The sequence below is a fragment of the Opisthocomus hoazin genome, chromosome 15 (assembly GCF_030867145.1).
Source record: "Opisthocomus hoazin isolate bOpiHoa1 chromosome 15, bOpiHoa1.hap1, whole genome shotgun sequence".
NCBI classification, from domain to species: Eukaryota; Metazoa; Chordata; class Aves; order Opisthocomiformes; family Opisthocomidae; genus Opisthocomus; species Opisthocomus hoazin.
The window spans coordinates 848,131-919,649 of NC_134428.1; the positions used below are offsets into that span (position 1 = coordinate 848,131).

At 46.9% G+C, this 71,519-nt stretch overlaps 2 protein-coding genes across 2 annotated transcripts in view; one reads left to right on the plus strand and one right to left on the minus strand.

Annotated features, from left to right (window-relative positions):
- Window positions 1-19,847: 19,847 nt before the first annotated feature.
- Window positions 19,848-55,892, minus strand: LOC142363301 (myosin-10-like). Its single transcript, XM_075436813.1, has 20 exons — window positions 55,852-55,892; window positions 39,046-39,091; window positions 38,238-38,358; window positions 35,811-35,982; window positions 34,832-35,044; window positions 34,586-34,730; window positions 32,943-33,149; window positions 31,794-31,898; window positions 30,545-30,697; window positions 29,961-30,209; window positions 29,242-29,454; window positions 28,541-28,753; window positions 27,073-27,234; window positions 25,278-25,406; window positions 23,953-24,041; window positions 23,580-23,703; window positions 23,264-23,472; window positions 22,311-22,419; window positions 21,760-21,932; window positions 19,848-19,992 (listed from the first exon to the last, which is right to left on the minus strand). Exons 1-20 carry the CDS (start codon window positions 55,890-55,892, stop codon window positions 19,848-19,850), a joined length of 3,018 nt encoding a protein of 1,005 aa, XP_075292928.1.
- An 11,423-nt stretch (window positions 55,893-67,315) lies between these two features.
- Window positions 67,316-71,519, plus strand: part of LOC142363302 (coiled-coil domain-containing protein 30-like) — a 14,765-nt gene continuing 10,561 nt past the window's right edge. The window contains exons 1-5 of the mRNA XM_075436814.1: window positions 67,316-67,420; window positions 67,465-67,563; window positions 68,229-68,369; window positions 70,157-70,294; window positions 71,114-71,271. Coding sequence (XP_075292929.1) covers window positions 67,316-67,420; window positions 67,465-67,563; window positions 68,229-68,369; window positions 70,157-70,294; window positions 71,114-71,271 — 641 coding nt within the window. The remainder of the gene's footprint in view (window positions 67,421-67,464; window positions 67,564-68,228; window positions 68,370-70,156; window positions 70,295-71,113; window positions 71,272-71,519) is intronic.

The following is a 71,519-nucleotide window of genomic DNA, read 5'->3' on the forward strand; positions in this document are numbered from 1 at the left end:
AACACTACACAGCACTACAAAATGCTACATGTGAAGTAATCAGAACACAACAGAACACAACACAACACTATACATGAGTACACATCAGAACACAACAGAACACCACAGAACACTACACATGAGAACACAATAGAACACAACAGAACACAACAGAACACAAAAGAACACTGCACCTGAGAACACATCAGAACACAACAGAACACAACAGAACACAACAGAACACAAAAGAACACTACACGAGAACACATCAGTACAAAACAGAACACAACACAACACATGAAGACACAACAGAACACAAAAGAACACAATAGAACACAACACAATACTACACATGAGAACACATCAGAACACAACAGAACACACAAGAACACAACAGAACATGAGAACACTACACATGTGAACAGAATTGAACACAATAGAACACAACAGAACAAAACAGAAGAGAACAGAACAGAACACTACACATGAGAACACAACAGAACACAACAGAACACAAAAGAACACAACAGAACAGTACACATGAGAATACATCAGAACATCAGAGAACACAACAGAACACAACATAACACAGCAGAACACATCAGAACACAGGAGAATACTATAAATGAGAACACAAGAAAACATATCAGAACACAATAGAACACTACACATCAGAACACAATAGAACACATCAGAACAAAACAGAAAAAAACAGAACAGAACCAAAAAGAATACAATACATCAGAACACAAAAGAACACATCAGAACACATCAGAACACAACAGAACACAACAGAACACAACAAAAAACAACAGAACACTAAAAATGAGTACACATCAGAACACAGGAGAACACAACACAATATTACAGAACGCAAGAGAATACTAAATGTGAACACAACAGAACAGAAGAAAGAAAGAAAACAGAATTAATTGCTTGGACAGGTTGCAAAAAAAATATATACATATTCCCTGAGGGATAGGTTCTTAGCTATGTAAACTTTTCCTATGTCCAAACAAATAATTAATTCAAATAGTGTTACATGTCATTACAGAAATTGTATATCTGATGTTTCCTTCTTCAGTAGTTATCCCTAAACAAACTGTATACTGTGCTAACCACATATGCTTCTAGTATTAGAGCATGTAGCTCGCAGCCAGAAGAGGCTAGCCTGGAAAGCTGTTGCTCAGCCTCATCTGCTCATGGCACAGCTCGCACAGAGGCACAGAGACGGGGGCTGCTTGCTTGTCTTCCAACCTCAAACTTCAAACGTAGATTTGGGGGTTCGTGCAGGGGACCTCCGGCAGCCCTGCTCGCAAAATGCGAACGTCTGAAGATAGCTCGCAGCCACAAAGAGCTAGCCTGGAAAGCTGTTGCTCAGCCTCATCTGCCCATGGCACTGCTCGCACAGAGGCACAGAGACTGGGGCTGCTTGCTTGTCTTGCCACCTCAAACTTCAAACGTAACTTTGGGGGTCCGTGCAGGTGGCCTGCTGGAGCCCTGCTCCAAAAATGCGAACGTCTGCAGATAGCTCGCAGCCACAAAGAGCTAGCCTGGAAAGCTGTTGCTCAGCCTCATCTGCCCATGGCACTGCTCGCACAGAGGCACAGAGACTGGGACTGCTTGCTTGTCTTGCCCCCTCAGACTTCAAACGTAACTTTGAGAGTTCGTGCAGGGGGCCTCCGGCAGCGCTGCTATGAAAATGCGAACGTCTGCACATAGCTCGCAGCCAGAAAGAGCTAGCCTGGAAAGCTGTTGCTCAGCCTCGTCTGCTCATGGCACTGCTCGCACAGAGCAGTCACTAGCAGATCAGGGGCTCCGCAGAACGTGCAGTGTAGTGCTGCGAGTCACGTAGACAGAAGGACACAAAATGACACATGCAAAGAAAGCTTTAAAATTCAAAGACAGGCTTCTCTTCCTCTTGCTACCTTTGCACAAAGTCTACTGCAAGCTAACAATATTTGCAAAGATAAACATCTGGAGTATATTAGGATGGTCAGATGCAGTTAGTGTCATCTGTCCCATTACAGATCATATCTGTGACTTAAATTGCTGAAAAACTGTTTCGGTTTCGGCTGCCGCCGGCAAAAAAAGCGCCACGCGGCCGCCCCTCCCCCCGCCGGCGTGCGGAGGAGAATGAAAAGAAAGAGGCAGAAACAGGTGGGTCGGGATAAGGGCAGTTTAACAGAACAGCAAACAGAGGGAAAACAGGAACAACAACGATACAAATAAGGAGAAAGCACAACAACGAACCGTACAACCCAGACAGCCGCTCTCCCGAAACAGGACCGGCGCTGCGTCCCCCCAAGCCGCGAGTGCCTTCCCGCCGCCCCGCCCCCCCCACCGGAACCCAGCGTGATGTCACAGGGTATGGAACACCGGGCTCTGTTCGGCCAGGTGGGGTCAGCCCCCCCCCCCCGGCTGCGCCCCTTCCTGGAGTCCGGTGAAAATTAACCCTGTCCTGGCCGAACCCAGGACATACAGCATTCAGCACTGGCAGGACAAGGCAACACCACCACCTCTTCCTGAACTGGTAAACGAGTTTCTGGATTTTAGGGAAGTCTAACTAGTTTGAAATCCCTTACTGAAATCGCACTGCGAGAACTGGCACCCTTCCACCACCACCCAGCTAGCCGTTAATGTCACTAGCAGATCAGGGGCTCCGCAGAACGTGCAGTGTAGTGCTGCGAGTCACGTAGACAGAAGGACACAAAATGACACATGCAAAGAAAGCTTTAAAATTCAAAGGCAGACTTCTCTTCCTCTTGCTACCTTTGCACAAAGTCTACTGCAAGCTAACAATATTTGCAAAGATAAACATCTGGAGTATATTAGGATGGTCAGATGCAGTTAGTGTCATCTGTCCCATTACAGATCATATCTGTGACTTAAATTGCTGAAAAACTGTTTCGGTTTCGGCTGCCGCCGGCAACAAAAGCGCCACGCAGCCGCCCCTCCCCCTGCCGGCGTGCGGAGGAGAATGAAAAGAAAGAGGCAGAAACAGGTGGGTCGGGATAAGGGCAGTTTAACAGAACAGCAAACAGAGGGAAAACAGGAACAACAACGATACAAATAAGGAGAAAACACAACAACGAACCGTACAACCCAGACAGCTGCTCTGCCGAAACAGGACCGGCGCTGCGTCCCCCCAAGCCGCGAGTGCCTTCCCGCCGCCCCGCCCTCCCCACCGGAACCCAGCGTGACGTCACAGGGTATGGAACACTGGGCTCTGTTTGGCCAGGTGGGGTCAGCCCCTCCCCCCGGCTGCGCCCCTTCCTGGAGTCCGGTGAAAATGAGAACACATCAGAACACATCAGAACCAAACAGAACACAGCAGAACACTACACATGTGAAGACAAGAGAACACAACAGAACAAAACAGAACACTACACACTTGAAGAGAACAGAACACAACAGAACACTTCACATGTGAACACATCAGAACACAATAGAACGAAACAGAACACTACACATCAGAACATCACAGAACCCAAGAGAATACAACAGAACACAACAGAAGACTACGGAACACAGTAGAACACTACACATGAGAACACATCAGAACACAACAGAACACACAGAACACAACAGAACACCACTGAACACAACAGAACACAACAGAACACAACAGAACACAAAAGAACACTGCACACGAGAACACATCAGAACACAAGAGAACACAAGAGAACACAACACTTCAGAACACAACAGAACACATCAGAACACATCATAACACAGCAAAACACAACAGAACACTACACAGCACTACAAAATGCTACATGTGAAGTAATCAGAACACAACAGAACACAACAGAACACTATACATGAGTACACATCAGAACACAACAGAACACCACAGAACACTACACGAGAACACAATAGAACACAACAGAACACAACAGAACACAAAAGAACACTGCACCTGAGAACACATCAGAACACAACAGAACACAACAGAACACAACAGAACACAAAAGAACACTACACGAGAACACATCAGTACAAAACAGAACACAACACAACACATGAAGACACAACAGAACACAAAAGAACACAATAGAACACAACACAATACTACACATGAGAACACATCAGAACACAACAGAACACACAAGAACACAACAGAACATGAGAACACTACACATGTGAACAGAATTGAACACAATAGAACACAACAGAACAAAACAGAAGAGAACAGAACAGAACACTACACATGAGAACACAACAGAACACAACAGAACACAAAAGAACACAACAGAACAGTACACATGAGAATACATCAGAACATCAGAGAACACAACAGAACACAACATAACACAGCAGAACACATCAGAACACAGGAGAATACTATAAATGAGAACACAAGAAAACATATCAGAACACAATAGAACACTACACATCAGAACACAATACAACACATCAGAACAAAACAGAAAAAAACAGAACAGAACCAAAAAGAATACAATACATCAGAACACAAAAGAACACATCAGAACACAGCAGAACACAACAGAACACAACAGAACACAACAAAAAACAACAGAACACTAAAAATGAGTACACATCAGAACACAGGAGAACACAACACAATATTACAGAACGCAAGAGAATACTAAATGTGAACACAACAGAACAGAAGAAAGAAAGAAAACAGAATTAATTGCTTGGACAGGTTGCAAAAAAAATATATACATATTCCCTGAGGGATAGGTTCTTAGCTATGTAAACTTTTCCTATGTTCAAACAAATAATTAATTCAAATAGTGTTACATGTCATTACAGAAATTGTATATCTGATGTTTCCTTCTTCAGTAGTTATCCCTAAACAAACTGTATACTGTGCTAACCACATATGCTTCTAGTATTAGAGCATGTAGCTCGCAGCCAGAAGAGGCTAGCCTGGAAAGCTGTTGCTCAGCCTCATCTGCTCATGGCACAGCTCGCACAGAGGCACAGAGACGGGGGCTGCTTGCTTGTCTTCCAACCTCAAACTTCAAACGTAGATTTGGGGGTTCGTGCAGGGGACCTCCGGCAGCCCTGCTCGCAAAATGCGAACGTCTGAAGATAGCTCGCAGCCACAAAGAGCTAGCCTGGAAAGCTGTTGCTCAGCCTCATCTGCCCATGGCACTGCTCGCACAGAGGCACAGAGACTGGGGCTGCTTGCTTGTCTTGCCACCTCAAACTTCAAACGTAACTTTGGGGGTCCGTGCAGGTGGCCTGCTGGAGCCCTGCTCCAAAAATGCGAACGTCTGCAGATAGCTCGCAGCCACAAAGAGCTAGCCTGGAAAGCTGTTGCTCAGCCTAATCTGCCCATGGCACTGCTCGCACAGAGGCACAGAGACAGGGTCTGCTTTCTTGTCTTGCCACCTCAAACTTCAAACGTAGATTAGGTGGTCAATGCATGGGGCCTGCTGGAGCCCTGCTCCGAAAATGCGAACGTCTGCAGATAGCTCGCAGGCAGAAAGATCTAGCCTGGAAAGCTGTTGCTCAGCCTCATCTGCCCATGGCACTGCTCGCACAGAGGCACAGAGACTGGGACTGCTTGCTTGTCTTGCCCCCTCAGACTTCAAACGTAACTTTGAGAGTTCGTGCAGGGGGCCTCCGGCAGCGCTGCTATGAAAATGCGAACGTCTGCACATAGCTCGCAGCCAGAAAGAGCTAGCCTGGAAAGCTGTTGCTCAGCCTCGTCTGCTCATGGCACTGCTCGCACAGAGCAGTCACTAGCAGATCAGGGGCTCCGCAGAACGTGCAGTGTAGTGCTGCGAGTCACGTAGACAGAAGGACACAAAATGACACATGCAAAGAAAGCTTTAAAATTCAAAGACAGGCTTCTCTTCCTCTTGCTACCTTTGCACAAAGTCTACTGCAAGCTAACAATATTTGCAAAGATAAACATCTGGAGTATATTAGGATGGTCAGATGCAGTTAGTGTCATCTGTCCCATTACAGATCATATCTGTGACTTAAATTGCTGAAAAACTGTTTCGGTTTCGGCTGTCGCCGGCAACAAAAGCGCCACGCGGCCGCCCCTCCCCCCGCCGGCGTGCGGAGGAGAATGAAAAGAAAGAGGCAGAAACAGGTGGGTCGGGATAAGGGCAGTTTAACAGAACAGCAAACAGAGGGAAAACAGGAACAACAACGATACAAATAAGGAGAAAGCACAACAACGAACCGTACAACCCAGACAGCTGCTCTCCCGAAACAGGACCGGCGCTGCGTCCCCCCAAGCCGCGAGTGCCTTCCCGCCGCCCCGCCCCCCCCCACCGGAACCCAGCGTGATGTCACAGGGTATGGAACACCGGGCTCTGTTCGGCCAGGTGGGGTCAGCCCCCCCCCCCCCGGCTGCCCCCCTTCCTGGAGTCCGGTGAAAATTAACCCTGTCCTGGCCGAACCCAGGACATACAGCATTCAGCACTGGCAGGACAAGGCAACACCACCACCTCTTCCTGAACTGGTAAACGAGTTTCTGGATTTTAGGGAAGTCTAACTAGTTTGAAATTCCTTACTGAAATCGCACTGCGAGAACTGGCACCCTTCCACCACCACCCAGCTAGCCGTTAATGTCACTAGCAGATCAGGGGCTCCGCAGAACGTGCAGTGTAGTGCTGCGAGTCACGTAGAGAGAAGGACACAAAATGACACATGCAAAGAAAGCTTTAAAATTCAAAGGCAGACTTCTCTTCCTCTTGCTACCTTTGCACAAAGTCTACTGCAAGCTAACAATATTTGCAAAGATAAACATCTGGAGTATATTAGGATGGTCAGATGCAGTTAGTGTCATCTGTCCCATTACAGATCATATCTGTGACTTAAATTGCTGAAAAACTGTTTCGGTTTCGGCTGCCGCCGGCAACAAAAGCGCCACGCAGCCGCCCCTCCCCCTGCCGGCGTGCGGAGGAGGAGAATGAAAAGAAAGAGGCAGAAACAGGTGGGTCGGGATAAGGGCAGTTTAACAGAACAGCAAACAGAGGGAAAACAGGAACAACAACGATACAAATAAGGAGAAAACACAACAACGAACCGTACAACCCAGACAGCTGCTCTGCCGAAACAGGACCGGTGCTGCGTCCCCCCAAGCCGCGAGTGCCTTCCCGCCGCCCCGCCCTCCCCACCGGAACCCAGCGTGACGTCACAGGGTATGGAACACTGGGCTCTGTTTGGCCAGGTGGGGTCAGCCCCTCCCCCCGGCTGCGCCCCTTCCTGGAGTCCGGTGAAAATGAGAACACATCAGAACCAAACAGAACACAGCAGAACACTACACATGTGAAGACAAGAGAACACAACAGAACAAAACAGAACACTACACACTTGAAGAGAACAGAACACAACAGAACACTTCACATGTGAACACATCAGAACACAATAGAACGAAACAGAACACTACACATCAGAACGTCACAGAACCCAAGAGAATACAACAGAACACAACAGAAGACTACGGAACACAGTAGAACACTACACATGAGAACACATCAGAACACAACAGAACACACAGAACACAACAGAACACCACTGAACACAACAGAACACAACAGAACACAACAGAACACAAAAGAACACTGCACACGAGAACACATCAGAACACAAGAGAACACAAGAGAACACAACACTTCAGAACACAACAGAACACATCAGAACACATCATAACACAGCAGAACACAACAGAACACTACACAGCACTACAAAATGCTACATGTGAAGTAATCAGAACACAACAGAACACAACAGAACACTATACATGAGTACACATCAGAACACAACAGAACACCACAGAACACTACACGAGAACACAATAGAACACAACAGAACACAACAGAACACAAAAGAACACTGCACCTGAGAACACATCAGAACACAACAGAACACAACAGAACACAACAGAACACAAAAGAACACTACACGAGAACACATCAGTACAAAACAGAACACAACACAACACATGAAGACACAACAGAACACAAAAGAACACAATAGAACACAACACAATACTACACATGAGAACACATCAGAACACAACAGAACACACAAGAACACAACAGAACATGAGAACACTACACATGTGAACAGAATTGAACACAATAGAACACAACAGAACAAAACAGAAGAGAACAGAACAGAACACTACACATGAGAACACAACAGAACACAACAGAACACAAAAGAACACAACAGAACAGTACACATGAGAATACATCAGAACATCAGAGAACACAACAGAACACAACATAACACAGCAGAACACATCAGAACACAGGAGAATACTATAAATGAGAACACAAGAAAACATATCAGAACACAATAGAACACTACACATCAGAACACAATAGAACACATCAGAACAAAACAGAAAAAAACAGAACAGAACCAAAAAGAATACAATACATCAGAACACAAAAGAACACATCAGAACACAGCAGAACACAACAGAACACAACAGAACACAACAAAAAACAACAGAACACTAAAAATGAGTACACATCAGAACACAGGAGAACACAACACAATATTACAGAACGCAAGAGAATACTAAATGTGAACACAACAGAACAGAAGAAAGAAAGAAAACAGAATTAATTGCTTGGACAGGTTGCAAAAAAAATATATACATATTCCCTGAGGGATAGGTTCTTAGCTATGTAAACTTTTCCTATGTCCAAACAAATAATTAATTCAAATAGTGTTACATGTCATTACAGAAATTGTATATCTGATGTTTCCTTCTTCAGTAGTTATCCCTAAACAAACTGTATACTGTGCTAACCACATATGCTTCTAGTATTAGAGCATGTAGCTCGCAGCCAGAAGAGGCTAGCCTGGAAAGCTGTTGCTCAGCCTCATCTGCTCATGGCACAGCTCGCACAGAGGCACAGAGACGGGGGCAGCTTGCTTGTCTTCCCACCTCAAACTTCAAACGTAGATTTGGGGGTTCGTGCAGGGGACCTCCGGCAGCCCTGCTCGCAAAATGCGAACGTCTGAAGATAGCTCGCAGCCACAAAGAGCTAGCCTGGAAAGCTGTTGCTCAGCCTCATCTGCCCATGGCACTACTCGCACATAGGCACAGAGACTGGGGCTGCTTGCTTGTCTTGCCACCTCAAACTTCAAACATAGCTTAGGTGGTCCGTGCAAGTAGCCTCTAGCAGCCCTGCTCCGAAAATGCGAACGTCTGCAGATAGCTCGCAGCCACAAAGAGCTAGCCTGGAAAGCTGTTACTCAGCCTCATCTGTCCATGGCACTGCTCGCACAGAGGCACAGAGACTGGGGGTGCTTGCTTGTTTTGCCACATCAAATGTCAGACGTATCTTTGGGGGTCCGTGCTGGGGGCCTCCAGCAGCCCTGCTTTGAAAATGCGAACGTCTGCAGATAACTGGCAGGCAGAAGAGTCTAGCCTGGAAAGCTGTTGCTCAGCCTCATCTGCCCATGGCACTGCTCGCACAGAGGCACAGAGACTGGGGCTGCTTGCTTGTACTGCCACCTAAAACTTCAAACATATCTGTAGGGGTACATGAAGGGGGCCTCCGCAGCCCTGCTCTGAAAATGCAAACGTCTGCAGATAAGTGGCCGCCAGAATGAGCTAGGCTGGAAAGCTGTTCCTCAGCCTCATCTGCCCATGGCACTGCTCGCACAGAGGCACAGAGACTGGGGCTGCTTGCTTGTCTTGCCTCCTTAAACTTCAAAAGTAGCTTTGGGTGTTCGTGATTTGGGCCTCCGGCAGCCCTGCTCCCTAAATGCGAACGTCTGCAGATAGCTCGCAGTCAGAAAGATCTAGCCTGGAAAGCTGTTGCTCAGCCTCATCTGCCCATGGCACTGCTCACGCAGAGGCACAGAGACTGGGGCTGCTTCCTTGTACTGCCACCTAAAACTTCAAGCATATCTTTAGTGGTACATGCAGGGGGCCTCCGCAGCCCTGCTCTGAAATTGCGAACGTCTGCAGATAACTGGCAGCCAGAAAGAGCTAGCCTGGAAAGCTGTTGCTCAGCCTCGTCTGCCCATGGCACTGCTCGCACAGAGGCACAGAGACTGGGGCTGCTTGCTTGTCTTGCCCCCTCAAAATTCAAACGTTGCTTACGTGGTCCGTGCAGGTGGCCTCTGGCAGCCCTGCTCTGAAAATGCGAACGTCTGCATGTAGCTCACAGCTTAACAGGAAGAATGATGTGGGGAGTTTGAATCGTAAGAATGGGTCATTCCTCCCTTTTCGCCACCGCTGTTTGAGCAAGAGCGAAGTGTAGTTCCGCAGGCATTTGTGACCAGCTGCAGTTCGCGTAACGCACTTTCCATGGGTCTCGCACCACAGATGGGGAAGATACTGCGGAAAAGTCACCTGCTGTGCTTACACGTGACAGGTAGTGATGGTCTGGGGCTGTGACTGCCCTGAGGTAGGGGTTCTCGCTGCTGCAGAAAGCCAGCAGCAGGCAGTTAATACAGAGTTGTTGCAAAGTGTTTCCTCCTCATCCCTCCCAAATGAATAGAGACAGTGTTTATTAGGGAACTCGGTCACCAAGATGTGTGGGTTTTTTATTCTTTCAACCCTCAGACTTACGGCAAGAGCTAGCAGTACGGGAGAGGCAACAAGAAGTCACCCGAAAGTCAGCGCCCAGTTCTCCGACTCTAGACTGTGAAAAGATGGATTCGGCTGTCCAGGCATCTCTCTCCTTGCCAGCTACACCTGTTGGAAAAGGATTGGAAAATAGTTTTCCTTCCCCAAAATGTATAATTTGTAGAAACTGTGTCTAGTTGTTAGGCAGTACCTGCAGCTTGTTAACAAACAATTTCAGGCCAGGTGCTTGTTGGTGAACTTGAAGTAAGTGTAGGTAGGTGTGGATCCCACCTGCATTGGATCAGGTGTGTTTAAATCCTGGGGCAGTATCAGGTGCATTTAAGGAGTATAATCAGTAAACAGCATGGAGAAGCAGGACGGTGAAGCTTAGATACTGCTTTTACCAGGGCAAGGGTTTGTGCTCTGCAGTGGATGCCTGCAGCAGAGCTCTGAAGACCTTTGAGATCGCAGGGAAGTGCAGTGGCTGATATTTCTGCTTAAATGTGGAGCAGCAGTGGTGAGTAAATGGTGGGCAGTAATTCAAACAGTCTAGACTGCCCCTGTTACAACACATACTTTTTGGGGGTCTTGTTTTCTCTATGAGGCAGCAGGGTGTTAGTCCAGTCTGCTTCCCTGTCTGGAAGGCTCTGGACAACTGCAAGGATTAATACGTTATTTTTCAAATTAGAAAGAATAGATTCCAGGGGAAGCTCTGGCTGGATTAGATGGATTGCGGGCAATAGCCTTGCAGATGGAGAGTGCGAGAACTCTGTGTGTAGTTCTAATGGGAAAGAGGGCAGTGGACAGGAATTAAGCTTTTTCGTTTTTCCATGGCTAGTCATCATGTAGTCTGCGTGTTATTGTGGGGTAATTGTGTGAATATCCTGCAGTAGGATTTTAGATTTACTTTTTTACGTTGGAGTTGATTTATTGAAATTGAAACAAACAAAAAAAAAACAAATAAAAAAACCTGTGGAGAAGTGGAGCAGGTAATAAAATGTGTCTGTGTTTGCAGCTATACCAAATGGATTTGGTACCAGCCCCCTTACTCCTTTGGCTAGAATATCTGCGCTCAACATTGTGGGAGATCTGTTGCGGAAAGTGGGGGTGAGTGCTCTGAACTGAAGTATTCCTGTCTCGGTGGGGTTGTCACTGAGCTTTCATCCTTGTGCACAATCACAAGGTCTTGGCCTGTGCTGCAGTTTCCAAAGCATCCATATTCAGTGTTTAGTATGTGATAATGTATTTTTTTTAATGATCTTGATTTGTAAAGCATATTACTAAGGTTCCGATTCCAACTTTGGGTGATGAAATTCATATTTGGAGTAAGAAGTTTCTCAAGCACTTTGGTGTATGGGGTTAGACACTGTCAGCCACTTGTTCTTACCTCAGTTGTGGCCTGTGGCTTCCTCTCTAGTGAGACCCAGATGCAGAACTGGCACTCAGACTCTGGGTGCCTGCTGCACAGTAACTGTGTGTCATGGGAGGGGAGCTGAGATCATGCCTGGGGAGATATGCAACAGGTGCTGAAAACAGAAAAAAAAGTAGAAGCCTGTGCTAAGAAAGTGAGAAAATAAATCAGGAGAAAGCCAAATGTTCCCATCTGTAGTTGATGGGGAAGTGAAATGCGTGAGCCTTTAAAGGGATTACCACAATAAGCAAGGAAGAAGTGGTTTAAACATCTGTTACAGTGTTGTTTAGGATGCCAGGCTTTCCAGTTGAATGAAGGCGACTCTTGAGTTATGAGAAGCTTGTTGACGTGCCTCAGTGGCTGGTGTTCTGAGTGGAAGCATGGGTAGCCTCCGTGTCTCGCCGCCGGTGCTGGCTTTCCTCTGTCTCTTGTGGTTAGCACTGAGAACAGCAATAGCTGCAGTACAGAGAGTTGTTTTAGCAAAGTTTGAAATTAAAAATTACCTCATTGTTCATGTTTGGAGTTTGTGAGCTCGTAGCTGGTTTGAAAGGGCAGCAGGATAACTCGGGGTTATGGAGTGTCATGTTTAAAATGGGATCATTGTGAGTAAGAGTCTGCAGGGGATTTAGAGAGCTTAAGCACAATCCCGTGTGATTACTCTGCAAGGACAGGAAATGCCAAATAAGCATGGTTGTTCCCAGCCTGCTCCGAGACACACGCTCTGCCACTGGTACAAAATTCCAGCTCATGCATTTGTTCAGTAATGATTAGAGGATGTTTAGGATTTCTGTGGCTTTGGCTACTCATAAGATGCCTCATCCTGAGCCTCAGACTCCATTTCTCTGCAAGAAGTTTCCCCTCAGCTTTCTTGCATGCAGCTGAGATAGTCACTTGGCACAGATCACACAGGCTATTTCCAGCTGATAGGTGCTTTGAGACCAAGAGGTAGGTAGTTATCTATATCTCACAGGGTCACAGAATGGTGGGGGTTGGAAGGGACCTCTGTGGGTCACCCGGTCCAGCCCCCTGCCGAAGCAGGGTCACCCAGAGCAGGCTGCACAGGACCTTGTCCAGGAGGGTTTGAGTATCTCTAGAGAAGGAGACTCCACAGCCTCTCTGGGTAGCCTGTTCTAGTGCTCTGTCACCCTCAGAGTGAAGAAGTTGTTCTTCATGTTCAGCTGGAACTTCCTATTCTTCAATTTGTGCCTGTTGCCCCTTGTCGTTGGGCACCACTGGAAAGAATCTGGCCCTATCCTCTTGACACCGACCCTGAAGATGTTTCTAGGCAGTTATAAGGTCCCCTCTCTGCCTTCTCTTCTCCAGGCTGAACAATCCCAGCTCCCTTAGCCTCTCCTCGTAGGAGAGATGCTCCCGTCCCCTCACCATCTTTGCAGCCCTCCGCTGGACTCTCTCCAGTAGCTCCTCATCTTTCTTGAACTGGGGAGCCCAGAACTGGACAGAGTACTGCAGATGGGGCCTCACTAGGACCAAGTAGAGGGGATGGAGAACCTCCCTCGACCTGCTGACCACAATATATCTGCCTATATAGCCACTGAGTAAGCTTGCATGGATTTCTAGAACACTGTGTAGTGTTCACTTACTTGTGATAGCATGTCAGTGTCTCATCAGTGGAATATTTTTCTACATGGAATGGGACCAAGCCCCGTGTTTGGGGAGATGAGGTTTTGTCTCCGCTGTATGCATTTGCAAGTGTATGAATGCTCCCATGCGCAGGGTGGATGTAATAAATTGTTGCAAGGACTTTCTGCTAGACCGGACTGCTATTGAAGCAAAGCCTCAGTTTGTGACAGACAGCAGAAAGGGCAGGGGGTGTGCTGCAGTGAAGGAGAGAATCAGGATTTTTGGCCTCCCTTCTGGCAGGAGTCAGCAGATGAGGCAGAGACTGTCACCTTGTACAGGGGAACAAGATCTCACCAGGCTTGCTGCGAAGTAATACAGGTGAGGTACAGACCACAGAGACAGGCTTAGTTGCTGCCTTGGGTTCCTCACCTGATGCTGTAGCACTTCTTGTTCTGAAGCATACCAATGGCACTTAAGAAACTGGCTTTGTTTTGCAGGCCAAGATTAAGAAAGAAATGCTAGAAGGCATTGCCCTGGAGAAAAAAAATTCGAATTTCCAAATACAAAGTCCCAAATACAAAGTCCCTCGCAAAACTTGAGGATTCTGCTTTAGGCTCTGTCTTAGACTTCTGATTAGCTTATGCCAGCCTTACTGCAGCTGCTGAAGCAGGAAGTTTTGGTAACTTCTGCTAGGAATTGGCTTCCTTATTTTAGGTAATTAATTGAGTGTTGATATGTTGTAAAATCTGAGCCCGGATGGAACTGAGTCACGCGTGGCAGTCTGCGTCAGCGTCTCGTTGTGTGGGTTTCCTTTGTGGTTGGATGACAGAGGAAATGACAGCTTTGTTCCCATTTAGCTCAGCTTTCGCCAAAGGTGATCACACTGGGTTCCTGATCGTGGTGATCTTGGGGTCATGACAAAGCCTGAACTTGAGCAGCAAAATACTTCCTCTTAATGGTATTACTTTTTTGACGTCATTTTTTTTTTCCCCTTTCACAGGCCTTAGAATCCAAATTAGCTGCTTGCAGAAATTTTGCAAAGGACCAGGCATCACGGAAATCCTACTTTTCAGGGAATGTTAACAGCGTCATGATGAACAGCAAAGGCACAAAGTACCCTCATCCAGGACATACTTCTTTCTTTGACAAAGGGTAAGTAAGGATATGCTTTTATCCTGAAAGGGAGTGTGTTTCAGGACGCTACTTGGAGCAGAAGTTATTCTTGGTTTGTCTTTAGCCCACCACAGCTTTCATCCTATAGGACAAATAAATTGTGGAGCCAGTCTCAAGGGGATGGGGAGGGTGACAGTGCTGATTTCTGTAAAGCACAGAGCAAAGCAAGCGTGATTGTCTCGTAGCTGGCAGGGTGTCAGTGCCTGTCCTGTCCCTCTGCTGCAGAATCTCTTGGCAGCTGCATCTCAGGTAATAAAAAATCAACCCAGGCAGCAAACCTGCTGGTGAAGTGAACGTGCCCTTCGAAAGGATCTCAAGTAAGTAGCGGTGCAGTTGCCATAGCTACTGGTGTGCTCACACGGGGGAAGTACGTGATGGCAAATCTGGAGGTTCCCTTGGTGAGAACAGCTGAGTGCAGGCAGCAAATGCTCGCTTGGAGGGTGGTGCCCTGTTTGCTCTACTTCCCCCTCTATGAGGGGAAAAAGAAAACGTCATTAAGGGCATAGTTCTGGCTGATCGAGGGAGCAACTGCTTCCATGCTGTCTGTGCTGTGCGTCAGCCGTGAAGCCAGAAACTGCTTTCACAGGAGAAACGACCCCGTGTGTCTCCCGTGACTCGCCCGTGGTCAGGTCTTTCCGCACATCCTCAATACAGAATTCATTTTGGAGAAGTAAATGAGCAGTTGCCGACCTGAAGAGTGCCGTATACAGAGCAGACAAGCTGAGCTTCCTACAATCATTCTTCTTTGAGCTGAATTGTGTTGCTACGTGGGTAGCGGGGCAAGTTGCATCTTAGAAACTGGTATTCAGAGTTTTTTTAGAGTCACTGTTGTTTGCTGGTTTTGGAATAGAAGAGTTTGGAGACATAACAAAGTCAGTGTCCTGTGCAAATCGGACAGACTTTTGGGTCGTCTGTGCACTGCAAGGCTGGCTGGGGTCTGTGCATCACCACGGCAGCTCACACTTGCAGGGCACGGGCGAAATTTCAGGTACAAGCTGTCAGGGTAGTTGCTAGGGAGAGATTATAGCTGTTCTTAGGAGGCAGCATGGCTATATCGAGTTGTGGTGTGACAAATAAGCTGATTGCTGTGTGGGGTGGGGTCACTTTTAATTATCTGGATTGTCATCACACTTGCTATCTGGGCTGGCTGCCTGGAGTTACCAGCAGGTGGTAGCTGAAAAAGATTTAGAAACCCACCCTCCTGAAAACTAACTTCTACAGCAGAGCTGGAGGATGTTAGTGGGCTAGAAAAGGGGGTGGAAATGACTGACGTCCTTATCGGCAGGTTGTTAGAGATCCCTGCCGTCCTGTCCTCCTCCTCTGCGTGCCCACATGCTGTTGACAGCGGATGGCCTGTGCCTCTTCCCCGCATCGGCTCCTGCTCAATCTTGCTGCCCCTGTGGAGGTCTCTGAGTGCTGAGGCTGATCGCAGTGTCTGTGCTGGGCACGCGTCTCCGTGGCTGCCGTGTAAAACCTGTACAACTTTGCACGTGTAAGCTGAACCGAGCTCTGAACCGCAATGTGGTCAGCCCCATCACGCCCGCACGCTGCAGCAGCCACCCAGCTCCAGCTGCGCTGGCAGGAGTCGGACCTGGAGCATGCGGCGGTGGCTGGGCACGAGGGGCTGAGGCAAGGCATGCCTTGCTTATCCCCTCTCTTCCTCTCTCCCCAGCCCCTGTACTCTCCTCCCTGCCCCTCATTGTTGCTGGAGCCTGAAACAGCCACATGTGATTGTAGATGCCATCCCATCTGCAGCCGCTGCCTAAAGAGCAGCCCGTGGTTGGGTGGTGGGAATGGGACAGAGGTAACTCAGCTGCAGCATTACATTTCCACTTACTTTCCTTCCTCTGCCATTTTGTTGGTTAAAGTGTTTGGCCAGTCTCCATCTCCTGTCAAACATCTGCTCTTTGCTTGCTGAGCGGAGCTGAGCAGGCAGCCGAAGACAGCGATGGGCAGGAGCTGACATAGGGGAGTATCACTTTAGCAGAGGCCTGGAGGACAGCTGGGCCTGCAGCGAGGCTTTGCTGGGGAATTGGAAGAGTCAGGACTTGCCTACTTTTTCAAAACTCAATGTCTGCTGTGAGATTAGATTCCTGCAGACTTGTTCCTTCAGGAATGTGCTGTTACTGTTCGGATGCCCGGGCATGGCAGAACAGCACCTGAGGATGTTCTCGAATAGATACTTGTTTTTTTTGGTGTTGTAATATTTCTTAATTGGTTATTAACTTCGATCCAGTTGGGGAACAAAATGGCTCTGACTTTGATGGGCTCTGCAGAGCCTTGGCACTTGAACAGCAGAGCTGAGGCAGCATGTGAGCCAGCATGTAGTGTTTGTTGCTTGAGGCATGAACTCTGTGTTCACTGCTCCCCCACTCCCCTGCCTGCACTCTTATCAAAGTCCTTGTAGATGGTGTTTATGCTTAGGTTATTTTGGTCAATCTGCTGGGCTTTGTTTTATTCAAACAAGCTCAGGTTTGAATGTGAGAAGCACCTCTGCTTGCACACTTGTAGCAGTCCCGTGAAGCACGTAGGGATATTTACACAGTGCACACAGTTACCCCAACCCTGATCGTAATACATCAGGCAGTGAAAGCAGGGCGGTCTTCCCGTTCCCTAGTCCGCCTTATGAAAAAGTTTTCCTGGAAAAGAGGGACGTGTGGGTACCTCGGATGCAGGTGAGTAATCCCATGTTCTGTAACGTGCTTTGCAATGCTCCAGGGTTTTATCTGGGTCACGCGCTTGTGGCCGTGGAGTGGTGGGAGTGCTGGTTGTCGCTGAAATAGGACCCTTCGTCTGCCCGGGCAGAGGTGGAAGGGGAGAGGTCTGGTGAGGTTCAGCTGAACACCTTTGCTTTGCCCCATTCCTTGCGTCCAGGGTTATGGCCAAGAACGTCTTTATCGTGTGCATAAACTGTTTCAATTTTTCTCCACTAGGCGTGAAAAGGTCGTATTCCCCACCTTGGTCATGGGTAAATGAATTCATTTGCAATGATAAGCTGCATGCGTTTTAACTCGGTGCTTGGAGGTGCAGAGTCGGTGGTTCCAGGAGTTGGTGCCTGGGATCAGCTCTGGTCCCCAGCAGCCATTCGGTGCTGGAGGCTCCCTCAGCCCAGGCTTGCTGGGACCAGAGGGACCACTGACAGCAGCCCTGGACTGTAGAGCCCAGGCAGGGGCTTCCTGCTCTCCCCCACCCCTCTCCTCTCACTCCAGTTTTAAGCCCACCATCTCCCTGCTCCTATCAGCTCCCCACGCTGGTCCACCTTCTCTGTGCAGGGACCAGCCCCAGGGCACCAGTGACAGCCTTGGCCTTACCCAACGCCATCACTGCCTTGTGCCAGGGGAGCAGGTACTGCACACTGGGACCTCTGAAACAGGAGATTCCACCGCCCAGCAGAAAGCCCAGACCCCCCTGAAGGCAGCCATGGGGCCTCTGCCTGGGTCCCAGCCCTGCAGGTCAGCAGGAGGCGACTTTGGACTCTAATGGCAACACAAAGGCTCAGCCCTGACCAGGCCATTTACACTGTGTTTAGGTCAAAAGAGAAAAAAACCCCTGAGCAAACAAAAGAGGAAGAAGGGTAAATGCAGCTTCCAGTCATATTCTTGTTTATTAAGGTCTACGCCAGCCTCAGGAGATAGCTCTTCCTGTAAGTAAACAGAGCAGGCGGCCACATCTATAATGAATAAATTTATTGTCTTACAAAAATCATTGTCTAGAAATATGGGTATACAAGAAAACAAGATATTTGCACTCAGATGCCTGGTGGTCAACAGCCAGTTTGATTAAAAGTATCCAAACACACACAACAAAACCTTTGTGACAGATGTTAAAGCTTTTAACCAAAAAAGGAAATCCACGGTTTTTGAGTATGTGGCAGAGGAAGGTTCCTAGTTAACACTGATTCATTGTCACTAATATCAATAATACCACTTGGACTAGAGAGGTACGTGATATGAAGCACAGTCAAAATACATTAAATCATTGTTATATAGGCAAATTATATATGCAACATTGTCTTAGTACTGTAGTGTCTAAGGCACTTTCTGTAATGTCAGTTTTTCAGCTATTTAAACAAAAAGAATGCTAACTACTCGCTGTAATACTGTTCAAAATTAAAAAAAAAACAAAACACAACAACAAAATGGATTCACATCCACTGGCATGTCAGCTCCTAGGCAGGCAACATCTGTCGCTGAACCCCTGTCACCGCCAGCTCCGCACCCGCCCCGCGCGGCCCCGGAGCCGCTCCCGCCGGAGCCGCCGCACCACCTCGGCCTCCACGCACCGTGCAGCCGCTCGGCTCTGCGGCTTGAAGGCTAACTCACTCGGCCCTAAATTAATAAATTAATTCCGCCTGCGTTTTCTGTTTATTTTCCACTGGTGTTCACATTATAGTAGCCTTAATATATACACAGATCTGTGGGGGGTGGTGATAGCGGGTCTCTACAAACGCAGAAGTACTGTACAGATGAGGAACGGCGACACTGTTTCAGTTTGCCTGTACTGCAGGAACGCTAACTGATGAAGCAGGTGCTGAGAACACTTCAAAAGGGTATTGCAGGTTAAAAATGGACGCTACTCGTTCATCCCTACATCTCCCTCTAACACTTCCCAAGGCCTTTTCACAGTTCACTCGCTGATTGTGTGCTGATCACAACAATTAGAAGAAAAAAAAAAATACAGGTGCAGTTTGGTCTTCAATGATCCACCAGACTCGATACAGCCACGGGCCGCCTGAGCACAGGAGAAACGGAAGGATGCTGTCTGTACAACAAAGCATGCATAGTCATGACGACGGGTCTGCCCCAACCACCTACCCTCTGGGAATGAAGTTTCCGTGTTGATAAAAAAAAAAAAGTTCCATCCTTCACATGATGCTTTATAAAATGGCTATACAATGAGTATCTGGAAAATAGATGCACTGAACAGAGACAACTCCATTTTATTTACTACAGAAAAAAAGCAGTTGTAACTATATCCGAAGCAGGGTACAGTATGGTGAGGCTGGAGAGCCTTAAGACATAGTTGACCTAGGATAAGTAACCTTGTAGCATGCCGACGTCTCGTAAGGCAGATTGATGGCCACAAGGCAGTTGGGTGGTCAGGAAAGTCCTCCTCCTCCTGCCAACTGTTGTGTCAAAGGTCTCTGCATGCGAACGGTGTGACGGGGCTCTACTCGGCAGGCGCAGGCTGCGCTTCGTTCACGTCACTGCCTTTGCTCTCTGCGTCATTGTCCGAGAGCTCCAGCGAGGCCCCTTCGATGTGCAGCTGGCGTCTCCCGGATCGGCTCGAAGAGAAGGTGATGGGGCCCCCCCTCCTGCGAACAGCAACCAGACAATCCATGAAGGGTCGTGGCTCGCCCACAGCCCACGGCCCCATGCTGGTGGCTGCTCTGGGAAGACCTCCTTACTGAACCATGGGGGAACAGTTTGCCCCCAGCCACGGGGCAAATTTCACACACAGGGTCTTGAAACCCCTTCTCTGACCAAGGAGAAGACAGGCTGTGGCAAACATTCCGGTATTCTGGTATTCCTGCTTAGCGCGTACCATCATCTTAATTTTGCAAGTCCCAAGCAACCTAAAATATTGCCTCTGTACAAGCACCGAGCACAGACCAAGTCCTAAACAGAGCAGGGTCTCTAAAATAATACCAACTACTCGTTTGTGCAGCGCTGCGCTGCACCCCTCCTGCCACTCCTATAAGCCTCTCTCTACCCCCGAGATGGTTTTGTTCTGCAGCAACCTCACCACTGCTGTCTCCCATCTGTACTCGGTAGAGACCTTGATCTCCAAGAGCTGCTCTCAAGGAAAATGCTAAGACATTCCCACTGGAGTGGGTATGGGAAAAAAAGGGATTGGTACCAGCCACTGGAAAAATCACAGAATCACAGAATGGTGGGGGTTGGAAGGGACCTCTGTGGGTCACCCAGCCCAACCCCCTGCCCAAGCAGGGTCACCCAGAGCAGGCTGCACAGCACCGCGTCCAGGCGGGGCTGGAATATCTCCAGAGAAGGAGACTCCACAGCCTCCCTGGGCAGCCTGGGCCAGGGCTCCGTCACCCTCAGAGGGAAGAAGTTCTTCCTCGTGTTCAGCTGGAACTTCCTCAGCTTCATTTTGTGCCCGTTGCCCCTTGTCCTGTCACTGGGCACCACTGGAAAGAGTCTGGCCCCGTCCTCCTGACACCCACCCTGCAGATATTTATCAGCATTTCTAAGGTCCCCTCTCAGCCTTCTCTTCTTCAGGCTGAACAAGCCCAGCTCCCTCAGCCTCTCCTCGTAGGAGAGATGCTCCAGTCCCCTCACCATCCTCATAGCCCTGCGCTGGACTCTCTCCAGTAGCTCCTCATCTTTCTTGAACTGGGGAGCCCAGCACTGGACACAGCACTCCAGATGGGGCCTCACTACGGCAGTGTAGAGGGGAAGGAGAACCTCCCTCGCCCTGCTGCCCACACTCCTCCTAATGCACCCCAGGAGACCATTGGCCTTCTTGGCACCCAGGGCACACTGCTGGATCATGGTCACTCTGTTGTCCGCCAGAACACCCAGGTCCCTCTCTGCAGAGCTGCTCTCCAGCAGGTCCGCCCCAGCCTGTACTAGTTCCTGGGGTTGTTCCTCCCCAGGTGCAGGACCCTGCACTTGCCCTTGCTGAATCTCATCAGGTTCCTTTCTGCCCAACTCTCCAGCCTGTCCAGGTCTCGCTGAATGGCAGCACAGCCTGCTGGTGTATCTACCACTCCTCCCAGGTTGGTGTCATCAGCAAACTTGCTGAGGGTACACTCCGTCTCTTCATCCAGGTCACTGATGAAGTTAAACAAGACTGGGCCCAGTACTGACCCCTGAGGCACACCACTAGTTACCGGCCTCCAACCAGACTCGGCATCGCTGATGACAGCCCTCTGAGCTCTGCCATTCAGCCAGTTCTCAATCCACCGCACCGAGCACTCATCCAGCCCACACTTCCTGAGCTGAACATCCCTAACACCAGCAGCGCCACAGCTGGATACTCCCCAAGGATGCACTGCGGAGAGTCTGTGGGCACACGAGGGCTCAGACAAACCCTGCCCACCGCCACTGGCACCACCTACCTTAGCCTGTTCTTCAGGGTGCTGACCTCCCGGCTCAGGCCCTCGTTAGCCTCTGTGGCATCGTCCAGCTCACGCTGAAGTTTACGTCGGGAAGCATTTGCACGTGTGGCTTCCTCTTCAGCCTCCTCCAGCTGGCGTTTGAGCTGCTTCATTCTGGCATTTGCCTTTTCCATCTGAAATATAAACCCAGGGACTCAGGATCAAACTAGACAGCTGCAACGCCACGACCAGGAGTTAGCCAACGTCCTGTCCACCCAGCATTCCAGCTGGAGATGAACCAACACAGCCTCACTGCAGACTCCAGCCCGGGCTCCTGGAAACATTGCAGAGCTCCTGGGTCTGGGAGACCAGGATGCGTAACGGACCATCACATCAGAGCTATCACGGGGAGGTTTTGACCACTGGGAACTACTCTAGTGGTTTAGTCATCAAGATAGATTCCCCAACATCTTTTCATTAACATGCTTCTTAGCAAGCCCTTTCTACTTAAAGTATGGTTTTATTTACCTTTTCTGAGAAATAGGCCTCAAAAGCTAAGCCCTTCCACCTACCGGCTCCTTATACTGGTCTGCATGTCGACGCTCATCCTCCACCTGCATGAAGACTTCCTTCAATTTCTTCTCCGTAAGACGGACCAGTTTGTTAGCAGCTGCTCTTTCCCTAGAATAATCAAAAGCCGTCATTTGTCCCAGTACTTGAAGGCCAGGAAGACAAAATCTGTTCCTTCTGAAAGGCTCTCGCCTCATGGTGTAACTGATACTTGAGTTCTCCTAACACGCCTGCCACCATCAACAGCAGCAACAGTTTTAGCGTGCTGGTGGTTGGCTGGGATGCAGCTTTGAAAACATGAAGCCTTAGCACTGGAGCAATACCAGTATGGTATGCAGGCTCATAAGAGGGATATAAAGATGCTTCTTACAGAGTTATTGCTAACCAGTAACATGTTCCTCCCATAGAGCCAAAAGCACAAAAAGAACAAAGATTGTTATAAGACCTTCAGATTCTGGGAGGAACTAGCTTAAAACAAATACATATATTTGGAGGACCAAGATGACAAGGATAGACAGGAAGAGCTCACTGCAGAAAGACTTCTGCAGAGTACAGGATTCATCTCAACCAACTAAAGCTGTCACACCTAAGCTCTTCAACTGGCTTCCTCTAACCAAAGAGACCAGGTGTCTCAAGGCGATGTTTCATCTTGTCTCAAGAAACTTCTGCATCACCTTGTGCATCCTGGGACTACCAGTCAACATATTCACCTGGTTAATGTCCAGAGTTAATTCAGCAGCTTTAGTTATGGAGCAAATAGTTTCTGAAAATTTCAACCCCAGTTACTTTGCAGTTGTCTTGTCAAAATGTGTCCCCCAAACAGTAGGTTTCCTGATCAGAAACCCCAATGCCTTTGCCGGAAGCTCATATCTCAGCCCTACAAAAACCTAAGGCACAGAGGTTTCAGACATGGCAAACACAAGCAAACAGATTTTTTTTTTCTTTTTCTCCTTACTTGGCTTCCTGCTCAAGCTGTTCTTCTAGCTGCACAATCTTGGCTTCTAGAGTAGAAAATGTTGCCTTGAACTTCGACTTCATAGATCCCTCCAGTTCCTGCAACTTGGCTTTCAGCTCTTTGTTCTGCCTTTCTAGCTGCTGCCGTGCATTTTCACTCTTCTGGGCAGCACTCCGCTCCCCAGCTAGCTCAGAATTCAGCGTGTCAACCTTTCAGAGGAGAAGGATAGAAGATCATTTGGTGCTATTCAGATCCTCCACTTATCTGCACACTGAAACATAGATTGCCCCTACAGCATTGCCACCAACGGACTCACCTGCAACGTGGTCTTTCGGAACCGCTCATTGAGAAGCTCCATGTTGCTCTGCTCTTCCTCGAGCTCTTCCTCCAATTGTGCAATCTGAGCTTCCAGCCGGCGCTTCTCATCCAGCAGCGCTGACCTAGAAAAGAAGTATTTGGGTCAAGACACGCTCAGATCTGATACAAAGCAACTGGCTATTTTGCTTTTGATACTTTAGACATTCCAAACTGTAACGAGAAGCTACTGTGTAAGCAATTCTCTTCGTAACAAGAAGGAATTTTTATCGGGACAACAGGTCAATACAGAAATTGCAAGCAGGCTACCAAGAACTGCAGCTGCTGGTGCCTGAAGTTCCTCAGATGCACAGTTAATACATTTGATGACTCACTTTCCCGAAGCACTGTTTGCAATCTCATCAGCCAACTCATCCCTTTCTTGCTCAGCATGACGACGAGCTCTTTCAGACGCAACAAACTCCTGTGAAGGTTTAGGAAATATTCATTACAGCATTAGGAATCTCAAAACTTCTGCAAACAATTATGCCTTCTAATAACTTCTGGGAGATGCTGTGAAGTGTGATATCGCCGAGGTCTTTTAATGGATAAACAGAACCAACAGCTGTAAAAGCTAGCAGGACGCATCACCTTGATCTTTCCCTCCCGTAACTGCCACATGACTACTATGAATTTACTTCTCCCCGTCCCCTGAAAAGGCCAGTAACATTCAAGCCCTAAGCAGGAGGAGAAAACCGTTCTGTCACATGCTCTAATTCATTAAGTATAACGTGGGCACTAAATTAAGCAAATTTTTTAGGTTCCTACAGAGTACGTAGCATGACTGAAAGCAAAGTATAGAAAATGAATTTTTAGCACAAAACTATAACAGCGCTGAATCTTGTATTGTGAAATTGTATTGAGTGGTAGAAACACGCAGACATTCACCAAGAAGGACACAATCTAATGCACTGCAAGTGCAAGACTGACAAGTTTGAAGTCTGTGAAAGAATGACATGGAGAAGCTCTAGTAAGTTGTAGGTAAAAGTCTCAAACATTAAGTACAGTGTAAGCTGAGTGATTGCTTCAACCTTTGCAGCTAACAGGGCAAAAAGAGGCCGTCTCTCACACAAGGCAATTCTGTTGCCTTCAAACCTCAAACGTTTAACCTTGTGGCAGACAACGGAGATAATCGGAGATAAGTAACAGCGATATGTAGCACGACTTGGAGCTCTTACATGAATTGCCAACAATGAGGGAACAGATGCCCGTAAAAGAAAGGGATGAGGACCTCAGATAGCAGAGAGATAAACCTCCACAGACTTACATGGTCCACTGAGGTACTGGACAGATTGTTAGGTTTTTATATACTTCCAGTGACCAGTTTTAGTACTGACACTGTGCACCACAGCTTCCAGAGACTCTCAAACCACCTTGCAAATTTTAGTGAGGCTTGAAATCTGTTTAAGCAGTAGTAAGGCTTCCCTGCTACCCAGGCAGGGAAAGGAAGTCCAGACTACTAGAAGGATTCCTACAAAGCTATAAGAAGCTCACTAATGACCTGGGGCAGTGAGGAAGAGAAACATCTCCAGGCTCCCACTTTTCTGTTCAACTCACTGGATGGCTTTTTACTTTTTCTTTTTTTAAAAAAAAACAAACACCCTCTGGCCTTTCCGTTTTCTCTAGAAAGAAAAACAGATTTCTTGGATTTCAATCTCACCTCTTGGAGCTGGAGTATTTCTGCTTCAAGACCTTTGAGCTTCTTTTCACTTTCTTTGGACTGTGCAAAGATCTCATCTCTGGATGCACAGGCTTCTTCTAGCTCCCGCTGGTAGTCTTTCATTTGAGCCTGCAGTTGGAGAGCAGAGGAAAGAATAAGCCATGATACAGCAGGACAACCACAAGATTTATTAGTAGCTCTGAAGCTTTTTTGCCCTTAGGAGGCAAGACCTTCCTCCTAAAGTGGCTTCATTCCACTTAAATGTATTTATTTTCAGTTCTTATTTTCATAGAATTATAGAATGGTTTGGGTTGGACAGGACCTTTAAAGATCAGAGTTCTATCCCTCTGTCACGGGCAGAGACACCTTCCAGGCTGCTCCAAGCCCCGTCCAACCTGGCCTTGAACACTGCCAGGGAGGGGGCAGCCACAGCTTTTCTGGGCAACCTGGACCAGTGCCTCATCACCCTCAGAGTGAAGAATTTGTTTCTTATATCCAATTTAATTCTACCCTCTTTCAGTCTAAACCCTTCATTTTCTCATCTTTCCATCACTCACTCCTCATCAGAAATATCCCATTAGAAGACTTCACTTCATTTATTAGTATATTTCTTGTAGGAAAAAACCTCTAGTCGAGGTAGTAGAGATACCTTTGTAGTAGATAGGTAATGCTCTTGCAATTGTCTTGGAAAAAACCAAACCTATTTACTTAAATTGACTGATAAAACCTATTACAAGTACTCAAGGTAAGAAACTTCTCAGTGTAGAAGTACCACAATTCACCATTTTGCACATATAACGTAGAAGCACATACTTATCCTTCCCGTAAGACACTTAACACAGACTGATATCTTAATTCACACAAGTTTGACTTCAGATGCTAAAAGAATAAGGCTGGAGAAACTGCATTTAAGTTGTACCTGCATCTTCGCAATACCACCAGTCATGAGACCACTTATTTCAGGTGCTTGCATGAAAGTGTACAGAGATCAGGTATGAACTCTGTAACTGACTCAGCCTCTGGGAATAGAGAAGCCGCTACTGCTAGGTACCAGCATTTCTTGCTTTAATCTCCATTCCCTTCTCATCCAGCGCTTGGACCAAGTTCCAAAATTGCCCTCATTCAGTTGAAGTAGGATTGCCAAGGAATAGAGTGGAGAGTTGACAGGGCAGAAAGGCAATGCAGTTTGCTCTATGCTTTACATGGTCTTGCCACGGCCTCATACTCCTGCAGCTTTGGGCCATGGCACTGAAAGCCTTGGGAAAACTGACCTCTACTAAAGACGGAGTATTTCTCTGGGAATGGGAAATAAATCCTTGACACAAGTACTGGATTCTTCTTGCCAATCTAAAAAGAATAGGCATCTTGGAGCTTTTTCAAAGCAACTAAAATTTACTCCTCCTATTTCTCTGGAGCATTTTTGGCTTCCTCAACTAGAGGAAGTAGCAATCAGCAAGAGCTGAGCTGAAATCAGTAAATTCAAAGATACAAACAACCATAAATTTTAAAGATTCAGCCTCAAAAGCAATCCTCAGTAAATCCTTACGCAAAGCGTTGAAAATGATGACTATAGAATAGAAGTCTGTGGGGGACAATCTTAACTCCTTAGCAACAAAAGGATGAGAGGAGTTTTGAGCGGCTGATAAGTTCAGGCCAGATACTGTGACGTATGCCAGCATAGCTGAGTCTGATACTCCTTCTTGCCTTCACACTACAAATGCATGTAACGAAAAGCAGCACCCTTGACAGACTGTCAGCAGGAGGGAAATCAGCTCAGCTGATTTGCTGTGCCTACCTGGAGCTTACGGAGCTGTTTGATTGCTTCATCTCGAGCCTTGTTTGCAGCTTCTATCTGACCTTCCAGGTCTTTCATATCCATCTCCATTTTCTTCTTGGCTGCCACAGCAAGAGCCCTCTGTTTGCGCTCATCTTCCAGTTCTGCCTCCAGCTCTCGCACCTGTGAAATCAAGGGATTTAACAGGCTCAAGCTCCAGGAACAGAGCAAACACAAAATCCTAACAAAATGGCTGATGAATCCGAAAAGCCTTTGCAGATCAGAATTAGCATTACTCGATTCGAAGAGCCTACAGAACTCAAGCTACACGGGAAGACACTGCAGACGGCAAAAAAATCCACAAACTGGAAGCAGAGATCTCTGAACTGACAAAAGGAAAATAAAGAAAAGAGCTCAGCGTCTGAAGCATTTCCATTTCATCTGTTCAGCTACTTCATGATCAGCTTCTGGCCCAGTACATCTGTCTACATTTAGGTATGACTTGGGGGCAGATGTTGCTAATTCTGATTGAACCACTAAGAGGAAAATACGACATAGAATCACCACACATTCTCAAGAAAAAAAAAAAAAGAAATAATTCTCTTTGAAACAGATGTGCTACTAGAATGTATACACCAACAACTTTTCTTTTTTTCAAAAGAAAACAGAGAAGCAAAGTATCTAAGAAAGCAGCTAACAAGAACTAAGATGAACTCATACAACAATAAAAGTGAGCCAGAAGTGCCACAGGTTACCAACATGAAGGAATATGTTTCTTTTGAATCAAGCCTCCCTCCTCAGGCCAGGTCAGGAGCTCTTGTCCAGTGCAAGACAATAGCAATTCAGCATTGCAGGGAACTTCAAAAGCCTTCCAGGTCAATGCTTTTATTTATTTCTAGGAGATCTCTGTACAGGTGATTCTCAGTAAGTTTTTGTTTTCTTGTGATAAATCTTGAAATATTAGGTGCTTTTTCCTCAAAGCTTTAGAAATGTTAATTTAGATCTATCTTCTCCTACAAGCATGAAATTTTAAAGGCATTTCTTTAGAATTCTAGTATCATAAAGCAGATCTGAAGAGACTCAAGTCTGGCAAATCTGGAATCTTTGCTACGTTTTTCATTTAAGAAACTGTTCACTTAATTACAGTCTTTCAGTCTATGTCGGCATCCATGGATTTGTTGCTGTACACCAAACAGGACGGGCTTGAAGGACACCCATGCAGCAACAGCCCAATCTACTTGCATGTTGAGTGCTTTGGAGGCAAGGTACAGTTGAATTGGAGGACCATCACTGGCAGACTAACATGAACAGTGGCTAATCCACAACAAGACCTATTGTCTTGTTGGTAAAGATCCGTGCTTGGGACTTCTATAGGATGGGATCTTTAAGCACAGAGTTTTATTTTCCTGGTAGCAAGTTCTCAGAGCCATAGAGCTTTGTCAAAAGATCATCACGCCCTTCCCACTATGAAGCACAGTAAGATACACACTTGTTTAACCAGCATCCTCTTTTTCTCTTCATTCTGTTCATCTCTGGCTTGCAGATCTCTCTCAAACTGGGCTTTCATAGCTTGCATGTTCACCTCCAAATGAAGTTTAGCATCTTCTGTGGCCTGCAGTTCATCTTCCAGTTCCTCAAGCTGAGTCCTCATCTCTTCAACCTGTTGCTCTAAAGTTCTTTTTGATTTCTCCAGTTCATGGACCTAAGCCACAAACATTAATCAGACCCTCTCAAAATCAGCAGTTAACAGCAAAAGTAGACATTATATGAACTCAGTACACTACACTTTGTGATGCTCCAAACTGGACAATCAGAACAGGGAGAGCAGCATCTCTAAGATACAGATTAGAGAACCAAACAAACATCCGTGCAGATGAATGGAGAGATGAGCTGTGCAATATTCACAGAGAAAAAGTAGTAGTAGTAAGACAAGCTCTTAAATCCAGCACAAGTGCCATTAGGCATTTGGCCAGCAACTGCTGCTCTCCAAGTCTTCACATCTTTTGAACAGGCCTCATCTTAATAGAGACCACCCTCTTGCTCTGAGCATTAATTCCTCCAGAATTTTGGGTTACAAATCAGCCTCAAAACGTTCCATATTTGTGTCAAAAACACTTCTCCAACCAGGGAATTTTCCTGTGTTGTTCCCTGTGCAGTTCATAACAAAATAGAGTATGGAAAGTTACTTACGTTTTTGCCCACATCATCTTTCGAGCTCATTAAGTCTTCCATATCTGCCCGCAACTGTTTGTTCTGTCTTTCAAACTCTTCCTTAGCTTCCAGGGCTTCTTCCAAAGCCCGAGCCAGAGACAGTGCTTTGGTTTCCTTCTCCCTTGCCTCTGCTTCAGCACGATCTCTTTCCTCTGCATATCTGGCAGAAATGTTCTTTTCTTCTGCCAGCATCTGAATATAAGAAATAATTAATCCATCTCATCAGTTCTATAATCAGGTCCTTCCTGCCTCAGAGGTGTTTTAGTCACTGAAGTGGTTAATGCTCTAAATTTAACTGGCATTCAGAAGCTGTCTAGTCTCTCAGTCTTGATCCAAAGGCTAGTAAGAAAACAGCTACAGCTACTCTGGAATGAGGTGAGGAAAGCAATCTACTAATAAAGATGAAATAATTTTCCTATTATTTCCATCGTTCAGTCTTCACACCCTTTCTTAGTCTATCCTGAGGGATTACAATAATAGTCTGAAGCTTTTGTTCCAATAGAATTTCTTTTTTGTATATAAAGAGCTTATTACTTGATCTAACAAGACTCCAAGATGGCATTTAGCTCACTGAAATTAGAAGCAACAAGTTACTCCTAACAAAGGCCAAGCTGCTCCCAAAAGATTTATCAATCAACACAAACAAGATGCCATTTAAAAATCATAGAAATCAGCAAGATGACAGGAAGCTAGACTACCTGATCAAACTTCTTCTGCTTTTTCTCCAGGTTAGAAACAATCTGGCGCTGATGACCTAGGTCTACCATCAAGTCATCCAGCTCTTGCTGCGGGCGATTCTTTGTCTTTTCCAGTTTGTCATAAGCCATTGCCTTCTCCTCTAGGCGTTGGCTTAAGGACTCCGCGTCCTTCAGTAATTTCTTTTTGTTTTCCTCCAAGCCTTCAATGGTTCCCAAGTCATCATTTACCTTTTTCTTAGCACCAGCCAACTGAAATTAAATAAAAGAAAATAATGTTCCTTGGTACATCATGAAAAGGAAAGAAAGGCAACAAGTCAAAAATACAAAACTAGGTGTTATTGCTAGCTAGAGTAACACAAAAAATATGAGCTAACAGAAGTCCAAGTAGGGGAAAGTCCTGTCCACTGCAGTTAGTTGTACTGGTCACTATGGCAATTGAGAAAGTCCATGGAAAATTTTATTCCAAAGTGTGGTCGAGCATACGTGCAATTTACATGACATTTTTCCAAGAGGTTTAGGACACCAATTCATCTCACCTCGAATGTGCAGCCCTTACAGAAGTCTTGTCATGTACAACAGCTTACCTGTGATTGTAAGGCAAACATCTGTTTCTCCAAATTCTTTCTGGCCTCCTCTTCCTCTTCCTGCTGCTCTTGCAGGTTGTTCTTCTCCTCTTCCAGCTGCCTAATCCTACTGCTCAGGTTGAGTTTCTGGCGGGTTTCTTCCTGAAGCAGCTCCTGTTACACAAACAGGCATATTCAAAGTTCCGTTTGGTTCATAGCGTGTTAAGTGTGGCCTTGGCCCACCACCCTCCATTACTCTACTTGGAGGTTCAGGTTTGATTATTTTTCTCTCAGCAGTTTTGTACAACGACATGCTTATGAAGCCATCCGTAATTTGGGTTTTCAAAAAGGTACTGCTCAGTCATTTGGGGCACACTTAAGCCTTTATTAAGCGTATTTCTCAGAGAATCCATGCCACTGTCTGTTCATAGAAGCCAATGGATGATACTTTTCTATCTTCAAAGGGACAAGCACAGCAGTTGCCTTCAAAATATATCTTTCTTTTCCGACAATCATATAGAGTCCCTATTTTAAACCACCTGAGATGAATATATAGCAACAAATCCTGCAATGACAGCATGCTTTCAAGATTCACTGCATTGCTTAAATGTAAAGGTCAGTTTAAAGACAGCTGTAATTTGGCAGTGGAAACTTCTGTCATAACCGAGACTAATGAAAAGTGTAACCACCAGCCCTCTCTTCCCCCACCCTGTTCCTCACAGAACTCTCCAACTGTAATGAACATTACTCACATAGTCACCATTAGCATTTTTATACAGGGGAAAAAAAAAAGAGTATATTTAAGTGATGAATACATGTATCAAGCTGCACTATTTAACCCAAAAAACAAACACTGGCAGTTTCAACAACTTAAGCTGAAGTCAGTAAAGAACTTCAGCCTAAGTCAGTAAAAGACAGGGTATTGTCCCTCGTGCCTTTCACACACCCCAAGGACCTTATTTGCATTAACATCCTACTTGGAAAGGTTTTTTTGACTTAATACTTATCTCCCACAGAGACTAAGAAATAAAAAAGAGAAACTGAAAGGCTACAGTCTATCAAGCAGTTAATCTTAGATAATGAAAAACTGGCTCCACATGTAGCTGAGCAATCATCATACATCGCATTTCACTAGACTTCAATAGGAAATACAGCTTGTACCCGTGGGGCTTTCCAAACCATGAATGAAAATGTATTTTCTGTTATGCAGTTAGCATTTCAATGAGGAACAAAGCTTCAGCGCTAAGTTCAAGCTTCACTGCACACACACCTGTGTATCCTGAAGCTGAGATTCCAAACTAGCCGCATCCTTGGCAAACTTAATGCCTTTCTTCTCTGCTTCCTCCAGGAGACTTGAGACATTATCCAACTCGTTCTGCAAAGCAAGCAGTCTAAAGGTAATAACGCGCAGCAGATCCATGGCAAAGCCTACATCTGACACGGAACACAAAACCTCAACAAATTCCGTGGAAGGCAAGACAACAACACATCCCAGGTACAACAAGCTAAGAATACTGAAGTTTGGTTAGAAACGTGTCAGTCCTGAACTTAAGAGAGAACATAATAAGAGTTAGCCATGATATTTAGCAGAGCATGTCATTCCAACATCTACAATCATATTTAAAGCTATTTTTCATTATAGGATCATGTATTTTATAGGACCGTGTATTTTACAGTACCATTAATTCAAGGATTATCAGGGTGGCAGCTGGGTTTAAAGCATCACTGCAAGAGAAAAGGTCAATGCCAGGTGCCAATTCTTGCTATTTTAGGCTATGCTACTTGTATATACAGTGAGAGACTGCCAAAATGCTTCCCCCAAAAAGAATGGGGCCATTCCCTTTTTCAAGCACTTTAGCTTGATTTACTCATAATACTCTTTGCTGTGGCTAAGAAGTCAGCTCTGACTGCATTTTGTCTGTTTTCTCCATTTCGCAGAGGAACAGCCCTTTACTTGCAATCCCTATCTGTCAAGTTCCTTTTGAAGCACAAAAGGAAACGTGTGGCCATCATCAATCAGTACATTTTTGCTCAAGCCTACAAATGAGCTCAGCCCACTCTACTCAACTCCACATCCAAGCCAAAAACCTGTAGGCCAGCTGTCAGCAGAGCCTCCTACAGGATTTGGTCTCCAAAATGGGAAGCCATGTACTTCAAAGCCACTGTGATTCTTACATAGTCCAAAAAGTTCAGGATTCATGTCGTGGCTCTCCAGCTATCTGAGGTGTGTCACCACTTTCAAGCCCCTCAAGTACACGAGTACATGACTGAGATCGCCTCCCACATCAACTACAGTCCCCATTCCTGTAGACCTAGCTGCATCTTTGATAGTCATTCCTCCTAGCCACTTCTGTATATGGTTAAAGCTTTTACTTTCTTGTGTATAGTTCAGCAGTTTAGGAATTCCATACAGCCTTACCTGCAGCTTGTTAGCTTTCTCCGCCAGCTCCACCCTCACTCTTTCTCCTTCTGTGACCCTAGCAGTTAGCTCTTGCACCTGAGCATCGAGCTTCTTCCTCTTATGTTCAGACTCTGCCTTGACCTGCTGCAGTACCTTCACTTCACAGGCCAACTCCTTGTTGTTGGACTCTAGGCCTTGCTTGTTTTGTTCAAGATTTGCTTTGAACTAGGAAAAACAAAAGGGAAGAACTTCAACACTCTTTTACATATCAATAAAGTTTTCTGCTAAAAATATTCAGTCCAGCAAATCAGGATTATAAGCTCAAAGACAAAATAACTGCTCAGCAAGTTGTAAGTAGGGAGCATTTAAAATCCTGCTGTGTAACATTTTGCATATGTTAGCCAAAAAAATTAAGGTAATGCAAGTTAATCCACTCTCAGATATCACAGGTAACAGCGAGGACCAGAAGATATTTCTATGAATTCAGTAAGATCTGGGATGTCAGTGCTGTAAAAGGACCATGTGAGTAGCACTGAGCAGGAAGGAATGTGCCCATTAACAGATCAGAATGCCTCATCTCACAGAAATAAAAGGAAAGATATCAGCTACAGCTGCCCTGATTTTAGTAGGCATAGCAGCCTGGAGGTGCATAATAAAGCACTTTTCACCACTGCACTGACATTTGTCAAAAACCTTTTTAAAAAGGTAGTAATTGCCATAAGGGATGTTTAAGTGCCATTCTTACTATATTGCCAGAACTGACAATCTTATCACAGGACCTTTGTTTAAGATTGTAGGGTATTTTTCTGTATTTTTATGCTCTTATTGAGAATATTTAATGAATAAGGAGCACAGGAAACACGTAAGATTTTCAGGTAAATAAACTATAATTTCCATCAGATTTAACTACTATATTTCTCACGTAGTATTTTAAACTAAGGAGGCTTCTGAAATATTCCTACACAAAAATATTACTACAGTATATGAACTGTCCACACCTATATCTGTGAATGACTAGAAATAAAATTTTACAAGCTAGAGATACTTTTTTTTTTTTTTTGGCAGTGTTGGATTAATTCTGCTTCTGAACAAAGACACTGAAGCTGCACTAGTAGGAACCACGTTGTCCAGGTGTGCCGCTTCCTCTGCTCTGGCAGGGGTTACCAGAGACACAATAGAACTCTGCAAATCAGCAAGATACTCCACAGATATCTAGCACTGGAGGTCACGGTACAAGCATAAAGTGAAGAGTGGCTGGAAGAACTTTTACGCTACCCGTACTCACAGTTTGTTATTTGTGAGTGTCGACATGACAATTACCTTATTTGGAAAACATTCCGCAGTTCGCTTAGGCAGAGAACCGCTTTTCACCAAATAAGCACATAGGCTGCTCGAGAATTCCCACAATAGTACTACATCAACTTATCTCTAGGTGCACTGTTTCCAGGTCTAACAAACACTTTTAGATAGTCTTGGCATCTATCTGAAAAGTTGCTATATGTTCAAACCAGCAGGATATATTTGATTCAACGGCAGTAGTTAAGTATGTACAGAGGACAATTTAGATCTGCAGATATCACTGGAAGTGACCACGCCACTTATGTTACTTATAAAAGTCCTGAAGCTGAAAAATGTATTTCTGTAATTAATTTTCTGCTCACCCTTTTGGCCTCTTCCAGTTGTTCAGAGAGCTCTTCCAGGGCAGTAGCATGCCTCTGCCTGATTTCCTGGATCTGTGCTTCATGGTTTTTGGTTTCCTCTTCAATTGCTTTCTTCAGTTCAGCCACCTCCTGCTCTAGCTTTGTCCTAGAGGAAGCATCAATAGTTATCAAAAATCAACATTTTAGTCTTTTGTAAATTCAAGGTGAATTTTAATGGTGCCTGCTTATACAGACACATGATCCTACCTCAGCTCTTGCTGTGCTGCAGTGGTATCCAAGGTATCTTCTACTTCAGTTTTTAAAGCCTCCAGCTCTTCACTTAAATCTCTTTTCTGCTTTTCCGCCTTGTTGCGAGATGCCTTCTCAGATTCAAGATCCTCCTGCAGTTCTGCAATTTGAGCCTGCAACTCTCTTATCACTTTCAGTGCGTTGTTTTTCTCAACTGCTTCTTCATCACCTCTGTTAAACAGAACCACAACAGTTAATGATATTTCATAGCTTCAGATCTCTTCTCATAAGTCTAGTATAAGTTATGTACTCAAAAAATAACTCATCTTTCCCACTTGAACAAAATCCACCTCCTAAAATTTCATAGACAAAGCCACTACTGCACTCTTATTCTCAAGATCCTAATGAGCGCAGTGCCCCAGGTACTACAGATACACTACTGGAATGATCAAGCTTTCCAGTTTGCATTCAGGTATTCCAGTTTTGTAGACCTCAACACTCCCAAGGGTGCACCCTTGTCTGTAGGACTGTCTCTTCCTGCAAAGTTATAGATCATTACTCAGAAAACTCAGGTGGTGTTTAGTTTATAACATGTGGCTGCGAGACTACCACACAGATCTTTGATTGAGTTGGACAGACATTATCCAGTATTTGGACCAACTAAGAACACTCTCGACGATTACATGTTTTTTCCCCCTCCTGAGGCTGAACTCTGGGAGACTAAAAAGCTTCCAGAGCCAAAGTGCTATTAAGCCCTGATGAAACATTGGTTTTGGAACTTTATAGAGCAAGGATGGTGATGAAAGATTGAGTTCCTTTTTTGCCCTGTCTACGCAAAACACACAGGTGTCTGGAGATGCTGTAGTACAAACATGAACTGGCTTCTGCTTGAACACTCCCAGTTTTAACTCATCAGTTTGCAGTCAGCTGAAATTCTGTCTGGGAAAGTAGGTTTCTATCACACTTCTGTAGTCATAAAGCTCCATCATGATCTGACCTAGCAAGAGCAGCCTGCAGTTCTTCCTCTTTCTTGGCCAGCTGGATCTTCAGTTCTTCAATCTGGGCTTGCAGCTCAGCTATTTGGTCCTGTAGGTCTGTTGTTTCACCATCAAGTTTTCTTTTAGCTTTTTCTAATTCTTGACGGGTCTTCTCCTCCTTTTTTAAGCCCTCTATGGAAGTAAAGGATTATATTTGTAAGCAATTTTTTCCTGTTGTTATCCTCAGAAGGTTCAGGGGCAGGGCAATGGGACAGCAAGAAGGGTGGGAAGTTTAATATACACTGTGTCAATTCTTTCTCCAGACTGCAGCTGGAAGGGTGACTGGGAAAGATGAAATAGCAAAGTAGAACTGCATGATTCAGATAGAAAGTCAAGAAAAAGTCAATGACTGGAGAAAAAAGTTTGAAGTAAGGTAACAAACATAATCACATGCTGACAGAAAAATAAGGAATAGAATCTAACAGAAGAGCAGTTTGAGCTGCTCGGCCAGGTGATCGCAGACATCAGGATTCAAAAATGAAGAACTACAGACTGGAAAAAATTATGGCTTGCATAGTTGTGGAAGGGCTAGGCTAGACTCCAAAAGGTCTACTGGAAAATAGTGTAACTTAAAGAAAACTTGGATAAACATTTTTTGCAAGTATCTGTACCACTAAGTCACATCCCATTGATATTTAGCAAGACTTTGCAACCCTGATAGCCTCCAGTAATTTCCTTGTGTAGCCAAGATACTCCTCCCCTAAGGTATTTCTTTGTGAAAACCATCCAGTTATCAGTGCCCTAGCAATAAAATACATTTAGATGATCTGCCTGTGGTCTGATTAAGATAGTTATTGGCTGCATTGTCTACAGTTAGCTAATGACCAGGTATGTAATATATTGAAGTTACAGGAAGGTTTTGCTTAGCATAGCATTAGCACAATTCAACATCTATTAGAATAAATGTAAGTTATTAGACTTGTTCAATACTTTGTGGGTTCTCAGTGCAGGGGTTTCTCACACCCCTCCTAAGCCTGCTACAAGATCAGGACATCTTCTACATGGAAACAGAGCCATGTTCAAGAATCATATCTTAGAGCTACCGAGGGGTATTTGGTATTTTCCAGACAATCTGAAGTAACATTGTTTTTCTCTAAACAGCTCCTCATTAAAAAAAAAAAAAAAAATAGCACTTTTCTCTGTTTTTACATTATATTTCTGGCAGGTGACAGAAGAGTGTCATAAGACACAATTTCGCAATGGGGAAAACTCACAGTAAACTGAATTAGTGGGGTTTTTTTGGGGTTTTGTGGGTTTTTGTTGCCCCCCCCCAAATTTCAGTACTTACCAGTGTCAAGACCCTAGCAGAGCGACCTTCATGGCTTCTTGAATTGTCTCAAAGAGTATCATTTTACTGTGCTTTACTAGCCAAGCAGTTTCATGCCTTATATTTAAGCTTTAATTTCCATTTCTAAGGTCATCACTCTGGGAACAGCACCATAACCAACCACATCTGTCAAGTATCTTCAGAAACACTAGTCCCAATTTAAGTACACAACTACTCAAGCATTGTTTTCCAATGAGTACAGCTTACTTATACCCATCTTAAAGTCCCTGAATAGGCTTTTTAAATAAAAGCTACATCAATCATCTATTATTCGTATTACTTCAATACCTTCCTACACAGATAAGACTAAACTTTGGTATTTTTCCGTAAGCGCATCAGTATTAAAATATGTAGCAAGACAGCCCATAACAGTAAGTGAAAAAAATATTTCCAAATTAGGGCAGATAGCAACATAGCCTTATATTTTGCAACTTTGGCTTGGCAGTGTATTAATGTTGCACAATACCTATTTACAACCATAAGTAATTAAAAAACCCACCATAACATCATGAAAGGTTACATATAGGGCTAATTCAGTCATGACAACACAGGCAAAACAATCAGAAATAAATGGCCAAAGAAATTGAACCATTTTAGGTAAACAAAGCATCAAGAAAGGCAGAACAATTCAGATTTGCTTATTCAAAAAATATTAGAAGACTAAGGAATGCCTACTAACATTTTTCCAGAAATATGTTGTTCTAATGTGTTATTATAGAAAAGTGTAGCGCCTTCCCAAGAGACAGATGTTTTACCTTGTTACTAAGGGATGCATGCAACAACATGAATTTCTGGAGTGTATCATTAAATAAAATGGATTCTCAAAAATGAAAAGCTAACAAATCAAACACGAGAAAGTCTGAGCAGCCAAATGCAACAAGGCTTGCAAGCAATAAATTATTCTTTCAAGATTTAGATAAAAGCAACAGCTATTAAGGTATCTACATATAAGGTTACACTTAGCAGACTGGACCAGATACTGCATACACTGTAATAAGTGATCCACTCCTTTCTCGCATGATGTACAACCTGTTAACAGGCAAATGTAGCAAGAACAAACCTTCCAAATCAGTGATCATCATTTCCTGTTTGTTCTTGAGTTTGGCCAAGTTTTTGGCCTTTTCTTCTTCAGCCAGATGAGAAGTACATTCAGCAATTCGATCCTCCATCAGCTTCATTTTCTAGCCATGAGAAAGGGGAGAAAGAATAACTTCTACAATAGAATTTGAGTCACAGAATCACAGAATTGTAGGGGTTAGAAGGGACCTCTGTGGGTCACCCAGTCCAACAACCCTGCCGAAGCAGGGTCACCCAGACCAATCTGCACAGGACCACGTCTAGGCAGGTCTTGAATATCTCCAGAGAAGGAGACTCCACAACAATAGTCTCTAAGCAACACAAATAACTGAATATACAAAATCCATACAGAGGTCTCATACACCAGATATAATACAGATTTCATTTCAAGTGACTGACCTGTCAATACTACGGATCAACTGGAACCGTACAGAGACATGAACACTTGTTTTCCAAGAAAGCGAGACTTGGAATTGAACACACAGGAGGTCTGGTTTTAGCACAGCCTTTGTTTTACACTTTGGAAGTCTGTTTGCAATGAACAACAGTAGCTATGATAAACACTGTTTCCAGCTCTTAGGTTTGGAAGACCCATGGAATTGGAAAGAATGCATGGCAAATATCTCCCTTTTAAAGCTCTCAGTGTCTCAGCTTCCACTTGGTCAAACCCCACAAGTCTTCAGGCGCAAACTCTATAGATAACGCAACAGCAGCCTGAAATGCTTTGAGAGCTATCACTTGGTACTACCATCACTTAAGAGCAGAATCTCCACCACGCATACTGGTCTCACCTTCAGAAATTTGGAATTTTGGTCCTCCAACAAACAGAAAGGGGGGCTTGCAAGACAAGCAAGACTTCAATTAGTCAGACTGGCCGGGCCTCCGGCAGCCCTGCTTTCCACAGTTTTGACAAACAACAACAAAAATAAACCCACAACACCAAGTAACTGTCTCGACAGCCTTAGTCACTGCAAGGTGTTTTTCTACGGATAAGATCATCACTATTTTTCAAAAATCAAAAAGGTTATGAAAGAACCAAGAGGAAAGCAATACTTACAGAGCCTGTGGCTTTGTTTTTGCCCTGTACTTCAAGTACTTAAGAAAGGCAATCCTACAATCGAGACAGAAGCTTTCTTTCAAGAATTACCGTCCACATGAGAAGCAAAGTCTTAAAAAACTGGAATACCTTTAACTTTTGCCAGAAAAAAGGGTAAATGGAACATGAGTGTAATAAAGCAAAACAAAAAAATCCCCCAAATCCAAATTTGCAGTTTCTGCAGAAACGCAGAAATTTTCAATTCCCCTATTCCCTCGTCTCAGTCAGCAAATTTAACAATCTTGAGCTTCACACCGGAGAGCCTAGGGAGAAAACGCGGTGGTGAAACTCAGACCACAAGAAATTTTCACACCAAGAGAGACGCACACTTCTTCCGTTTATGTCTACTAATTTAAATAACTAGCAACTAGCACTGTTTTAGTGAAGAATAACAGGTTTTGACAGAGTTCTGTAAAGCAGCTAGCAAAGGTTTAGTTTACTCAGCTAAGTGATGTGAATTTTGCAAAGCTGCATCATACCTGCTCAGAAAACAACTCAGGATCTAAAAATAAGGTTAGATGTTTCAGTATGAAGCTACCGCTCCTTCCGAAATCACTGGAGAAGGATAGGTACACCTGGGAACTTAAGAGGCATTTCTTTTGCTTATCTTCAGACAGGATAGACTGCTTCCTCAGGGTGTCCATTTCTGTCCTCACTTAGAAACAGAACGGAACATAATCAGACACACACTTAACTTCTGTGTTTCAATTAGGGCAGTTAAAGCTCATCTGGGAAATCCTCACCAAGGGGAGCTTCAGTCTGAATGAGCCTACCCATGATCCTGTACTTCAAAGCCAATTATATTTCTTCTGAAATTCATAAAACAGATTAAACAATTTAGTATTTCAGCTACAAAGGCAAATGCAGTCACTGAAAGCCATCATTAACCTGCAAGTACCAGTAATTATGTTACGGTTGAACTCGATGACCTTAAAGGTCTTTTCCAGCTTAAGTGATTCTATGCTTCTATTTCTGAAGCTTAAAACGGCACCACCTAGAAACCTGAATTTTAGTGACAATAAGAGTGGGTTTGGGATGTGAAGGCTTTGAGGAGCAGGGAAGTGAACAAAAGTCTAATTCCATTCACCTGAACCAGAGGTACACAGTACCAGAATGCCTAGAAGTGGATACAGCGGTGGTAGATGGATGCAGTTATTTATAGAACTTTACTTCACACACTACCACGATGGAACACACCTGCCCATTTCAGGTATCTGACCATGAATAGGGTCCAGGTATGTCCACAGTCCAGCTTAGAGTACCCCCTTAACCTCACGCAGCCTGGAGAACCTGCAAGTTCATGGCAGCCCCCAGGCAGTGAGTGACAACCAGCACTTTTCCTTCTTTTGGAAAGCTGTGTATGCAAACTTTTTTTTAGTTATTTCTACATTTTGCACTGACTTCCCTCCCCATTCAAAAACACAAAGTTTCTAAACTAAAGCAGAGCCCAAGAGTCAGAATTAGGACTCATTACTTAACCATATTAAAGCAGCTCTAACACATGCATTAACACGATTTCATTCTTTTCTCTCTTTCCCATGCCACTTAGTGCACACAGGATTGATGAGCCACAAAGCCAAGTAGTTTAGAAGACTCTGTTTACTCCCTACCCTCCTTGCTTAATCTGTCAAAACCCCTCTCTGGACACATGAGCCCCCCCCTCCACTCACCAGTTACCTGTCCTTGTTCTCTTCCTCACCCTTTCATTCTAAATAACCTTTTCTCCACACCACCTGAGTCTACAGAGGAATAATTGAGAGCAAAGGCAAGAGAGGCTCCTATGCTGGCCTAGGAGCATGGGATAGCTGACCAGACCAACAGACACCAGTGTGGGTCACCTTTGGTCTGAGATGCCCAGGCTAAAGCACAATGGTTGCCTTTAGAAAGCTGGTCCATCTATGACCTGGTTAACAACCGAATAAACCACAATATGCCTGGTGCAGATAAAATATTCAGATTTACTGGTAAAGTTCTTAACACTACCACCTCACTCCCCCCAAATTCATTAGAGCGCAGATGTGTTGGATGTGAAGCTAAAGCTTCCAGTTATTTACAACAGATATCTTCCATCTTTTCTCCCTTGCTACGCACCAACTAGAACTGTACACGTGTTAGTTCTGATGCTCAACCAAGCACACTGCAAACAAGGATTCAGGCTCAGTTTCATTCCACCTTCAATCTATAGATGAGCCTGTTCATAACTCACTGCCATGCGCTTCTCCCTGCTCTCCATCACCTGGCTCTAGAAAGCCCAGACTCAATTCCTAATTGAAGGGACTACCCTAGTCTCACCTAGCTCTGCCAAGTCCCACAAGCACTAAAGCTTCTCTTCTACCTTTTTACCACCACCACCCACCCACGCTTCCTAGCACTGTGCCCAAGACAATACCTTTAACATTCTTTGTGATTAAACAGAAAAGAGACAGTGTGGCTACAGATTCAAACACTCAAAAACTAGGAAACATTAGTATTCAGGCTGTTGGGCGCTGTAATTCCACCCTCCGTGGTTACACTGTGTTACTGGCTCCGTTCCCCACAGGACCCCTGCCTGGGGATGACGTGCCAAGGGCTACGCAGGACTCCTCTGCAGGCACACAGCCACCAGCTGTGATGAAACAGGGCGGCTGGGAAAGAAAAGTGTCACAGACAAACAGCTGAATGCCAGACACAAGAAGGCTGTTGAAGGGATGAGTAGAGGTCCTATGTGATGCTCCTTGCGTAAGCCAAACATTTCACAGCCAGTGCCACTGGAGAACGTACATGGTGAGCATTTGTGGCATGGCAGACCATTACTGTTACTCTGGCCATGGCCTGAGGTGTCAAACTGGGGGCTGCGTTTGTTTGTAATACTTCTACAGCACCCTGTAAAGGTTTGCCTGTCAGGCAAAAGAGACAAAGTTAACCCTACACTTCAGAATGGTGTCGTTCATCAGCATACAAATTGTTCATAAAAAAAAATCCATGCAACTTTCAGAAGTCTCAGTAATATGCATAGCACTGATAATTATTCGTTACAGGATGGATAAAAGTAAATCCATGACTTGCTGTCTATTTAACAAGCCTGTTTAGCATCATCTTTGTGCACAGGTCAGTGCAAAGGCTGTACAGATGGATACTACGGATCACCACCAGCCCTCTACAGTTTTCTAATGTATATGTGAACAGGAACAAGTTAGGGCTGCTTAAATATAACCAATTCTGACACTTCCTAACTTTTGAGTGTTAGGTGTGTACATTAGACATTCTTCATCTGCAGTATATAAATAAAAATTAATTGTTACAGAAGCGAGACTCATTTGTATTTTCAAAACGGTTTAGGTTACGTGAACATTTTGCATTTTTCATAAACATATACTTAATTCAGTACTGGCTTACTATAGCAGTGCATTGAATGAAGCGCACAATCAAAGTATCAAACTTCTATTCAGGACACTACCCTATTCTTTTTACTGTGTCTGAACTATGTTTTACAAAGAATAAAAACTTTTCCAGTCTTCATCGTGACAGTCTTCGATGGCTCACGAAGCAGCTGATTACACCCACCACCTTAAACTCCTGTCCCATTTGATCACGCTGCTAAGTAGAGAATTAGATTCCAGTTCAACCAGCAACTTAAACAGAATTAGCCAGCACTGCATTAGACTGAGCAGCTCATCCTTCCCTTCACCAACATCTTCCACCCCAGCTTTTTTCTGTGCCTTCACTTCATATCAGTTATGCAGCCACGCAACAAAGAGAGGAAACTTGTTTCATCTAAAGCCAGATGGACTTCATTTCTTCCCCATGAGGGTGATGAAACACTGGTCCAGGTTGCCCAGAGAAGCTGTGGCTGCCCCCTCCCTGGCAGGGTTCAAGGCCAGGTTGGATGGAGCTGTGAGCAACCTGGTCTGGTGGAAGATGTCCCTGCTGATGGCAGGGGGGTTGGAACCAGATGATCTTTAAGGCCCTTTCCAACCCAAACCATTCTATGATTCTATGACTTTCAGAACAGTAGTTTGAGCCTGCAGTCTCCAAGCCCAGTGAGTGGCCACAGGAATTGTTACGATGACAAAACTCAAAAAGGGGACTACTTTTAGCACAGGTACTGGCACAAAGTGCTTATGGAAACACAGCCAAACAAACAAGGAGTACTTTTTAAACCCCTGTTTTTGACTGTTTAAGTGGTTAAGCACAGGAAAAGTTTTGCAGAAAGGTTGTATAATCTTCATCACACAAGGTTTTCAAAACTCAGCTTTAAAGGGAAGCATATTTTGAAAGGAGGCTCGACAAGAGGCTCACAGAAGTCTCTTCAACCTGGTGCATTCCAAGCTGTCAATAGTGTGTTTAGAAGTACTTGGTATACAAACTCTGTGCAGTTCCATTCTCTGCATAATTCCCTTCCCCCCAAAAAAGTTGTAGGCAATTATACTCCTGTAGAAATTTTAAAAACACTAGTTTTGTTCAAGGCTGCACAGCCATAAATCCAAGAATATTTATAAATCAAAACCCACACAGAAAACAAGTTCTGAAGGATGACTTTCTAAATAGCATTCTGCAGAGCCATGTATTCCCCTAGCACATGACAATGCTAATGCTGCCGACACTCCAGTCACAGCATCCTCCTAAGGCCTCCAAATCTATCTGCAGAGCAATCTTTCCCTCTCTCCAACTTCAAATTCTTGCTTTTTTTTCTTCACAGACTGGTCAAAAGTCCTCTCCTGGTTTTCTAGGAGTTTGAGTCTTGACACATTCCAGAATATCTTAATATTAAGTGTTATACACTAGAAATTACAGAAGCTGATGCTTCTGAGTCTGATATAGTTTGAAAACTTCCAACCACATACGCCAGTATCGAATATAGCAAGCCACTTGCTTCTAGCAAGTTGAATTAATATTCCACTGCAAAGAGATCCAAGTGCTCATAGCAACAGATATTCAAACCCATCCATATCTTGTAAAGCAAAATATTGATAAAAACTCATTGTGAATTTTGAAGTCTAGCAGTAAATCTGAAGAAAGTTCTACATAAATCAGTTAGTGACAAGTTACCAAAAAACCCAAGACTCTGACATAATTGCATATGTTTTTGTCTGTAATGTACTAAAACTAGAGCTTTTTATTAGGTGCTCGCTTGTAGACATATCAAGTCTACAGCAGTTTTGAAGCTTGATGATTTTTCTTATCTACAAGATAATTTTTGAAAGAACAGAAAGCTTGTTCACAAATATAGTACTGAAAACTGCATCTGTGGGAACTAAATTCACTAAGACTTGCCCAAGTTAATTAAATTTTTGGAAAACTGGCATACACTGCATCAGAAAGCTTTGATACCGTTCCTAGTTACAATGGTTGCATAAAGCCTTTAATTTCAGAAGAGAAGTTAAACAGCTAACATCAACTGGAAATTTTAATGTAACTGCTCATTTCAGCCCCTACTAAAGAGAAAATAACGGTTGAGAAAATTATGTGGATTACATTACAGCTTATCTTTAATAAAAATATTATGTTTTTTTTTAAATGCAAAGATGGTAGTTTTCAAAAAGAACAATAAACAAATGATAAAATGTCCCAACTTACAGGAATATTATGGTCCTTTCTTCCTTTATGGGAGGAAGCAACATGAGCAAGGTATGGAATAACCTTCTTCATGTTTTCAGTCTTCCCAGCACCCGATTCACCTCTGCAAAACATTTCAGACATTTTCCTCAAAACAGATTTTCAACAACTTATGAAACCTTTGTTTAAAGCAACCTCATTTCATTCCATTTACGGCTTTGACTACACAACAGACCTTCACTGTCTAGAACAAAAAGCACTGATGTTGCAGGGAACTACATGGTGTTTGTTTAAAATACTTTCTTCATCCTAAAGATCATCTTAGCATTAAGATGTCGATACAATGCATCACATTAGTGTGATTAAAAGCTTTTTGCTATGTGCCTGAATTCCTGTGTTACCTTAAGTAACAAGAAACAGCCCTGTCCTCTGCCTTGATCACAAGTCCAGAGACAGATTTATTCAGAGTGCAGAGACATATATATTAGTTTTCTTAAAATCATTATACACACACACTTTTATATTTAGCATCATTTTAATATATTGTATATACCAGGAGCTGGTTATGAGTATTACCAAGTTGATGGAAACATTCAGTATCTTTAGAAGCCAGTTTCAAAGTACAGTAAAACATATTTTAAAGAAACAGATTCTTTGCACTGCTTATCACAGACTCTTAGCTAGTTAAAAAATATATTTCTGGCCATACGGCTACATGAATTCATTAAGAAATGAATTTATTAGTGCAGAGTGGTACAGTACAGAGATAAATAAAGACAGCAAATGCACATTTACTTCTTAAGACAGAGGTAGAGTTAAAGCAGAACGTGTTTAGACAGAATTTATTGTAGTGTTTACATACATGATATTGTAGGCAGGAAGCGTGACCAAGTTCATATCACTATAATTACGAATGATGTTACTACAGCTCTTTTTAAAAAAATAAAAATTAGGTCTTGTCTTCAGATAAGTCCAGGCACATCAATGGGATTACCAGGTCTCACTTAGCCATGATTAACTGGCAGTAAATTACTGGAGAAAGATCCCATTTCAAGCGAGACAGTGACTGCCACTAGCAACTCTGACGGGAGTGAAGCAGAAACGCATTTCATTAGAGGGATTTGTGTGGAAAAAGTCAAAGTAGTTCCGTCATTCAACAGTCCTTCAGAAATTAAAGGCTGGAAACCAACTACTTTAAGAATGACAAGTGTACATTTTGCATGCTTGTATATTTCTCAGCTAAGATACTCAGAACAGCAATGTTAATTTAGCAGGGGGAGTTTAAGCACATTCTTACAGTCTTCACCTTCCTCCACCATGCTGCATACGTCAGTTTTGCAGCTAGTCTGCATTCACTTGGGTATTTAGTACCTTCAGACCTGCACTTCTTGATCAGATAGGCAGCTTAGAAGCATCCCTATCCTCACATTACACTTAACCTCTGCAAAAATGAGACAATATAGCACTTGAAATGTTAACTTTGCATATACAGAAAGGATAACACCCCAGAAAGGATATATCACCCCAGAAAGGATATCACCCCAGATGTTCAAAGAGAATGGACTCTAAAACAATCTCATTTCTTCTTACCTTCCAACCCTCTCAAATGACGGAAAGCCCACGGGACAGCTGCGCTAGCAGAGGTGACCTCTTGCTATGAGGTGGCCATATGTGCACTCCTCCACCCATGAGCAAGCAGCAATGGAGACTGAGGAAGTGCACTCACAGCAGCTTAGCAAACCCATCACGGAAAAGTAGCCTACAAGAGCTAGGTACAAACTTCAGGTGAAACAGCTTATCTGTTTGACCTGACAGAACAGTATCAGTCCCTAGGTTTTGCAGGAGAAAACTTTTAACAGAAAACACTAAAAAAAAAAGTTGATTCTGCAGACAAGCTATGGGATATTTATCACAGCCTCAGTTACCAAGTTGTGGCCTGCAATACTAGAGGGTTAATCAAGGCACCTGATTTTATTGATGGCATACATCAATAAAACAGACCCGCTCTCTCGGACCGCACCGGCGCCGCACGCTCCCAAATTCTCAGAAGCAACTACATCAACCTGTCCAAAACCATTTTGTTCCATTGTTCCTCATAAGACAAACATCACTGAAAAATAATACAGAATACCAGAGATTAAAAATCACTGTGCTCAATTAGTCAAATCACATCAGAACACAAGAGAACACAAGAGAATACAACACATCAGAACACAACAGAACACATCAGAACACATCATAACACAGCAGAACACAACAGAACACTACACAGCACTACAAAATGCTACATGTGAAGTAATCAGAACACAACAGAACACAACAGAACACTATACATGAGTACACATCAGAACACAACAGAACACAAGAGAACACAACAGAACACCGCAGAACACTACACGAGAACACAATAGAACACAACAGAACACAACAGAACACAAAAGAACACTACACATGAGAACACATCAGAACAAAACAGAACACAACACAACACTACACATGAAGACACAACAGAACACAAAAGAACACAATAGAACACAACACAATACTACACATGAGAACACATCAGAACACAACAGAACACACAAGAACACAACAGAACATGAGAACACTACACATGTGAACAGAATTGAACACAATAGAACACAACAGAACAAAACAGAACAGAACACTACACATGAGAACACAACAGAACACAACAGAACACAAAAGAACACAACAGAACAGTAGACATGAGAATACATCAGAACATCAGAGAACACAACAGAACACAACATAACACAGCAGAACACATCAGAACACAGCAGAATACTATAAATGAGAACGCAAGAAAACATATCAGAACACAATAGAACACTACACATCAGAACACAATAGAACACATCAGAACAAAACAGAAAAAAACAGAACACAGAACAAAAAAGAACACAATACATCAGAACACAAAAGAACACATCAGAACACAGCAGAACACAACAGAACACAACAAAAAACAACAGAACATGAAAAATGAGTACACATCAGAACACAGGAGAACACAACACAATATTACAGAACGCAAGACAATACTACATGTGAACACAACAGAACAGAAGAAAGAAAGAAAACAGAACTAATTGCTTGGACAGGTTGCAAAAAAATATATATACATATTCCCTGAGGGATAGGTTCTTAGCTATGTAAACTTTTCCTATGTTCAAACAAATAATTAATTCAAATAGTGTTACATGTCATTAAAGAAACTGCATATCTGATGTTTCCTTCTTCAGTAGTTATCCCTAAACACACTGTATTCTGTGCTAACCACATATGCTTCTAGTATTAGAGCATGTAGCTCGCAGCCAGAAGAGGCTAGCCTGGAAAGCTGTTGCTCAGCCTCATCTGGCTATGGCACTGCTCACATAGGAGCACAGAGACTGGGGCAGCTTGCCTGTCTTGCCACCTCAAACTTCAAACGTACATTACGGGGTCTCTGCCAGGAGCATTTCACAGACCTGCTCCAAAAATGCAAACATCTTCATGTAGATCACAGCCACAAGACGCGAGCTCGGAAAGCTGTTGCTCAGCCTCATCTGCTCATGGCACTGCTCGCACAGAGGCACAGAGACTGGGGCTGCTTGCTTGTCTTGCCACCTCAAAATTCAAAGGTATGTTAGGGGGTCTCTGCTGGGCACTTTCAGCAGACCTGCTACAAAAATACGAACATCTTCATGTAGATCACAGCCAGAAGAGGCTAGCCTGGAAAGCTGTTGATCAGCCTCGTCTGCCTATGGCACTGCTCGCACAGAGGCACAGAGACTGGGGCTGCTTGCTTGTCTTGCCCCCTGAAACTTCACACTTTGCCTGGGTGGTCCATGCAGGGGGCCTCCGGAAGCGCTACTCTGAAAATGCAAACGTCTGCAGATAGCTCGCAGGCAGAAAGAGCTAGCCTGGAAAGCTGTTGCTCAGCCTCATCTGCCCATGGCACTGCTCGCACAGAGGCACAGAATCACAGAAACACAGAATCACAGAATAGTAGGGCTTGGAAGGGACCTCTGTGGGTCATCTAGTCCAACCCCCTGCCCAAGCAGGGTCACCTACAGCAAGCCGCACAGGACCCCGTCCAGGCGGGTCTTGAATATCTCCAGAGATGGAAACTCCACAACCTCCCTGGGTAGCCTGTTCCAGGGTTCCGTCACCCTCAGAGGGACGAAGTTCTTCCTCATGTTCAGGTGGAACTTCCTGTGCCTCAGTTTGTGCCCATTGCCCCTTGTCCTTTCACTGGGCACCACTGAAAAGAGCTTGGCCCCATCCTCCTGACACCCACCCTTCAGATATTTGTAGGCATTTATAAGGTCCCCTCTCAGCCTTCTCTTCTTCAGTCTGAACAAGCCCAGTTCCCTCAACCTCTCCTCGTAGGGGAGATGCTCCAGTACCCTCACCATCCTCGTAGCCCTCCGCTGGACTCTCTCCAGTAGCTCTTCATCTTTCTTGAACTGGGGAGCCCAGAACTGGACACAGTACTCCAGATGAGGCCTCACCAGGGCAGTGTAGAGGGGAAGGAGAACCTCCCTCCTCCTGCTAGCCACACTCTTCTTGATGCACCCCAGGATCCCATTGGCTTTCTTGGCAGCCAGGGCACACTGCTGGCTCATGGTTAACCTGTCGTCCACCAGGACACCCAGGTCCCTCTCCGCAGAGCTGCTCTCCAGCAGGTCCACCCCAAGCCTGTACTGGTGCATGAGGTTGTTCCTCCCCAGGTGCAGGACCCTGCACTTGCCCTTGTTGAACCTCATCAGGTTCCTCTCTGCCCAGCTTTCCAGCCTATCCAGGTCACGCTGAATGGCAGCACAGCCTTCCGCTGTGTCCACCACACCTCCCAGTTTGGTGTCATCAGCAAACTGGCTGAGGGTACATTCTAACTCTTCATCCAGGTCGTTGATGAAGAAGTTAAACAAGACTGGGCCCAATACTGACCCCTGGGGGACACCACTTGTCACCAGCCTCCAACTAGACTCAGCGCCGCTGATGACAACCCTCTGAGTTCTGCCATTCAGCCAGTTCTCTATCCACTTCACCGACCACTCATCCAGCCCACACTTCCTCAGCTTCCCTAGGAGGATATCATTGGAGACTGTGTCGAAAGCCTTGCTGAAGTCTAGGTAGACAACATCCACGGCTCTCCCTTCGTCTACCCAGCCAGTCATGTCATCGTAGAAAGCTATCAGATTGGTCAGGCATGATTTCCCTTTGGTGAATCCATGCTGACTACTCCTGATAACCTTCTTTTCTTCCACTTGCTTCATGATGGCCTCCAGGATAAGCTGCTCCATCACCTTTCCCGGGATGGAGGTGAGGCTGACCGGCCTGTAGTTCCCTGGGTCCTCCTTCTTGCCCTTTTTGAAGATTGGAGTGACATTGGCCTTTCTCCAGTCCTCGGGCACCTCTGCTGTCCTCCAGGACCTCTCAAAGATAATGGAGAGTGGCTCAGCAATGACATCCGCCAGCTCCCTCAGCACTCGTGGGTGCGTTCCATAGGGGCCCATGGATTTGTGGACATCCAGATCACTTAAGCGATCCCTCACACAGTCCTCCTCGACCAAGGGAAAGTCGTTCTCTTTGTAGGCTTCATCTCTTCCCTCCGGGGCCTGGGATTCCTGAGGGCCAGTCTTAGCACTGAAGACTGAAGCAAAGAAGGCATTCAGTAGCTCTGCCTTCTCCGCATCCTCCGTCACCAGGACACCCGCCTCATTCAGCAGCGGCCCCACGTTGTCCCTAGCCTTCCTTTTGCTGCTGATGTAGTTGAAGAAGCCCTTCTTGTTGTTTTTGACATCCCTTGCCAGCTTCAATTCCAGGTGAGCCTTGGCCTTCCTCGTTGCATCCCTGCATGCTCTCACCACGTTTCTGTACTCTTCCCAAGTGGCCTGCCCCTCTTTCCACATTCCATGGACCTTTCTCTTCTGCCTGATCTCCGCTAGAAGCTCCTTATTTAACCATGCAGGTCTCCTTCCTCCTTTGCTCGGTTTCTTTCTCTGGGGGATGCATTGCTCCTGTGCATGGAAGAAGTGTTGTTTAAAAAGCGACCAGCACTCATGGACCCCCCTGCCTTCGAGAGCCCTGGCCCACGGGATTCCTCCCAGTAGCTCCTTGAAGAGGGCAAAGTCAGCCCTTCTGAGGTCCAGGGTTTTGATCCTGCTTATCGCCCTGCTTCCTCCACGCAGGATCCTGAACTCGACCATTTCATGGTCACTGCAGCCGAGTCCACTTCCAGCCTTCACATCCTCCACCAGTCCCTCCTTGTTTGTTAACACGAGGTCCAGCAGCACATCTTTCCTTGTTGGTTCCTACACCACTTGCATCAGAAAGTTATCATCGATGCTCTGTAGGAACCTCCTGGATTGCGCCTGCCTAGCTGTGTGGTCTTCCCAGCTGACGTCAGGGTGGTTGAAGTCCCCCATGAGAACCAGGGCCTGTGACTCTGAGGCTGCTTGCAGCTGTCTGTAGAAGGCCTCATTAACCTCCTTCTCCTGATCAGGTGGCCTGTAGTATACACCCACCGTAAAGTCACCCGTGTGAGACTGTCCGTTAATTCTAAGCCACAAGCTTTCAACAGAGACCGGGCCTGCTTGCTTGTCTTGCCACCTCAAACTTAAAACGTAGCTTAGGTGGTCCGTGCAGGGGGCCTCCTGGAGCCTTGCTCTGAAAATGCGAACGTCTGCAGATAGCTAGCAGGCAGAAAGAGCTAGCCTGGAAAGCTGTTGCTCAGCCTCATCTGCCCATGGCACTGCTCGCACAGAGGCACAGAGACTGGGGCTGCTTGCTTGTGTTGCCATCTCAAACTTCAAACGTACTTTAGGTGGTCCGTGCTCGTCTCCTCCGGCAGCCATGCTCTGAAAATGCGAACATCTGCAAATAGCACGCAGACAGAAAGTGCTAGCCTGGAAAGCTGTTGTTCAGCCTCATCTGCCCATGGCACTGCTTGCACAAAGGCACAGAGACTGGGGCTGCTTGCTTGTCTTGCCACCTCCAACTTCAAATGCAAATTAGGCGGTCCGTGCAGAAGGCATAGGGCAGTGCTGTTCCGAAAATGCGAACGTCTGCAGATAGCTCGCAGCCAGATAGAGCTAGCCTGGAACGCTGTTGCTCAGCCTCATCTGCCCATGGCACTGCTCGCACAGAGGCACAGAGACTGGGGCTGCTTGCTTTTTTTGATACCTCAAAGTTCAAACGTATCTTAGGTGGTCCTTGCCGATCGCCTCCAGCAGCCCTGCTTTGAAAATGCGAACGTCTGCAGATAGCTCGCAGGCAGAAAGAGCTAGCCTGGAAAGCTGTTTCTCAGCCTCATCTGCCCATGGCACTGATCGCACAGAGGCACAGAGACTGGGGCTGCTTGCTTGTCTTGCCACCTCAAACTTCAAACGTATCTTAGGTGGTCCTTTCCAATCGCCAACGGCAGCCCTGCTCTGGAAATGTGAACGTCTGCAGATAGCTCGCAGCCGGAAAGAGCTAGCCTGGAAAGCTGTTGCTCAGCCTCATCTGCCCATGGCACTGCTCGCACAGAGGCACAGAGACTGAGGCTGCTTGCTTGTATTGCCCCCTCAGACTTCAAAGGTATCTTTGTGGTCCATGCCGGGTTCCTCTGGCAGCCCTGTTCAGAAAATGCGGACGTCTGCAGATAGCTTGCAGCCAGAAAGAGCTTGCCTGTAAAGCTGTTGCTCAGCCTCATCTGCCCATGGCACTGCTCGCACAGAGGCACAGAGACTGGGGCTGCTTGCTTGTCTTGCCACCGCAAACCTCAAACGTATCTTTGGGGGTCACTTTCAGGTTCATTTCACAGTCTTGCTCCAAAAATGCGAACATCTTCCTGTAGCTCGCACCCAGAAGGTGCTAGCCTGGAAAGCTGTTGCTGAGCCTCATCTGCCCATGGCACTTCTCGCACAGAGGCACAGAGACTGGTACTGCTTGCTTGTGTTGCCACCTCAAACCTCAAACGCTGCTTAGGAGGTGCTTGCTCTGCGCCTCCGGCAGCCCTGCTCCGAAAATTCGAACGGCTGCAGATAGCTCGCAGCCAGAAGGGGCTAACCTGTAAATCTGTTGCTCAGCCTCATCTGCTCATTTCACTGCTCGCACAGAGGCACAGAGACTGGGTCTGTGTGGAGTCCTGGCTGGAAGAGAGGGAACATAGTTTGGTGTGTTGAGCAACCCAGGTTCCGATCCGGAAGTGAGCCTTGGGAGCGGCTGACACGGAACCCTGCTGGGAAGGCAGAGCGACAAGCTCAGGAGTCTGGAGCAGGGGGAACGTCACCATTTCCTGCAACACTCTCACTTCCTTCCTGCCACGTTGTTGTTTCCTGCCACAGTACTGTTTTCACTTCGAGATGCAGCTCTGCACCAATCACAACGAGTTGCAGTAATTTTGCCTATATATGTGTTGGGGGTTTAACCATTCAGATGCTGTAATTGTTTTGCTATATAAACCTTGTTTTGCTGACTAATAAAGGGTGAACGATCATACTCATATTGGGGTCACATCGTTGCAACGTATCCGTAACCCACGCCAAAATTTGATAGCAGACGATGGACGGTTTCCCTGCATGAGTCCCTCAGTCTACGGTGAGCAGCTAGAGAGGAGGAGTAGCGGAGACTCAGTCCAAGCGAAAGGCATTGAGCATCGCCCTGCACTGCCTCGCAGAGATGTTGGGAGGAGTGTTGGGACTGTGGCAGGTGATGGAGGGTCAGATGAAGTTTGCAGAATGACTTAAGAGAGGAGATTTGTTTTCAGCTTCCCGTCAAGAGAACCGCCAGACTTTCTCAGCACCCTGAAGGCCACGCCAGACATGAAGCCTGAAGGAGAAGCTGAAAGCCAAGACTCACCCTTTTCCTTATCCCCCTCTCAACCTTCTGAGATCGGGTGCTTAAATGTTGCTTCACCTGGAGACACCACAGCCTCCCAGCTGCAGGAGGAGAGTCAGAGTGTCAGCTCTGAGAACTTCTAAACCGGGAGAAATGTTTGTAAAATATTAGCTGGACTGCAGGGTTTTGGGTTCCTGTTGCCATGGGATGAGAAGGACTGCAGGGGAAGAATTGCCAAATGGACTGACCTGGTGATTTCTGTGATATATTTCACCTAAATTATTCAACAGTTTTTTTTCAACTTACCCAACGGCAAGTGTGTGTGTGTATGTGTGTGTGATCCCAGAGCCACGTGGAGGCTGAAATTTGTAGACAAACTCAGTCAAATGGAAGAGGGGTGGGGTGAAGCATATCTTCCCCAGAACCCTAATTACTTGTCCAGTCAACAAATGCAAGCTTCGTAAAGCAGCAGAAAGCTTAGTAAAGCAACAAGCTGCCAAAAGTTGAAAAAGGCCAAGTGCAAGGTGTGGGTGCAATCACACGCATAAATCCAGGCTGGGCATGAAGGGGTGGAGAGCAGCCCTGCCGAGAAGGACTTGGGGGTGCTGGGGGATGAAAAGCTGGACACGAGCCGGCGATGTGCGCTCGCAGCCCAGAAGGCAACCGCATCCCTGGCTGCATCCACAGCAGCGTGGGCAGCAGGGCAAGGGAGGTGACTGTGCCCCTCTGCCCCGCTCTGGTGAGACCCCTGGGGAGTCCTGCGTCCAGGGACGCACCGAGCCCAGGGACGCCCCAAAAGGCACACCGATTGCCCTGGGGCGTAGTGAAAGGCACACCAGGGAAGATGGGGTGCAGCAGAAAGCACACTGCGGGGCCTGCAGAGGCACCCAAAGGCACGCCAAGGAGCTGGGGGAGCCGAAAATGCACTCCGAGGGGCCTTGGGGTGCTCAGAACGGCATCGTTCGGGGTGCTCGGCCGGGGGAATGGCACACCCGTTGCCCAGGAGAGCACTGCAATTCACACAACAGGGGCCTGGGGCACCCTGAAAGGCAGAGCCACGGCCTGAGGCAGCATCCAAAGCCAGAGAGGCACGTGCAGGGGAAGCCCAGAGGGCTGAACGAGTGTCTCGGAGCACCCCAAACGGCACGCTGAGGGGGACCGGGCAGACCAGCAAGCAAAAGCGAGGCACAGGGGGCATCCCACAGTGAACAGCAGGGGCTTGGGGTGCCCTCCAAGGGACACCCAGGGCTGCAGAGAGGGGTGCCCCGAGGGGTCCAGGGTGCCCCAGAACACACAGCCAGAGCCCAGGAAGCCCAAAATGGCACACGGGGTGTCCAGCCACCGCCTCTTGTGCATGCAGGGAGCCTTGGCGGCCAGAGCCTGCCCTGCCGAGCCCATGTGTCTTCCCAGGCAGGCAGGCGAGTGCCGCAGAGGGGCTGGGAGAGGAGAGGAGGACGGTGGGTGCCCCGAGCGTGCAGGGAGCTGGGAGCCTTGGAGAGGTGGCCTTGGGCAAGCCGGTGGCCCTGGACACCGTGCGCCAGGGGCCGTTTCCCTTGGGCACGTGGCCTGGGTGTGCGCAGAAAGGTGCTGAGCACACGCGCACGTCCGCCCTGCAGGCCTCTACCCTCAGCACCGCCCAGTTCCCAGCACCTTATGATGTCACTGAGCCATTCATGACGTCAGCACACGCGTTCACTAGACCTGGGGTGCTGGCGCAGACCCTGCACACACAGTACCTGGCGGTGCTGCTGGTGCTGTGCTGGTGCTGCTGGTGCTGTGCTGGTGCTGTGCTGGTGGTACTGGTACCGTGCTGGTGGTAGTGGTGCTGTGCTGGTGCTGGTGCTGCTGTACTGGTGCTTCTGGTGCTGTGCCAGTGGTGTTGTACTGGTGCTGCCGTTGCTGTGGTGGTGGGCTCAGCCCAGAGGCAGTTGCCCGTGCCCTGCCGCTCCTCAGGGCTCGGCTCCTCTGCTGGCAGCTGGCACCCGGCAGCGCCCACCCAATCCTGCCTGCCACCGCTCGTCGGTGAGAGGCAAGGCAGTGCGGTGCCCATTCCTGCTGGGCCATGAAGAGCATCTGGCGGTTCCTGTGCAGGAGGAGGGCACAGAAGCAGCATGTGTCCTTCGGAAGCATCGCTGACAACAAGATCTTGCCGGACATCTGGAACAAGCCACACTGCATGTCCACCACTGGGGGCTTGGCCCCAGCGCCGCTGCCGGTGAAGAAGCAGGCGGCTGTTGGTGACAACAACTGCCGGGAGAAGGACGAGAGGTAACAGGCGCAGGCAGGCGGGAAGTCTTTGGGAAACTCCTGGGCTGTTCTCCTGCCCTGGGGCTTCGCTTCATGCCTGGGCGTGTTGGTTCCCAAGGGAGGGAAAGATGGAAAGGGTCGTTGTTCTTGCGGTGAGTCCAAGAGGTTGTGCTGTCTGTCTTTCCAGGCCCAGACCCAGCGTGTGCCCTGCGGTCCCCAGGGAGCAGGAAAACGAGGGAGGAGCTGCTCCAGGCCATGCAAAACGGGTGTCAGCACCCAGCGCTCGCCACAGGGCAGGAGCTGCTGGAGATAGGCGGTGTGCACCCGCTCTGGGGAGAGCAGGTAGGACTCTCCAGCGCGGAGGAGGCGATGGGGAAAAGGGCTGTTGCCTGCCCTTTTGGTGGGCTGCCAGGGAGACAGGGTGTTTGGAAACGGCGTGGAGGGGTTCCTTGTCATCCGGGAACAAATGCTCTGCCAGGTGTTGTCCCTGGGAAGCAGAATTCTCGAGACACTGCTTCCTTTTTGGCTCCTTTCTCGTCACTTCGAGTGATGTCCCTGGCACATGGCGCAGGCGCGTGCTCTCGAGGAAACAAACTCCCAAGCAGGAGAAGAGATGCATTTTGCATCCGAGTTGTGACAGGTCTCTCGCTAGGATTTCATGGGTTTGGGGTGTGTGTTTGTGCTAAGATTGTCTCGGGAAGCACGATGATTCGGGAAGCGCTCTAGGCACCAAGGAGCTGTATTAGATCACTGTGGTTCCAAAAATGTGTGGTTTTAATGTAGATGAGCCTGCCGTATACTGGGAGTCTGCCGGCCGTGAGTCGCCAGCTGATGAAGAAGCCATCGAGGAGGGCAAAAGCTCTGAGGGGGAGGCATGTAAACCCCAAGGCTTTACATTGGAGACTTCCTTTTAGGCTTCTATCACACCCTTAATGCAGAAGAAGACTTTTCCATGAGTAATGCCAAAGGCAGGGTTCTTGGAAACTCTTTTCCCATCCGACGTCAAGTTAGTGACAGTCCTCTTCTGGGTCTGTGACATGCTGCCGCTCTCTCCTGTTTTGAGCTGATTTCCTAAGTTCCGTCCATTTTTATTCTTTCCCTTTGAGCAGACAGGAAACATCACAGCCCAAATACCGACCCCAGGGTTGGATTCGTCCCTTTGCCACCGGAGCCTCGGAAGTCCTGGGACAGCAGAAAGTGCCGATGTGCAAGAGGTTCTGAGAGCATGTGACGTCCGGCTCACTGTGCCCGCGCACACCTCTGAGGTGCTGGAAACCAACAAGAGCTTGTGTCAGCAGCTGAACAAAGCCAAAAGAAAAGCTGGCAGGCTGGAGCAGGAAGTGGAGCAACTGAAAGAAACTCTCCGGGAGAAGACACTGGCTTTAGATAGAGCAGAAAGAGAATTACATCAGGCTCGGAGGCAGGCAAAGGAGCAGCACGCTCTACCCCCGAAGAACGCTCAAGAGAGAAAAGATGTCATCAAGCAGGCAGAAGGGCTGCAGGAACAACTGTCCCAGCTCCAGAGTGAAAATGTTTTCCTCCGTCAGCAGCTGGGAGAGGTGCGGAACAAGGCCGCCCAAGAACATAAGGTGAGCGACGCCTTTATATGCGAGGCGGACAAAGTAGAAAAAGAGGTGAGATGATCACTGAGCAGGAATGACTGAAAGCAGAGCAGTTCCCAAGGCTGTCTGGTGCTCCGGAAAGTCAGCAGGTGTAAGCTACCTGCGTGGGAGTCCATCACTCGAGCTGGTTCTGGTTTTGTTGGAATTGCGGAAGGTGCCGGCAAGCCTTGAGACGTGCTTATAGACACATACTTAGATACAGTCTCCGCATCTTCCCAGCAGAATGTGCTGGAAACAGAAATCATCCTTCAGAGATGGCATTTCTGTAGTTGTCTTCACTTGCCAAGGATGGCTAGAGACCGTCAGCTGTGCAGATGTCGCCTTCTTCCAGGGGATGAGGCTGCTCTGCTTTGCGATGCACTTAGAGAACCGATCTCGGTATATTATCTAGTAACTGCAAGTCAAAAGACAGATTTTGGCTTCTTACCTTTTTCTCTGTCCTCCCGTGACATTGTTTCCCTAGAGAACAGTGGGACGGCTGCAAGAAGAGCTCACTGATGCTTCAAGAAAGCAGTGGATAGCAGAAAAGTCGCTGAAAGCTTCCACACTCCTACGCGATTACCTGAAGGAGGAAAACTCCCGCTTGCAAGAGGACTTGGACAAGGCTAAGGCCAAGGTATGCAAAGTCTGTAAACCTGTCAGTATGGAGGAAGCTGTTCCGTTGCTTCAAAGAGTGCCAGACAAGAAAATAATTTGGGAACAAATACAGGAGAGACTTCTCTGAGGACGTTATGAGTTTCTGCATCACTAACAACAGTTGTCCAGGCTCGAGGGTGCTTTTAGCTCCTTTCTCCTCGCTGCCTCCTCCCCTCTCACCTTGAAAAAGTCAGCTGGCTCTTCAGGGAGCTCGTTCCGAGGCTGTGGGAAGGCAGTGAGCTTGGGACAGCACCTGGGTGGGGAAGAACGAGGCGGCCGTGCTCTTTGGAGACTGGGTTCTGTTCCGACACCGTGCAGAGGTTGTGGCCATGTGATTGAGTTTGGCGGAGATTTGAGAGCCCTTTGCCTAAGACAGATTGTTTATTCCCTGCATCCAGATGTGTGAACTCTCTGCGCAGCTGGAGTTGGAGCGTGAAACATCTCTGCAGCTCGCACCTGCAAACCAGCAGCTGCGAGGGCTGGTGGCTACTCTTGTGCCGCACGGCTTGGCGACTGCTGGCGTGGCTCGTACGGCAGCAGCGCTTTCTGGAGAACAGTGTGAACAGATAGCACAGGCAGAAACGGGACAGAAGCAGCATCTCAGCCCACTTTTGCAGGTCAGTTTATGTACCATTTGCATCTGTAGTCTGCATTGCGTTCATTCGTGGCGGTGGCGATGGCGTTTTAGGTGTTTGGTCTTGTGCATCCGGCTCTCCTTGTTGGTGCTGTGGGTTTGCCTTTCCCGTAGGGAAGCTGGGGAGCTGCAAAAGGCTGCGTCAAAGTGCCTCTGTGCGTGTGGTGGGACCTGTGTTCATGAGAAAGATGCCGCCTTTTCCTTCTCCCTGTCCATGCAGCGCTGTAGGCTGTTTAATACCAGCTTTTGTGTACAAATGGCAGGAAGAGCAGGCTTTTTGAGAGCCGGGGGCGTTGTCTTTTTCTTCCTGTTTCTTGAAGTTGCGCCTTCTGCTTTAGACACAGGCAGCCACTCCAGCCAGAAGAGAGGAGATCTGCACCACTGACGCCTCCTGGAGAAAACTGCTGGAGCAGAGAGTGAGCGCTCTGGAATCGGAGCTGGAGAGAGCACAGAGCTTGCAGGAGAAGAGCGCACTGCAAATGGCACGTGCGCAGGCTGAACTTAAAAGTTGGGAGAAATGTTATCTGGTGGACCAGGAAATTAGAAGATGCTTTACGAAGACATTAAAAAAGTAAGTCCAAATGTCTTCTGTTTTTCCCCCACGTTATGGGAATACGACCCTCTTCTTCGTGGCTTTTCCACCCCACTTCCCTTTCTTGGATCTGGTCAGCAGGATGCGTACGCTCAAGACGGCGTACTTCTCAGAAGAGCACGCCTTGGGCTCTCCCATTACGGAGGCCTGTTTGCCTTTCTCTTTACTGACCCTGAAGTAACACAACAAATCAGGCCTGTCTGCAGGACGTTTTGGTTCTTTTTCTTCAAACAGTTTTTTGTAGCCGTCTCTCCTTGCTGCATGGTGGTGGAAAAGAGGAGCTTCATTTCTGCTGCTCTTCTGCTCCACCTTAGGATAGACGCACTTGGAAAGGCAGAGGGGACACAAGAGGAGTCTGTGAGGCAACAGGACTTTGTTCAGCTGCCGTTATGGCGGTGCATCGTCTGTTGGAGTTTACAGCAGGGGGAGGGAGGGAGCCTGCAGTCCCTACCACCTTCAAGGAAAGGTCCTACAAGGGAAGATATAAGACAGGTTGCTCAGAAGAGCCTGAGAAGCAGTACCTTTGGGTGGCTGGGAAGTTTGTGTGCATGAGTCCAACAGCGCAGCATCACCCTTGGGGAACACCTTTGTGCCACGATGAGTAACAGCCGTTCTTGCATGCTCCTGCCTTTTTCACAGGGCTAATGAGATGTTAGCAGAAGCCGTTGCTAAGAGCCCTCAGGACCCGCGGTGCGGATGCTTCAGTGGCAATGCAGAGAGTCTGGGCCAGACCACGGCACAGAGCGGAAACCCATCGGGCTCAGGTAAGCAGCTCCAGATGTGGCTCTTCAGTGGTCAGGTGGGCTTGAAGAATTGAACCGATTTCAGGACCCTTGCTCCTCTGGAGTCTTGAGCTCCCAAAGCGCTGATTTGCTTTTGAGGCTTTGTCTGCATAAGGTGGGTGGGCACAGAAGGTGTTCTGGCAGGACAAATTCTACCTATGTCCACCTGGGAAGGATGGACCCGTGCTGTGCTGAGAGAATTTCTTGGCCTGGCTTCGATAGCGGAGCTTTGTCTGCTCAAAGACAGACGATCCTGTGCTTTGGTGGGGAGGAAGGCAGAAGCTGGTGCAAAACCTTGTGCTCCAGAAAAGCCCTCTGCTGAGCTTCCTGGGAAAACGGGGCACTTGAGTGCAAAGGGGCCTCAGGTCTCTGAAGTGTAAGCAGATGCCATTTGGGTGGGTTCATCTGTTGTGTGCGGTCGTGAAGATGAAACTGCATCTGCTGGGATCCTCCCTGCACATACATCTCCTGCTCCTTGGCAAAAGCAGAATAAAGCCCAGGACGTGCCCTCGCAGGCCAACACCGCCTGACTGTGGCGCTTGCAACAGCAGCTATTAGAGGGGAACTCAATACTCCTGGAAGCTTGTCAGAATTGTTTGTCTGCCCCGATCCTCCCGTGCTTTCCCATGGCGTCCCTGCATGAGCCCCCACAGCATGGGGCTCAGCAAGGCTCCATGGCTGGGGACAGCAGAGCCCTGGCAGCTGTCCCCCGCCTGCCTCTCCAGCGAGGGGGTCTCCGCTCTGCTGGAGGGGCCACGGTCGCCGTCCCAGCTCGGGGGAGGCCAGCTCGGCCTGCGGGACTCTCCTCAGCGTGGGTGTGGGGGCCGGGGGTCAGGCCGGGGGCCAGCTAGGGGGGTCTGGGGGAGGCCCGGTGCCAGTCCCGGGCAGGGCGGGCGTCCCCGGGGGCTCTCCCTGGGGCCGGGGCAGCCGAGCCCTGCCCGGAGCTGCTCCATGCTGCGGGGCCGGGGGCCTGGGGCTCGGGCAGGGCGGGGTCTCCATGGAGAGCGGCCTGGAAGAGGGCCCGGGGCCTGGGCTGGGAGTGGGCTGGGCGGCAGTGGCCTGGGCAGGGCACGGGGGATGCTGGGAGCTGTAGTCCCCGGCCCCGGGGCATGCTGGGAGCTGCAGCCCCTCTCCCCCACCCCGGGGCATGCTGGGAGCTGCAGTGCCTCTCCCCCACGCCGGGGCATGCTGGGAGCTGCAGTCCCTCCCTGGGCACTGAGCGCCCCGTCATGACGCCGGGGGATGGCCTGTCCTCTGTTCCTGCCCGCAGGGACACTGCGCTGGGCTGACCTTGGCTGGGAAGAGAGCCTCCACTCGGGGACACTGATTCAGTGGAGGAAAAGAAGGTTATCAGGAGTAGTCAGCATGGATTCACCAAGGGGAAATCATGCCTGACCAGTCTGATAGCTTTTTACGATGGCATGACTGGCTGGGTAGATGAGGAGAGAGCCGTGGATGTTGTCTACCTAGACTTCAGCAAGACTTTCGACACTGTCTCCCAGAACATCCTCCTAGGGTAGCTCAGGAAGTGTGGGCTGGATGAGTGTTCGGTGAGGTGGATTGGGAACTGGCTGAATGGCAGAACTCAGAGGGTTGTCATCAGCGGTGCTGAGTCTAGTTGGAGGCCGGTCACTAGTGGTGTCCCCCAGGGGTCAGTACTGGGCCCAGTCTTGTTTAACTTCTTCATCAATGACCTGGATGAAGAGTTAGAGTGTACGCTCAGCAAGTTTGCTAATGACACCAAACTGGGAGGAGTGATGGATACACCGTCAGGCTGTGCTGCCATTAAGCGTGACCTGGACAGGCTGGAAAGTTGGGCAGAGAGGAACCTGATAAGGTTCAACAAGGGCAAATGCAGGGTCCTGCACCTGGGGAGGAACAACCCCAGGCACCAGTACAGGCTTGGGGCTGAGCTGCTGGAGAGCATCTCTGTGGAGAGGGACCTAGGTGGCCTGGTGGATGACAGGTTGACCATGAGCCAGCAGTGTGCCCTGGCTGCCAAGAAGGCCAATGGTCTCCTGGGGTGTATTAGGAGGAGTGTGGCCAGCAGGTCCAGGGAGGTTCTCCTTCCCATGTACACTGCCCTAGTGAGGCCCCATCTGCAGTGCTGTGTCCATTTCAAGAGAGATGAAGAGCTACTGGAGAGAGTCCAGCGGAGGGCTACGAGGATGATGAGGGGACTGGAGCTTCTCTCCTACGAGGAGAGGCTGAGAGAGCTGGGCTTGTTCAGCCTGAAGAAGAGAAGGCTGCGAGGGGACCTTAGAAATGCCTCTAAGTATCTGCAGGGTGGGTGTCAGGAGGACGTGGCCAGACTCTTTCCAGTGGTGCCCAGCGACAGGACAAGGGGCAAACGGGCACAAACTGAAGCAGAGGAATTTCCGTCTGAACATGAGGAAGAACTTCTTCCCTCTGAGGGTGACGGAGTCCTGGAACAGGCTGCCCAGGGAGGCTGTGGAGTCTCCTTCTCTGGAGATATTCAAGACCTGCCTGGACGCAGTCCTGTGCAGCCTGGTCTAGGTGACCCTTCTTCGGCAGAGGGGTTGGACTAGATGATCCACAGAGGTCCCTTCCAAACCTGAACACAGCAAAACTCTGTTATCCTTGTAGAACCGGCCCCGTGCTCAGCCCTGCAAGCGCCTGAGCACCGGGAGGAAGGGGTGAGCGAGCGGAGAGCGAGCGCTAAGTCACGGTGTCAACACGCAGAGAAGATCCAGAATTTTAGCAAGGCTTTCTGCAGCGGTAAACAGGCTCTTCAGCAAAATGAACGCTTCAGTAGGAGGCATTCCTTGCCTTTTATTTTAAATAACAAAACTGAAAATCCAATATCAAAATCCTTGTTTGAAACAGAGGTTTGGGGTTGTGTTTTTGGTTTTTTTTGCCAGATTGGGACCAAGAAAGAAGGTATGTTTTTATTTGTGTCTGAATAAAAGTCAAATTTAAGCTGAAATTTCCTGTGCCCAGCATGAAGCTGAAAAGGGAAAAATCTTTGTTCACCTTTTCTATAAGGAAAACTGTCTTCTTGCTAGTTCTGCTTAGGATTAGGATACCAGTGTATATGCGGACAAATTTCTGTCAGTCTGCTCCTAATACATCTTTTCCTATTTCTTGCACTCGAAATACGGGATAGTCTGCATTAACTGGTGTGATGGTTGCAGATGTTTGTTGATTCAGGCTTGGAGGGTTGGTATACAACCACAATTTTTACTGTACTGGCCATTTCGTAAACATAGGTGCTAGCACAGCACTGATACATGAACTGTGACTGTGTTTTGGTTTGCAGCAAATTATGAAATTTGTGATGAAAATAAGAAATATGGCTGTTTGGGCTTTTCAAAACTTACCCTAGCTGTTTGTGAAACCCGTACCTAAATATCCGAGGTGAGGCATTTTCCATATTCTAGAGGTAAACTGAGTCTCTGGAGTAACTATGGAGGGACCGCTGTAATAAACAGAGCACTGCTATTGAGCCTGGATCTCCAGAAACATAAACCTCTACCATTTGAATAAGAGAAGATGTTCCCATACGTCTGGGGAACTCCTCTCTCTGCTGTCGCACGCGTACACCTGTGCATAAGGGCAGTGCAATTTTGGAACCCTTATTCCTGTGAACCCTTACTCCTCTCTGAGCTTGGTGGAGGTCAAAGTCCAGACCAGGGCTGGTGACCAGGTGTTTTTCCTGTTCTGTACAGACAAAATTGAGTTACAGAAGGCCATGGAACACAACAGCAGACTGGACAAGGAAATCCTGGCGCTGCAAGCATGGGTCCAAGCACCTGACTTGGAAAGGAAAGCATTCCTTGATTTGGTGAGTACCCATCTCCCGCTGCCGGGTCTCCTGCGGCACCGAGGAGCCTTTGCGTGGCCGACAGCCCCGGGCTGGCTCTGGACATTCCGCCTCGCTCCTTCACCTGCCTCGCCGCTCTGATTTCCCCTCTCTTTTTCTGCAGTAAGTCTTTCCAGAGTTGCGGTTCTGACGTTGTGTGACTCATGGAGTAACAGACTTTGGGAAATGGGCAGAATAATTATCCAAAGAGTGCTTTAAGGCAGCTGCTGTTACTGCAGCCCTGAAAAAAGGCGGCTCTCAGAGCATCCTCTGGTGCAGGAAGGGTTCGATGCCTCGCCAAACGGAAGGGGCTGCGCGGGCTCACACTGCGTATGTGCTTTAGGGCTTGCCGCAGAGTCCTGAAAGACACGAGCAGGATCGACTCGGTGCTTGCTGTTACTGGCCAACGTCTGCACACATTTAAGCGAGCAAACAGAGTACGCAACATTCCTATCTTTTCCTAGGTACTGTTATTAAAGACAACAAATAAGCTAGTCTAAACCCCAATACCTAGCCATTTTTAAACAATTTTTAATTTATGCTTATGTTTTGATACCTCTCTACCTCTTTGGCTTTTTATTGTGGCTGCGTTGACTTGCTCAGTAGCAGATAAACTTATTCCTTTTCATTTTGTGTTGGCTTTCTTAAGTGACTGTCATTACCATTAATGTTTGACGTAATGAATTTAGGATTCTCTAAATGCAGTAGTCTTTATCAACAAGATAGTTCCTTACCGAGATTGCCAACAGTGAATGAACACAACAGTCTGTTTCCCATTAAAAAGTGTCATTTGGCACAGATTTGGTGTCTGTTCTTAGCTCCAATTCTTTATATCAGTCCTTCAGCAGCCTGTAATTGGTTGCCGGCAGCCTATAATTACATATGCTGCCCCAGCACAGATAGCTCAGCAGCTGTCTTGCTGGTCTCTTGGATCAAAATGAGTATTTTTAAATCAATAGAAGTATCTCTGACAGTACCATGCCCATCTCTTTATGATAATATTGAAAACTTACTTTCTTGAATATAATTTATTCACATTTGAGGATTTAAAAATTTGAGTATGTAGTTCTGTTCCTTCCGTTGAAAGAAGTTGCTGGTTCTTCCTTAGCATAGCCTCTAAGCGCGTCTGTAATCTCAAAGCTTGTATTTGCAGGACAGTCTGTTTCTGGGTCTGCAAAAACATTATGTAATTTAGTTCGTACTGCTCAGTTTACTTTTTTTTAATTCCAGATAACATTGTATTTGCTTTAGCACACTGCTTCTTTCGGTCGCTATGTATACATACACTTTTGTCTGTATACCTATGTTTTTATTACATATAAAGAGAGAAATACATAGACACAAAAAATTTGCAGAGAAGTGTAAGATATTGTTTTCTCTGTACAGAAAAAAAATGCAGCCAGAGTGAGACTGCTTCCAACCAACCACGTTGTTAAGCTAAAAGCAAATTACCTTTATTCCTTAGGAATGAGGTTTAACTGTTGGCACAGAAGTTAGAAACCCACCATTTTTAGTATGTAGAAGCTGAAACTGGACTTTGTTACGAGACACAGAAGTTCTGCATCCTGAGGTCTTTTTGCTGCCGGTGAGTTCCGGACAGCAGGGTGAGGAGCAGGCTGGACAGCTGGCTCTGGCTTGGTGGTGTGTGGGAGACCGACCCCATCCCTGCATGTGCTCCACCAGTTGGTGTACTGAGCCTTAACCCTGCAGGATTCGGCATCTGCGTGGCGTGAGCGGGCTTGCCAGGCGCCTGTGGGTGTGGGTGGAGGCATAGCACGAGGCTGAAGAAAGGAAAAATGCTTGCTGAGAAGGTGGCCTGTGAACGCTTTGCGAGGGCTGGTAGCTTCAGAGACTAGCAGAGCTGCTAAATCTGTGAAAAATGATAAAGTGGGGACGGCAGTGTTCTGCTGAACCCATGCAAGGTCCGTGGCATCGACTGTGTGAGGCTCAGCTGGCACCCATGGGTGCTGCTGGCCACGCTTGAAGAGCACGGGATGGTACCTGCATCTGGTGAAGGTGAGCACCCTTTGTGGGGCTTCACCAACACCCGGCCAGAAGTCACTGCGGTACGACCCCGTGCTTGTGAGTCGATGGCTGGGGTTTGCTTCCCGGCTGCTGCTCCAACTGGTAGCCAAGAGCGAGTGTGAGTGAGTGTGTGAGTGAGTGAGTGAGTGTGTGACGTGAAGAGTTACCTGCTAATAACAGTATTCTATTGATCCCATCGATAACAGCAAAGGCCAAAAGGCATCCTCAGAAAGAGTGATTGTCTACCCCTCTGCACCCAGTCCTGTTCGGTAAAAGGGAAAGTACGACATGTGCGTGATCAGTAATTGAAATAAATGGAGAAAAATCGCTTACCCTTGAACATAGCAGCGTTCCCCCTTTTACTGCTTTTAGCTCTCTGAATAGTCTGAGGCCGCCCGGTTGGAGCAGCCGCATGATCTCAACCGATCCCTCAAGCTGAGTGGGTAATATTAATAAATCTGCGGCGTATCTACAGCGAATTTGAGGGGAATCTTAATTCTCTAAGACAGCAAGATGAACCTTCACCAAAAATACAAGCAAGTGTTTTCCTTTTGAAGGATGAACAGCTCAAAGAGGAGATCTCCGAGTATCAGAAGAGCGAGAAGCAAGGACTCCTGTTGCCTGCGCCAGCCGAGACTGAAGAAGTCGCAGCGTGTGTGGAGTCCTGGCTGGACGAGAGGGGACATAGTTTGGTGCGGTTGAGCAACCCAGGCTTGGTAACGGAGACAGACCTTGAAAGTAGCGAACACGGAACACTGCTACAGAAGTAGAGTGGCGAACACGGAACACTGGAGCAGGGGGACTGCCACGTTGTTGCTTCCTGCCTTATTGTCGCTTCCGCATCGAGATGCAGCTCTTCACCAATCACAGCGAGTTGTAGCTATTTTGACTATATATGGTGAAGATAACTAACCAATCAGAGGCTGTAACTGCTTTGCTATATAAACCTTGTTTTGCTGACTAATAAAGGAGAACGATCAAACTCACATTGAGATTTCATCGTTACTCCGGGTCCGTCTCCCAGCTCGGGCAGTTGGGGAGGCCAGCGTGAAGGCTTAGAAATAAGAAAACCAGCACAAACCAGCTGCGAGTGCCAAGACTGGGGCTTTGCAAAAGGAACTGTAACGGGGAGGAGAAGCTGGGCTGCTCCTGGCTCCTGTAAGCCCTTTAAGACTGCAGGACTAATAATCGTTCCCAGGAGACGCCCCACAAAGGTAGCTGCCTCGGGGTGGGGGGATGGATGGTGCAAACGCAGAGCGACCACTTGTCCAGACAAACTCTTCCCTGCCAGGAGAAGCGCAGAGGTCAGCGTTTTGCTGGCTCAAGCCCAGAGTCCTCACTAGTTGTGAGTACTGGTTTGGTTTTAACTCGTGGCTTGTCTATGTTTAGATCACAAGTTTAGAAATGGAGTTACTTGAAGCACAGAAGAACAAACCTGAGAAGAGTGAGGAAGAAGAGGCATCGTCTGGAGCACAAGAGATGGAAGAGGTAAGAGGTTTTCCCTGGGAAACGAACTGTATTTTTTAGAAACGTTATTAAATGAGCATCTCCCGTGTATGCTCTTTGTCACCGTCTTCTGAGAATTTCTGGCCCCTCGGCTCATGCAAGACCGACGGATGTCTCGGGAGGAGAGCAGCCAACGTGCCAATGCTATCTCCCCGATAACTCATCTCCCTGATAACTCATCTCTCCTGTGAGGTTGTCTTGCCTTCAGCCCTGTGGAGCCTGTTGACTTCCCAGTGAGGGTGAAGGGTTTACACATCAAAAGGGGCTTGACTCTTCTTTGGGGTTTAGTGAAACCTGGGCAGCGCGTCGGTGTGTTTACAAGGCTGTTTCCCAGCCGGTTTGGGACAGGCATTACTGCCCATTGGTCACTTGCCAGCCAGACGATTGGATCTGCCGGTGTGTAAGCCAGGCAGAGCTTATCGCATGTGGGAGAGGACCTTCCCAGGGTATTTTGGGTCAGGGGGAGGCCCCAGGCCCGCGGAGATGTCAAGCCAGCCCTGGGTATAATGTACAGGAATCCTGCTGGCAGCTTCTGAGAACTGTTTTTCCTATCCTTGCTCTCTAGGAGACACATTTTCTGCAATTTTTTTCTCTTTTGCTAGAGTAAATGATGCTGTAGAAGTGACTCTTAATTTTGCTTGTTGCAGATGCTGGAAAGCTGTCAGGAGACGATAGAAAAGTTAGGAAGTCAGCTGGGAGAGCAGAGAGAACGGAGAAAGCAACTTTCATCTGAGCTTGAACTGTTAAGAGAAGACCTGAAGGCTGAGAAGAAGGCACTGGGCAGCCAGGTGGGTGTAGCTCCTGCAGTGGGTCTCCCGGCAGGAGGCAGCTGCCTTTGGATGACTCCATGAAACATCGCCAGCTGCCCTCCAAGTGCATTGCTTGACTCCTCTTGATGCACCTCTCCAGTCCAGCCAGTTTCAAAGCCTCTTTGGCCGATGGTTTTAAATCCATCTGCTTTAACAGAACTGTCTCTAACTCTGTAATATATTTTTCCTTTCAATGAATCTAATTACAAATCAGTAATTCAAAGTTTGTAGCCAAAGCCCCCTTCTCTAGAGGACAGAGTGGAAGGTTTCGAACTTGGGTATTTATTGCGGAGTTATTTGTGATCGTAAGGCTCATGATCATGAGCCTTCGCCTCTCCATGTCACAACATGGCAGGGCACTTGTAGATTTGAGCCAAGACCTCCCCGCAGAGCAGCACCACAGTTACCCGTTAGCAGCAACTGCTTTTCTGGGTTCAGTCAACTGGCTAATTCTGAATTCATTTAACACGGGTCCCCTTTCATATCAGTAGTACTCTTTCTTAAGCAGAACATGGCCTGACAAGAAGTGAGAACACCTGAGAGTCACAGAAATCTAGATGAACAGCTTGCTGGGATCTCAGTGCTGCTTTTTGTTATGTGCCCTGCAGACCTCCGTACGCTTTGCTTGAAGTAATTTAACTGCTAGGTAGACTTCTGGTGGGTTGATCTCTGCTGGGAGAGTTGCTGTTGCTCTTCCAGTTGGGCCGCAGAGCACAGAGAGCGTGTGATGCCAGCAAAATTGCACAAGGGCTGAAAATTTAGGAGAGCTGCGGATCTGTGACCTGGATCAGGCAGACAAGGGGGACCCGAGGGAGACTGGCAAAGGCGGCGTTTACAGCTATTGCAAACCCCATTTTTTAGCACTCTGAGAGGCCTTAAAGCATATCACTTCCTTGATTGTAAGTAAAGAACAATGAAAGTCCTGAACTGTTTGCGCAGCTGCACATACAGGAGAGTCTTACTGGAGGAAGAGTGGCATCTAGAGGACAGGACTTCTGCAGTGCCACAAGACAACAAATTCACTTTGTGAAAGCTCAGGATGCAGACTAAGCCTTACCGAAGAACAGTTGAGGAAGGGGCTAGGCCAGTCCATGAATATAGATATGAAAAGGAACTGTCTGATTTGGGGGGTGCTGAGGAAAACGTGAAGAGTCCCTTTGCCTCCCAGTAGTTCCATCTACTCATGGTCCAAGGACCTTTTAATCAAAGTCATACATCCCTGGAAGTTTGGTTGGAATTCAGCCACCGGTTGGCCGGTGGTTTTGCCTAAGGAGAGGACTATTTTTCCATCAAAGGGATCATCCAATGACCTTTTTGAGACTGGGTGGCTGTAACGGTCTTTCAAATAGAGAACTTTGCCTGTGTTTGGTGGGATTCCTGACTTCACAAATGGGTTCATTCCCTTTTGCCGGAGTAGCTGTATTGGGACGAATCATTTACCAAAGGAGTGCTGGAAGTTAGCCTGGCATAAAATCGTTGGGTTCTCATGGGTGATACCCATCTGTGGTCAAGATTTGAGGTTGTTCAATGTTGTGTTTATCAGGAGGTCCAACACATAGAATGGGTGAGTAAATTGGATACTATTTTGTTCTTGTGCATTTTAATGATGTGCTATGAAGTGATGCTATACAAAGAGTTCTTTGCATTTGTTTGGAACTCTCTTCTTGTTTTTAAGAGGTTTATGAACATTTGAGAGGAGAAAGCCTTTTCTGAGCTTGTAGTTAGAGGTGTATTACATCCGCTAACTCCTGTTGTTTCCTCACCAGGGGCTGCCTGACTCAAAATCAGAGTTTACAAGCCATTGTAATGACTTCCCGAGCCTCCAAAGAACATCAGCGAGCAGGGATCTCATTAATGTATCCTATGAGAAGCTACAAAGAAATAATGCTTTGTTAGATGCAGAGGTGAGAAATGTAGAGAAATCCAGGTTGTTCTGGTGTCTGATGCAGACAGAAGCTGCTAGTGTGTGCTGCTCAAATGTAAACAAATTCATCTTGGTGTAGATGAGAAGACCTGGAACTGAACTACTAGTACTAGCATACGCTCAGGAAGAACTATTGATTAAAAAACTTTAGGAGTCAAAGTCATTGCTAGCATTAGTGGGATTAATAACATTTTTCTTTGAAGGATTTGGGTTCACCACTGCTTAGCAGGGGACATTGGACAAGGCAAATTGTGGTTCCAGTCCACTGTGGCATTTCCCGTGTCCTTATGCACTCCTCATGCCTGCCTTTCTTGCCTCTTTTATTTTCTTGGCATCTTCTCTTCATGTCTCAGGTTCTGGGTCTGCCATTGCCTGGTATTAAGGCAGTAGGTGACGTTGAAAGCGGAGAGCAGCCGTCCGCAGAAAGTTGTGGTGGGTTGCCTTGGATGGAGGATGATCTCTGTGCAAGACAGCTGAACACACGCTTTGTACTCTTTCCCAAGAATTGCTAGTTCGGTAAAGAAATGTGGCACGTGTTGTAAAGCCCTGAGCGCTACAGATGGGCAACAGAAGGATGGAATCAAATACAGAAATGTGATTTGATGATAGTTTACACACAGCTACTTCCCATGCAGGAAAAAGGACTTGCACATCTCTCTTCAAGGGTGAAGAACTACCATAATTTAGCTACAGAATCACAAACCGTATCTTGATGGAGTCCCCAGATTGCCTTAAACTGCTCAAAAGATTTCTGTGAGACCGAAGAAGATCAAAGTCGTGGTGTTTTCTGACCTTACAGGTCTCTGAACTCCTACAAGAAAGAGAACAGATTCACAAACTTGAGCAGAAACATGAAGGTCTATGTACAGATGAAAAGACGTATGAAGAACAGATGGCTAAAGTAGGATTTTTGGAAGAACAGATCAAAAACTTGAGGGATGAACAAGAGCTGCTCTGGTAAACCTTAACAAAGTCTGTGGTACTTTCTGCTCCTTATCTTTGCTGACTAAGTTTTTAGTTGTTTTTTTTTTTCTTTTTTAAATCCCTGTAGTGCTGCTTCTGGCAAAAATGGGCACAGTAGCTTTGCATCTTCCTTGGTGTGTAAGCAGCTCTCTGTAGAGATTCTGGTGAATAAGCGTTTCCCTTAGTGACATCCTGATCAGTCAGGTGTAAACCTTTTTTCCTCCCACTATTCCAGATTCTGT

Bases quoted from the DNA above. Each gene is read 5' to 3' on its own strand.
- LOC142363301 (XM_075436813.1), bottom strand. From the start codon at position 55,892: ATGCAGTGTGGCTTGTTCCAGATGTCCGGCAAGATCTTGTT. The intron at 38,359-39,045 runs GTGAGACCAGTA...TCTCATGGCTAG, and splicing joins AAAATTCCAAATTTCTGAAG to AAAATGAAGCTGATGGAGGA. The intron at 33,150-34,585 runs GTGAGCAGAAAA...TGTTTTTCCTAG, and splicing joins AACTGGAAGAGGCCAAAAGG to TTCAAAGCAAATCTTGAACA.